The following is a 72,089-nucleotide window of genomic DNA, read 5'->3' as shown; positions in this document are numbered from 1 at the left end:
ATCGTGCTAAAAGCTGTCTTCCATTCACCCCCCTCCTGGATGCGGATGATTTGAATGCACTCCGCAGGTCCAGTTTGGTAAAGAACCGGGCCCCGTGGAGCTGTTAGATCGCTGCCGGCACCAACGAGGGAAGGTAACGGTACTTAGTGGTGATTTCATTTAGTCTTCTGTAATCAATACATGGTCGTGGAAGTAACCCTCCATCCTTCTTAGGCACGAAGAAGAAACCAGCCGACGCAGGAGAAGTGGACGTGCGGATGAAACCTTGTTGGAGTGCCTCTTGGATGTGCTCCTCCATGGCCTGGGTCCTAGTGGCCGATTATCGAGGGCTTGAATCGGGAAAGGAGAGGAGAGAGGGTATGATATGATGTTAAGATATTCAAGGATCTGGTCAATAAAGTTCCCTGCAGCACCACTAACACTGTAGACACAGTATATGAGGGACAGTCAACTGGTGTGATGGACACTAAAAAGAGTTTAGCAGAAAGTGATGAAGAGGGAATACTCACTCCTGCCCCAGGAGGTGGAAGATCACTTGACCATCCCTCTGCTCTCGTGGATCCCGGGTTGGGAAGTACTGGACAATGCTGGAGCTGGTGCCCTCCTTGACCACAATAAAGACAGAGCCCCAGCTGTCTCCATCTGTGTCTCTCTGCCGCGGGAAAGCGTGTGACTCTTACCTCCATGGGTTTAGGCTCTGATTCAGTGTTCACTGAGGAAGGGAGAGAAGCGATGAGAGTACTGACTCTCCCGAAGTAGGTTATCCAGGCAGATGGCCATCGCAATGAATGCGTCCATGGACAGGTTGTTGTCACGACAGACCAGTTCCGTCTAGACCTCCTCTCGCAGACCTCTTCTGAATAGAGTACGTAGCACCGGCTCATTCCATCCACTGGATGCTGTTACTGTCCGGAAGGTGACTGCGTACTAGACAGCCGTTTGGTCCCCCTGCCGTAATTGGAGTAGGCGCTCACCCCCTTCTCTGCCCTCCGGTGGATGATCAAAAATACATTTGAACAGAGCCATGAACACTTCATATGAATCTAGCTCCTCCTCTCCTCTCACCCAGGTGGCCGTGGCCCATTCCAACACCCCCCACCCACCCATTCAGCAGAGAAATAACCATGGCAACCTTGTATTTGTATTTATTATGGATCCCCATTGCATCATCAGGGTTTCAAATGTGGGGCAAGACACATCAGTTGACCATTGGCCAAGGCAGCAGCTACTCTTTCTGGCGTCCAGCAAAATTAAGGCAGTTTTTACCATTTTAAAAACATTACAATACATTCACAGACTGTGTGCCCTCAGGCCCCTACTCCAGCACTACCACATAAATACAGTACAAAATCCATGTGTACGTGTCTGTATAGTGTGTATGCTATCTTGTGTGTGTGGATGCATGTGTCTGTGCCTATGTTTGTGTTGCTCCACAGTCCCCTCTGGTCCATAAAGTGTTTTTTCATCTGTTTTTTAAATCAAATTTGACTGCTTGCATGAGTTACTTGATGTGGAATAGAGTTCCATGCAGTCATGGCTCTATTTAGTACTGTGCACATTCCATAGTCTGTTCTGGACTTGGGGACTGTGAAGAGACCTCTTGTGGCATGTCTTGTGGGGTATGCATGTGTGTCTGAGACAGACAGCTCGGTGCATTCAACATGTCAATACCTCTCATAAATACAACCAGTGAATCTGGTCAATCTTTCCTCCACTTTGAGCCAGGAGAGATTGACATGCATATTATTAATATTAGCTCTCTTTGTACATCCAAAGGCAAGCCGTGCTGCCCTGTTAGTGAGTGATTTTTCCCAAATACAATGCTTTTAGTTTTAGAAATATTTAGGACTAACTTATTCCTTGCCACCCACTCTTAAACTAACTGCAACTCTTTGTTAAGTGTTGCAGTCATTTCAGTCGCTGTAGTAGCTGACAGGTATAGTGTTGAGTCATCCCTTTATACATAGACACTCTGGCTTTCCTCAAGTCCAGGGGCAATTCATTTGTAAAGATTGAAAAAGTAGTGGGCCCAGACAGCTGCCTTGGGGAATTCCTGATTCGACCAGGATTATGTTGGAGAGGCTTCCATTAAAGAACACCCTTTGTGTTCTGTTAGACAGGTAGCTCTTTATCCACAATATAGCAGCGGGTGTAAAACCATAACACATGCATTTTGCCAGCAGTGGACTATGATCGATAATGTCAAATGCCTGAAGTCTAAGGCACTGAAAAGTCTAACAAAACCTTGGACCTCTCAGTGGTGGGGGATCCCATCTGGTGCACAAAGAAGAGGGATCACTGAAGTAGGAAGCCACTGCATTTAGATGGGGTGCTGTCATATTTATCCGAGAGGGACAAACGGGCATCTTTGACCTGAGTGGGTTGCTGAATGGGCTGTTGTGCTGGCTCGACTGGTCGTAGAGTATCCTCCGCTAGTTGATGGCAACGCCTCCTGGATATGTTTGAGACATTGCACACTGCAAAGAACCTCTTCCATAGCCATCCCCATTTGAGCCAGTTGGTCGTGGTGTTGACGAAGAAGGTATCCCTCCTCGTTGACCATCTGGGAGATATTCTGTTTTCCTGCCACTGAAACATGAGGTGATGGCGGCGGATGAATGGCACGACTATGGGCCTCAGGATTTTATCACGGTATATCTGAGCATTCACAACAATGACATCAGCGAACCGCTCGCCCATACGACACCATACACACTCTCTGCCATTTGCCATGTACAGTTGAAAGCGGGTTTCATCCGTGAAGAGCACACTTCTCCAGCGTACTAGTGGCCATCGAAGGTGAGCATTTTCCCACTGAAGTGGGTTACAAAGCCGAACTGCAGTCAGGTCAAAACCCTGGTGAGGACGACGAGCAAGCAGATTAGATTCCCTGAGACAGTTTCTGACAGTTTGTGCAGAAATTCTTCGGTTGAGCAAACCCACAGTTTTATCAGCTGTCTGGGTAGCTGGTCTCAGACGATCCCGCAGGTGAAGAAGCCAGATGTGGAGGTCCTCGGCTGGCCTGGTTACACGTGGTCTGCGATTGTGAGGCCATTTGGACGTACTGCCACATTCTCTAAAACAACATTGTAGGTGGCTTACGGCAGAGCAATTAACATTCAATTCTCTGGCAACAATTCTGGTGGACATTCCTGCAGTCAGTATGCCAATTGCACGCTCCCTCAACTTGAGCCATCTGTGGCATTGTAGTGTGTGACAAAACTGCACATTTTAGAGTGGCCTTTTATTGTCCCCAGCACAAGGTGCACTTGTGTAATGATCATTCTGTTTAATCAGCTTCTTGATATGCCACACTTGTCAGGTTGATGGATTATCTTGGCAAAGGAGAAATGCTCACTAACAGGGATGTAAACAAATGTGTGCACAAAAAGTTGAGAGAAACTTAAGCACTTTTAGTGCTTATGGAACATTTAATGTTCGTTCAGTATAATAGCCTTAAAACGTTTGTGGTGGTATTATACCACCAGTCACTGTAAGGATCAACACTGAAGACGAGAAGCAGGTACAGCTTCATCTCTCTCTGTTTCGGTCTCTCTCACACACACACACTCTCTCACACACTAACAGTGGCGTCATGTCCATAGGGGACACAAAGGCATGTGCCCCGTCAGATTTATACATTTAAATTGTTTTCAGATGTAAACTTAATTACTTAACTGAATTTTTAAGCCCACGTTTTATCATCATTATTTATAAAAGAACTGTCAGCTGTATTTTGTGGAGGGGGCACACTGACTGAACCAAGCAAAGAGTACCCCCGCCCCCTAGTAAGTGGTTCTTTCCAAGGTGCACAGAGCAAAGAGATGCCTAGACATGTGGAGGAGGAGAGAGCCTGTGAAGTGACACATGCAGTATTTTATTTGATTTTAGCTGCAGGTGATATGCAGGAGGCATGTTTGTAAATTAATTTTATCATCTAATTAAGATTACATTTGAAAAGGTACTACAGATGACAATTTGCTATCTCGTTAAATCTGGTGCGTTGACATCTTGGTCCCTGACAATTAAAACAATTAAAAATACAAAATCAAGCATGTAGACGATTGTAGCCGATTGATCCCTTCTTGATGAATTAATCAAACTAAAATGGTTTGTTGTTTCTCTGTAATACTATCCACCTAGCAATTTTATGAAGTTGGCTTTAGCTAGCCAGCTAGATATAGGTTCCCAATCTCCCAATCTCATAACTACATATCAAGGCATTTCAGGCCATCAATCAAGTTACCGTAGCTTGTCTAACTAAATATGCCTACTGGCAATGTTGCTAGACTTTAGGGTAATACCCTGACTACAACGTCCGCGTCGCGTGCGCGAGCATTGCAAAATAAATTTAGGAATCTATGTTATTCAATTATTGCACCCACACTGCTCGCGCGCGAGCCTACAAGCGTCTGCGTTTCCAAGGGCTAAAAAAATAAATAAGTAATTCCTATTTCTGACACAGATCGCGCTGCAAGTCCTGCCTCTCCCATCTCCTCATTGGTTTATAGAAGCAGGTACCCACGTGCCATCTCCTCATTGGTTATACCCACGTGGGTGATTGAAAGATGAACTGTTTTGCCGGTTGTCGTGGTAATACTATGAAAGTGTAGATGCCAATCACCATATAAATTCAAAGATGAAAAAGCCTGGAAGGAGGAGAGATGACTAGAAACGATTCGGTTGGCCGTTTTATGTGTGGATTAATTGTCAGAGAAGAGGACCTTGTGCATTTCAGGTAAAATAACAACTCAATGTTTCTATCCGAGGACAAATTAGCTAGCAACAGCAAGATAGCTAAATAGGACAAATTAGCTAGCAAGTGCAAGCTAACTAGCTAAATTGCCATACATGTTTAATGCTTTTCGACCTGTCCCCAAATTAATGTAATTGGTTCAGAGTTGGTTTTGATATTTTAACCTGTGCGTCGTGATCGTGTTTGTTGTAGGGGGACAAAATAAATGTATGCAAGATGGCGCAAGCTCGCAGCCGGTATGGTTCCGTGTTAGGGATTGACAGATATTTAGATTGTTATTTTCAAAACTCATATGACAATAAATAGATACACAATTGACAAAAATGACTTTAACTTTTGGGTTATGATACTATATACCAGTGTGGCAGTTGTACTAAATTCACAAGGCATAAAAGTTATTAAAATTCAATGTGCATCATGAATTAAAATGCTAATTGAACAGGTAAAGAGGTATGCTTAAATAACCTATGTAGAAAAATAAACATGAATTGGGCATAATTATTATGGCTCTAGATTGCAGGAAAAAGCTGTTTCAGTTATTTGAAAAATGCAAAATTGCATGATGCCCCTGCACACACACACACACACACACACCACACACACACACACACACACACCCTCTGGGTGAGCCATTTTGAAAGAGGCCTTGATTAGTGTTAATCCTGGATCAGATTGGGTTAACAAGAGCTGCTCAGTCTTGGGCCTGCAGTGCACACTGTTGTTGGATAACAGGCTCTTTTGAACTACTTTTGGAGTATGTAGTGCAGACCTGCTGTACTTTATTTGTACTACCCCTGCTGAGACTGAGGCTGTCCAAATATGGACACTGTACTTATGGATCACACAGTGGCTTCATTGTGATTCATCCCAATCTCCTTTACTTCTACTGGACAAGTCATCATGGGTCAGTGTTTTATCATACATCCATGTGGGTCATCATGTACTGTTCTGAAAAAGCTGCAAAACCTGGACCCATATAAATCAGCTGGGCTAGACAATCAGAATCCTCTTTCTAAAATGATCAGCCGCCATTGTTGCAATCCCTATTACCAGTCTGTTTGGAAAGCTGCCGTGGTCATCCCCCTCTTCAAAGGGGGTTGACACTCTAGACCCAAACTGTTATAGACCTATATCCATCCTTCCCTGCCTTTCTAAAGTCTTCAAAAGGCAAGTTAATAAACAGATCACTGAACATTTCGAATCCCACCATACCTTCCCCGCTGTGCAATCCGGTTTCCAAGCTGGTCATGGGTGCACCTCAACCACGCTCAAGGTACTAAACAATATCATAACCACCATCAATAAAAGACAGTACTGTGCAGCCGTCTTCATCGACCTGGCCAAGGCTTTTGTGTCAATCACCACATTCTTATCGACATCCTTGTGTTCTCAAATGACTGCCTCACCAACTACTTCTCAGACAGAGTTCAGTGTGTCAAATCGGAGGGCCTGTCGAGGCCTGGCCAAGCCAGGCCAGGCTAAAAGGATAAATAAGGCATCTTTGTGAATGACAGAGGCCATTATATGTCTCACTCACTCCATGCCCTTTCAAATGAATAACGCAGTCTCTCTCTCTCTCTCTCTCTCTCTCTCTCTCTCTCTCTCTGCTCGGCTCGGCTCGGCTCGGCAAGGCAAGGCAAAATATATGAAAACCAGTGGTCTGTTTTGTGGAATGCAGGATCAGTCATGGGACGTGTTTGATGGCTCTAATAAACACCATGGATCATTGTAGAACATTAGATTAGGGCAAGAATGTGTCACAGTGGCTAGTTGCCATAATGACTGAGGAGCTTTATTGCCGACGAGGTGATGTGGAGATCAGAGGATCAGAGAGAAGCCTTGTTCCTAGAGGAAGTAAACAAGAAAATGGATTCCGCACCATAACACATTACACAATAGCTCATTGTGTCCTCAGAAATATCAAACCATGAAAAATCCCTGAATGTCTGGTCTATGGCCTTTCTCCTTGTCAGGCAGGCAGAGAAAGGGCACCCCTCCATCCCTCCAGTGTAGGCTGTATATCCTGTGTTCTTCCTGTGTTCTTTGTAAATTTCATTTAGTAGGGATTCATCAAGCAAACAGTGGATCTGTGCCCCTGTCTGCATCAGGGCTAAGGGTGGTGGGGGAGTAAAGGAGTAAATCTGATTTGTTTTTTTTCATATTGTTTCACATATTTCCCTGGGTGTAATCTGCTGTTGTGTGTGCCACCCCCCGGGCTCTGTGACCTCGTCTGATCTGCTGTGATCCGATTGCCTGGCAGGCAATGTGGGATGCAGGGCTAAGCCTCTTTAGCACAAGTGTTTAATAACTCAGCTAAATCTGCTTACGTACCCCTCTTGTTCCCCCCCCATACAGTCACTGCTCACCGGGATAGTCAGGATTTTGCACCCTTCCACACCAACACACACACACTCCCACCCTCACGGAATAATCATGTGTTTTGAAACCAAGGTTATCATATTAAACTAAACTATTATCTTTGACACCAAAACTAACATCATAAATTATGTTCCGCTTTAGTTTTTTCTCTTCTAAACTTTGGGCAAAAATCCAATAAGGTTTTTGTGCTTTTTTCAAGCAGGTAAATGATGCCAGGAGATGGTGATGCAGTTTCTCTAGACAGACGGATTGTCTCCCGCAATGTACCAATGTTCCAGCATATACAGTGGGGCAAAAAAGTATTTAGTCAGCCACCAATTGTGCAAGTTCTCCCACTTAAAAAGATGAGAGAGGCCTGTAATTTTCATCATAGGTACACTTCAACTATGACAGACAAAATGAGAGAAAAAATCCAGAAAATCACATTGTAGGATTTTTTATGAATTTATTTGCAAATTATGGTGGAAAATAAGTATTTGGTCACCTACAAACAAGCAAGATTTCTGTCTCTCACAGACCTGTAACTTCTTCTTTAAGAGGCTCCTCTGTCCTCCACTCGTTACCTGTATTAATGGCACCTGTTTGAACTTGTTATCAGTATAAAAGACACCTGTCCACAACCTCAAACAGTCACACTCCAAACTCCACTATGGCCAAGACCAAAGAGCTGTCAAAAGACACCAGAAACAAAATTGAACTGCACCAGGCTGGGAAGACTGAATCTGCAATAGGTAAGCAGCTTGGTTTGAAGAAATCAACTGTGGCAGCAATTATTAGGAAATTGAAGACATACAAGACCACTGATAATCTCCCTCGATCTGGGGCTCCACGCAAGATCTCACCCCGTGGGGTCAAAATGATCACAAGAACGGTGAGCAAAAATTCCAGAACCACACGGGGGGGCCTAGTGAATGACCTGCAGAGAGCTGGGACCAAAGTAACAAAGCCTACCATCAGTAACACACTACGCCACCAGGGACTCATATCCTGCAGTGCCAGACATGTCCCCCTGCTTAAACCAGTACATGTCCAGGCCCGTCTGAAGTTTGGGAGAATGTCATATGGTCAGATGAAACCAAAATATAACTTTTTGGTAAAATCTCAACTCGTCGTGTTTGGAGGACAAAGAATGCTGAGTTGCATCCAAAGAACACCATACCTACTGTGAAGCATGGGGGTGGAAACATCATGTTTTGGGGCTGTTTTTCTGCAAAGGGACCAGGACGACTGATCTGTGTAAAGGAAAGAATGAATGGGGCCATGTATTGTGAGATTTTGAGTGAAAACCTCCTTCCATCAGCAAGGGCATTGAATGTGAAACGTGGCTGGGTCTTTCAGCATGACAATGATCCCAAACACACTGCCCGGGCAACGAAGGAGTGGCTTCGTAAGAAGCATTTCAAGGTCCTGGAGTGGCCTAGCCAGTCTGGCTGACTAAATAATTTTTTGCCCCACTGTACGTCTGTAAAAGTACCTGCGTCATTCAAGGCAGAAAGGAGTCAGAACAGGGAAGACAGTCATTGCCTTTTCCGGTGACGTCACCCCCTTATCCGCTTGCTGCCCTAGCATAAGCATCCCTTCCGGACACAAAGTAGTAGCTAGCTAGCGAGATGGAGAATGCAGAGGTTATTTGTAATGAGTGAATTTCGGTAGTTTGCACCATCTACTACTAAAACCGCGGCAAAGGTTTTGCCTCCAAACTTTGGTTTCAAATCGCAACGTTCTGAAATGTCTGCCTACAGACTACGGAAAGAGTTCAATTTTTCAGGATTGGCCGGAGAGTCTGGAGACTTATCTGTCTGAAGAGGACCCTCCCAGGAATTTTTTCCCTCCGAAATGTCCAAGAGTATCTGACATCCTCCCCAGACCTAGTGCTGTTGCTCTAGGTCTGGGATTTCCAAGACAACTAGCTATCACTAGCTAACAGGAAAGAAAAACAACCTACAACACACACATGGCTACTAGCCTTCCACGCATAGGCTACTTTCTGTTCCTAACACTTAAACTAAAACTGAAACTTAATAATATAAAAACGAAATTGATAAAAAATGTCTAAATAAAACTGAATAAAAACAAGTAAATTCAGTCAGAAAACAAAATGAAAATAGAAATAGAAAAACACAAAACTATAATAACCTTGTCTGAAACAAATCACTTTGAATTTAGCCACATACAACAATAAACAAGCTGAGTCGTTGAGTTTAGGTGACATGAATAGAGTGGGAGAAACAGAGGGATTTAGACCAGCTTAAAGAGAGAGAGCAAGAGAGAAAGAGAGAAAGAGAGAAAGAAAGAAAGAGGGAGGGAGGGTAGGTCAGTAAATCAGGCACAAGCAATTGAAAAGCGAGGTTTGGATACAGGAGGTTGAGAGGTTGTGAGGCATGTGTTTTTCCTGATGTTGCTTCTTACTTTATCCCATTTCTCAGTGTGTGTTTTAGTTTTGTTTAATTGTACTAGAGGTTACTCATAGGGTTGAGAGTCTCAGTGTCTAAGCCTGGATTAGAAAATCAGCGGAGGAGATTTCACACACATAAACACACACCATCCACACTCACCACATTCAAATTATACACACACAAATGCAGACATGCAAAGTCTACAAACATATGAACCTCCCACAAACAAACAAGAATATACAAGAACTATGCTGTATGCGCACACACACATGCATGCACACACATACACACAGGGCCATTAGTGTGAGTATAGGCCTATAGTATAGGCACATGACCACAGCAAGTTGCCATTATTAGCCTGAGTTAGGGTATTTCCCAAAGCGTGTTTTCATTAGTGTTAAACAAATGTTGTTTATCCAACTATGGAGCCATCTTTGTTCCCCTTGAGCTTTACAGTGACCCATGTCGCTCAGATCACTGGTTCATTATAACTGAGCTCTCTGTAAAAACACAAAGTGAATGCCTTTTACAGAGAAACGTTTCAATGTACAGAGACACATCAAAAGTTGATTGAGCTACATTCATTTTTTTTATTTTACAGACATAAAATAATTGTATGCTGTTGAGTGAATTGACAAGTACAGCCCAGAAAAAATACTGCTTTCTTTGTTATGTCGTCAGAAAGAGAATGTTTCAAAGAGAATGGGGAGATCAAGCAGAATGCCCTAACATACATTAGCACTGTCATGGTGTTTGCTTGAAAGAAAATGTACTTCTCGTGTGTGTGTGTGTGTGTGTGTGTGTGTGTGTGTGTGTGTGTGTGTGTGTGTGTGTGTGTGTATGTGTGCGCGCACTTATCCCCCACCCCTCTGCAGGGAAAACATGACCAGTGCAGTTCAAACATAGCCAAACTACAACAAGTCAAAATAACAAAAAGCACAATACAAACACACACGGGTGCTGGTACTCTGTCCTAACTGCACATAAGTACTTCTATGTTTCATTGATGAAATTAAGCATCTGTCTTTATGCTTTTGATAAACATCATGCACTCCACCGGTTAGAGAGCTGTGAGCAGAACAGGGTTGCAGTATGGCCTGTGTGTTGTTGGGTGGTGTTAAGCATTTCTAATCAGAGGGCAAAGCCCCATCTCTTCGCAGAGAGTTTTATGAGTCACTCAGGTGTTGGACACCTGATTTGCATTATGAGTTCCACAGCTACACGTGTAAGGAAACACAGACAGAGCAACCACCACCCCCTCGTTCTCATCACATACACAAGCATGCAACCATGTCACACACGCACGCACACACACACACACACACACACACACACACACACACAGTGTTATATTCACAAATACCCTACTGAAAGTAACTAATCTGTGCGGGATACCCATCAGAACGGCTGTCGCCCATCTGGGCCCAATATCCCAGTTGGAACCAAAGCAGCTCCACATGTTGCCTTTGAAGTGGCTCTGAGCCCAGCTGAGGCTAATAAACCAGGGGGTTTATGTTGGTTCAGAGGTCGGCCTGGAGTGGGGAGGGAGTGGGGAGGTGGGGGTGCACAGCGTGTCATTTCCATACTGTCTGGTACTCGCCCCCCACGTTTTCCGTTTTTTTTTCTTCTTCAGCCCTCCTGTGAAATCTCATAGCCCTTCTTGGGGTGGGGCTGCTGTGGCTGCTATATCACTGTGTGATCATGGGGTCCATCTGCTAGTGTCTCTGGTGGATTCACTCACCCCACTGTGCTGTTCCTAAGTCAGTGCTAGACAAACACACAGACATAGTTTATTTTTGTCAAATTATGCCCTTGGATATTAAGACAAGACAGACAGGAATTGTGCCCCCTTTTTCTTTTCAGTTTCAACGCAATCAAACACAATGCATTCAGGGGCTATAAGGGAAATTAGTGCAATATAATGTGGTACCATCTATCAAAAATAAATATCTTACTTAGTCTTCACAATTGAATAACACCATCGTTTGGAGCGTCCACCGCTATGCCTGAATTACTGCACCATGAAGCCGAGTGAAACAAATGACTGGCTCCATAGAACAGCTCAACTGAAAACCTCAAGACAATGTCCATTGCTGACACACCTCAGGACCATGACTCCTGTGTGGCAGCCCTCCCCTCTTCAATTGTGGTGAGTGACTAGAGTGGGATCACTCCATTTAGCCTCCCACACGAAGTTGCTTGTTCAGCCCGTATCTGTGAGAGTTTCTCATCACTACAGCAGGACTGACACGGTCACTGCTGAAATAGCCACTTCTCCTGGCTGTCTCTCTTGTTCTTTATAAAAGCACAGTCATTTGTTTAGCCACCAAATCAGAAATGAATGAACATTTGCAAACCAAATGGAGGCTTGCTTTGCTGGTTATATTTGTCCTTCAAAGCAGGCGATAATGGTGTGCGTCTCCACTCTAAACAAATGTAGGTGGGGGGAACAGAGAAACAGGCCAGAGAGTGGTTTGCGAGGGAAATGAAGTGACACTGATCATGTCATCTATCTTGTCTGTCAAAATACAAAAAGACCAAACATTGTTGAAAATGTCAGGCAAACCTTTGGGGTTTGCCTGGAATACACCTTCTTGTTTACTCTAAACTGGATAGCACAGATGGAATCAACATATAGGATTGGATTGTAGGGTTAGCAAGTCATGCACTTACATCACTTACTAATTTCGACAAGCATAAGTACTTAGATGTAGCTATGGATAAGGTGTACGTATCTAGACGTATATTTGTGGCAGAAAGCGTATATACTAGTATACTAGTATACTTAACAGCTTGTTAAAGTCTACCCAGAACTCCCAATCCCCTTATCTACTCACTCAATACTATAGTTTCCAAATCTTGCCACAGGACAAACATCAATGAGAAAACCATCACAAATTCTAAGGTTGAATACATATTGTAAGGCTAATCCCACCTGTTTTATGACATGTCCCGCATTGGGTAAAGACATGCAAGATTCAATCATAATGTCTATCTATTATCTATACATGTCTATTATGGTTGGGAGAGGCTATACGGACACGCCTGCTGCCCAAATTGATGATGTTTGAGAGTCGAGTGGATACGAACTAATTCGGTTTAGGCAGTGGCTACACTATCTAGCTACTTCCCTCTCCTTACTGCGGCAAGTGGGAGCGAAGGACACTGTGCCCGGTGTTGTTGTATTGTAGACTTGCAGCACAAATTCTCCCCATTGAGCAGTGTAGACTGTTTCCCTGTGCCATTTTTATTTTATTTTACCTTTATTTAACTAGGCAAGTCAGTTAAGAACAAATTCTTATTTTCAATGATGGCCTAGGAACAGTGGGTTAACTGCCTGTTCAGGGACAGAACGACATCAGATAGTTAGTATCAATATTACAAGTTATTAGTCATGTAGGCTGCTATCCTACTCAAAATAAAAAGAGGGATGGAACAAATTGGAGATGGTGGCCAAATCCAAATGGTGACCAATACTACAAGTTCTTTCTCCCACGCCCATCAAAATAGATATCACTTTATTTGACAGGTTTTAACTAGCTGCTGTTGTTGCCATCTAAGCAGGCATAAACTAGCAAGCTGCGATGGGCTTATCAGGACAACCGACTGAACCAAATCCATTTGTCGCCCCACTCAACTGTTGTCATATGTTGTGTTGTTGCCTTAGGTTTCTCTTTATGTAGTGTTGTGGTGTCTCTCTTGTCATGATGTGTGTTTTGTCCTTTTTTATTTATCCCAGCCCCGTCCCCACAGATTGCCTTTACCTGTTGGTAGGCCGTCATTGTAAATAAGAATTTGTTCTTAATTGACTTGCCTGGTTAAATAAAGATGAAATAAATAAAACGTTTAATTCTTCTTCTTCTTCTTTGGTATTATGGCGGTCCGCAAACAAATGTTATAGGTGCATGCCGCCACCTACTGTATTGGTTGTGTATCAGCCTACTATTCTGTAGTATGAATTCATTACACTTTGTGAGAAAAAAAAAGTGCACTACCAACTAACCCTACACCAATTAAAACCTCACCCCTATTCTATTACATTGTCCCCATCTAATCCTACAGCAGGCCAGCAGACTGGGAGGACAAGACATTATCGTTCAAAACACCTTGTAACTCTTCTGCAGTAAAATCTCGTACACCCAAGTACTTATCTGCTGCTGCCACCGCAACATCTAACATCTGTGATCTATGTTCCTTTCCTGATGTACAGTTGACAACCATGGCCATTAACGCCACCCCCCCTCCCCCCAAAAAAGAAAATAAATACTGGAGCACGTTATTCCTATCACTCTTTATTGGCCTCGGCCAACTCACTGGGATCCTCTTAGGATTCCTCACCCTGGAACCATCTTCCTCTACTACTCTCTTCACTGCCTCAGCATACAACACCTTCTGGACTACTCTGGTACTATTCTGATCCTGGCAACCTCAAACTGCCTTTCTCTCACCAACCTCCTCTGATCTCCAGCACCATGGGCATCCCTACAGTTTACACATACACATTTTCCCACCGATACTTACTACACATTCCTTTGTCTCATGTCCTCCTGCACACTTCTCACATCTAGGAATCTCCCTCCTACACACTACTGCCACATGACCATCAGCTTGACACCTAAGATACTGTAATGGGTTCGGGGAAAAATCTCTCACAGGATAACTGACACATTCTAACTTGACTTTGTCTGGTAAAGTCTATGCATCAAACCTCAGTAGTATAGACTGTTTCACCACCCTCTCCACTGGGTCTGCGTTGCACCAAACGGCGGGCGTCACAGACACCGGGAATCTTCAACTTCAGTTGACCCTCCTCAACATTTAACGCCACTCCAGTACTGACTCTTTTCAACGGCGCCCTGAGAGGAACGCTAGTCACGGTTCTTGTCCCCAGTTACGTGGGGCAGAGCACAAGCTCCCCTCTGGATGACAGAAACCCAACAACATCTACACAATTCCACTTTGAGTCACTGTCACCGACCCAACATTCCCCAACCTCTTCTCCACCCAACCTGACACCACATATGGATCCTCCAGAAGGCAAGGATCCATTCTTCAAAAATCTTACTCCAACTGGGCTCAAACTCGGCGGTCTTCACCGCACCTGCCAGAGCAGTTAATTCATCCTCACTCTCGTCATGTTCAATTTCCTTCTGCAGCACTCTATACTTACTCTTAATAGGTTCCACTTTCTTCCTTTTTCCCTTCCAGCCTTCTTACCAACCTCTATGGGTTCCTCTGACTCCATTCGGGGGTACTTGCCATCTTCCCTATTCCTCAAGACCGCTGAGAAAACTTGAGACCACAACTTGTTCTTCTATACTATTGTTGTTTTTATCCCCACCAAGTAAATTATGTTTATTTTCACTTCCCTCATGGAACCCAGCACTGTCAACAAATTCAACCGGGCTACAGGAAGGGGTCATCACTGGTTACCACCAAGTCCCCAAACATGACTCTCAGCTGCGTGACATACGTCATCCATTTGGGAACCAGGCGTGTCTGTATAGCCTCCCATTATGCCTACAGTATATTCACCTGGTGAAGACACAACCTCAAACTTCAAATAGCAGGGCATTCAAGGAATTGGTCTGATGGGGGATTCGTGATGTCATCGCGCATTTAAGGACCTTTAACGGCACCACGTTACTTTGATTGATAGCTGAGATCTGTCACTCTTCAGTAGCTAGCTGCTTTGTGCGCCATTCCTTGCTAAACCTATCTGTAATTCGGGATTGGCTAGTGTCTGTGTTGCTCAAACTAATCGCCAGGCTTGAATACATGTATAGAAAATCTATTGGTGGATTCTACAAATCGCATCATTTTGCCACGTGAAAAGACCTGTGGCTATTGGCCTGTGCAATTTTCGGGGGCGGTTCCTTTTCTGGTTAGCCGGGTGGGGGGGGGGGGTTCGATTATCTGGCACTGGCTTTCCCATGAGGGGAGCTTGAACCTGGGTGAAAAGGGATTGCATTCGTTATGGAACTGGGCTACCTCCGGCCGTGTGCCAGGTTCCCCATCCAAAACCCATGGCTAAATAGGTTCAAAACAAAAGTGAAGTAGCCTAGGCTAGATTAAGCACTTGTAGTAAAGATTTGCTTGATAAAAACGCTATATCTACCTTCCTAATGAAAATTCGTTTAAAAAAATCGAACATATATTTTATGGACGATCGTTCTATGCTGACAATTTGACCAAACGGTACAGATTGCGGTTCGATTTGAGATATGCGCTCCTCGCTGCTTTTGCCCGTTCACCATAGAGCGGTGCACCGCGGCTCAGGTTAATAGAACTCCCTCCGTCTGAAACCGCGTGAGAAAGTTGCGTTTGAGGCAAGCTAACATTATATTTTGTTGTTCTGGTATAGTGGGGGTTGTTATTATCAAAACATTTACGAAACCTTTCTTGCACAACACCCCATTTACTCGAATACAGGTTATTCTTCGGATAACGACTATTAATTTATACCGAGCATTCACCACAAGCTATTGCGGCAAGTCAAAGTGTAATTAACTTCTGTGGATTTGTTTCAGTAGCCTACGCTTCTCATGACCGCGTTATGGGTTTGGCTTGTTGACTAACTGGAGTTTCGGGCTATTCGGATATTGCTGGGTGGACAGGATTACACGGTCTACATGAATAGGAGGACTAGTAGGATACTTTTTTTTGTCCTCACCTGTTCTTTTTCTCCCTTCTATGGTTAATACATGATCGTATGCTGGAGTAGCCTACAGCGAGAGAAAAGGAGATTCTTACATGCATCATTCACCTGAGCACCGCTGATAGAGAGTTGACGGGAGATCTATGAGGACAAATGGTCGGACGTGTTTGTGGCATTTAACGGACAGTCTCGGAAGGAGCTAGGATGAATTTATCGTAACCTGGAGCATCCTCGCGCCTGTCCCTATTTTGTTAGCAGACGGGCTTATCAGGAACCGGGCATCTGCCGAGGTAGAACGATGTATCCCCAGGGTCGACACCCGGTAAGGTTGGACAGTGAAACGCATTCCCCATCCGCAGATTCTCTGCACTCATTTGTCATGTTGAACCATTTTAGCATTTGTATAGCTCTGTATGCCCACGATGGCGGGTCGGTCGAAGTTCCTTTGTTTGTCATTGCCTTAGCGGCTGTCGGCATGTAACATTTCTGTAATGAGTTTATCATGATGCACTCCCAGTAATTCTCCCAGTAATTAAGGCAAGACGTATATCGCACATGGCAGCGAATGCCGTATAGCTTTTTGTCTAATTCACTACTAATTAGCCTACAGCTAAAGTATTTGAAATGCTTCATCAGATGCAGAAACACAGGTTTTGAATGATGTGTTTTCTTATTTAAATGTTCTTATTTTTACAGACACCCCACCAGGCCCCAGGCCAACCTTTCAAATTCACCATCCCAGAGTCACTGGACCGCATCAAAGAGGAGTTCCAGTTTCTCCAAGCTCAGTACCACAGGTGAGTGGCTGTTCAACACACACACATACTCTGAGGCCAAGATGTCACTGTTTGTGTGCTCAGACTATATAGGTCTAAGACATGCAGATGTGCTTGTTGAGCCAGAGGGGTGGCGTCTGAGGTCAGATTATTATAAATCCCCTCTTATTCCCCATGTGTGCAACTGCATGTTGCTGTCTTTGGGACTAGTGAGAGGTAAAGCAGTGAGCTGGAATGCCCTGCATTATCACAGTATCAGGCAGTAGGCTATATTGCTGCTACTATAGCCCTAGACCTATAACTTCTGTTACTGGAAAAGGGTAAACAAATATTTATTTTCCATGATTCCAAGAGATTTAGATGACCATGTTTATCTGAACTGAATTTTGAATGTTTTCTGGTTGTGTTCAGGATTGGTGATGGTATCTGAGGCCTCTTGCTTTGTTTTGATTGTGTCCCTGTCTTCGGCAGTTTGAAATTGGAGTGTGAGAAGCTGGCCAGTGAGAAGACAGAGATGCAGAGGCACTATGTTATGGTGAGTCCAATCAGCACAATCTATGTTCAACTCTCAACCAGTCAACTCGTAGATGTTAACACTGTCAATGTGTGGCTAGATATAATTTCCACATTGTACATGCAAGCTTACGGTTAACTCTTATTGTTGCTCACACACACATGAACAGGACTACACACACACTCATCATTTACAAACACACATTGTCTCTCACATGCTGTGCTCAATGATTTCCAGTACATTATTGAGTTGGAGTGAATACCACATTTTGAGGTTGTTTTGTCCTTTTCAAACACCAGTAGTATTATTCACATATCTCTCTTATGGCCAAGAAGCAGTCTACATTGAGATGTAGGAAATTGCAATTTACTGTAATCCTAGTAACTCCAACTCTGTCATCCACAGTACTATGAAATGTCTTACGGGCTGAACATTGAAATGCACAAACAGGTAAGCCTCACACACTCTTCTCTATCTCTCCTCTATAGTGTGTGTGTGGGTTCGCCCAGGGAATGAGCTTTTAGCCTGCCAGGGAACTGGAGTGTGTTTTATCAGAGTTTATCAATGATAGATGGTGCTCTGTTTCTCTCTAGTTAGACCCGGTGATACGAGCCCATAGGCAGGATGAATTACTCTGATTGATTGGTATTGTCTGGGGGAGTAGCCTGTTTTATTGCATTGAAGAGGCTGGGCTGGGGAAGGCATAGGAATCAATCACGGAACTCCCTGATCCAGGAAATGCAAAGGAGCACTCCCATATATCACACACACAAGTTTGCCCCACAGGACCAGAGCACTCTGGCTCATAGCGTTTACCAGTAATTACCACAGAAATCGATTGGTCAGGACAGAGGAAATTGGAGGTGGATTGGCCTGGGTGGTTTGCTGAGGGAGGATTTATGTGGGTTCTATGTCTCACCCCCTCTCTCTTTCTGATACTAATGCATGCCTCCTATTGTGAGGGAGATGTCGTTTCTGCTCATTGTCTCCAGAGTGGGGCGTATTGTGAGTGATGTATCCGTACTGCCTCCTCACTGTAGCCTGTTGCTCTGGCCACTTCAGCCCCAGGCTAATGTGGCCTCTCCTTGGAGCAGTGGAAGCTGCTGAGGGGAGGACGGCTCATAATAATGGCCGGAACGGAGCAAATGGAATGGCATCAAACGCATGGAAACTATTACATTTTTGTCCGATAGCTGATATTTTCCTTTGCCTAAAAAAACGATATTGATATTTAGAATTTTAGCAGCCTTTTTAAGCATAATAGTACAGTTAAATAGTTAACACACACATGGACGCAGCGGTCCAAGGCACTGCATCTCAGTACAAGAGGCGTCACTACAGTCCCCGGTTCGAATCCAGGCTGTATCACATCCGGTCGTGATTGGGAGTCCCATAGGGCGGCGCGCAATTGGCCCAGCGTCATCCAGGTTTGGCCAGAGTAGGCCGTCATTGTAAGTCCCCATTACCAGTAAAACATAATCAAAACCTATTTCTTTCACTTACTTGCTGTGCTGTTTCGTTGTTCCGTCGTTTCATTCTGAACCGGGATTTCATCATGCATGTCAAGCAGTGAAGTTTCAGCTGTGTCTGTCCATGGCCTCGCTTCCTCAGTGCGCACTGTGTCGGTTTCCATCTTGTTCCGCTGTGTATGTAGCATTTCACATAAACCCTTTTTTTTTGTTGTCTGCATTGAAGTAGCGGTCCTTGTACATAGCATTGAGCATGGTGGCGACACAGTAAAGCGAGTGCCACCGAATCGCTTGTTCACAGCCTGCGTGCAGTTTTGTTGCGCAGTCGTTTCAATGCCATGACAGTGGGTATCACATCTGCGGGTCTAGAGGTCGACAGATTAATCGTAATGTTTTCAAGTTCAAGTTTTCATAACAATCGGTATTTTTGGACAACGATTTGGCTGATTTAAATTTTTTTGTATTGTTAATTATTATTATTTTTTTTTGTACACCTTGATTTAATCTTTATTTAACTAAGTCAGTTAACACATTCTTATTTTCAATGACGGCCTAGGAACGGTGGGTTAACTGACTTGTTCAGGGGCAGAACGGCAGATTTTTACCTTGTCAGCTGGGGATTCAATCTTGCAACCTTACAGTTAACTAGTCCAATGCTCTAACCACCTGATTACATTGCACTCTACGAGGAAGCCTGTCTGTTACACGAATGCAGTAAGCCAAGGTAAGTTGCTAGCTAGCACTAAACTTATCTTATAAAAAAACAATCAATCAAATCAATCATAATCACTAGTTAACTACACATGGTTGATGATATTACTAGTTTATCTAGCGTGTCCTGCGTTGCATGTAATCGATGCAGTGCATATTCATGAAAAAGGACTGTAGTTGCTCCAATGTGTTTATGGTTAGGTATAACCATAAACATCAATGCCTTTCTTAAAATCAATACACAGAAGTATATATTTTTAAACCTGCATATTTAGCTAAAAGAAATCCAGGTTAGCAGGCAATATTAACCAGGTGAAATTGTGTCACTTCTCTTGCGTTCATTGCACGCAGAGTCAGTGTATATGCAACAGTTTGGGCCGCCTAATTTGCCAGAATTTTACGTAATTATGACATAACATTGAAGGTTGTGCAATGTAACAGGAATATTTAGACTTATGGATGCTAGATAAAATACCGAACAGTTCCGTATTTCACTGAAAGAATTAACGTCTTGTTTTCGAGATGATAGTTTCTGGATTCGACCATATTAATGACCTAAGGCTCGTATTTCTGTGTGTTATTATATCATAATTAAGCCTATGATTTGATAGAGCAGTTTGACTGAGCAGTGGTAGGCAGCAGTAGGATTGTAAGCATTCATTCAAACAGCACTTTACTGCGTTTGCCAGCAGCTCTTCGCAATGCTTCAAGCATTGCGCTGTTTATGACTTCAAGCCTATCAACTCTCCGATGTGAAATGGCTAGCTAGTTAGCGGGGTGTGCGCTAATAGCGTTTCAAACGTCAACCGCTCTGAGACTTGGAGTGGTTGTTCCCCTTGCTCTGCATGGGTAACGCTGCTTCGAGGGTGGCTGTTGTCGACGTGTTCCTGGTTCGAGCCCAGGTAGGAGCGAGGAGTGGGACGGAAGCTATACTGTTACACTGGCAGTACTAAAGTGCCTATAAGAACATCCAATAGTCAAAGGTTAATGAAATACAAATGGTATAGAGAGAAATAGTCCTATAATTCTTATAATAACTACAACCTAAAACTTCTTACCTGGGAATATTGAATACTCATGTTAAAAGGAACCACCAGCTTCCATATGTTCTCATGTTCTGAGCAAGGAACTTAAACTTTAGCTTTCTTACATGGAACATATTGCACTTTTACTTTCTTCTCCAACACTTTGTTTTTGCATTATTTAAACCAACTTGAACATGTTTCATTATTTATTTGAGGCTACATTTATTTTATTGATGTATTATATTAAGTTAAGTGTTCATTCAGTATTGTTTGAATTGTCATTATTACAAATTAAAAAATAAAGAAATCGGACGATTTAATCGGTATCAGCTTTTTTTGGTCCTCAATAATCGGTATCAGCGTTGAAAAATCATAATCGGTCGACCTCTAATGGAAACCATGATGTATTTGATACCATTTCACCTATTCCGCGCCAGCAATTACCACAAGCCCGTCCTCCCCAATGAAGTTGCCACCAACCTCCTGTGGCTTGGAGCTCCTGTCTCTGCTACCTGGGTGTTTTGAGTTTTAGGAGAATGGAGAGCAGGCCCGTTTTCCTGCTCAAAATAAAGGTATTGGGGCTGAATTCTAAACTCACTCCTAGGGACTTTACGTAGATCCTAACGGAATTGAATGGAGCTCCATTAACTGGTATGGTATTAGGTCTAGCTCCATCTTGCTTGATAGGTAGAAATTTAGCCTATCCAGTCCTCAGGTGAACTACAGAACCAGCAGTACCTGAGAGTTAAAGGGCGACTGCACTTCCTGATTTGGCCTTGTTTTTCAGCACTGCTTATTAAGAAATGGTAGCGGCCATGACTGAAGGTAAACGAGTTTGATTTGGGAGTCTTTGACATTCAATCAAAGCAAACTGTAGCTAGTCAATTTGAGTTATAACATTATTGAAAGCAAGCTGGCAACATGCATCAAACGTCATCAGGTTTGCTTGATGATGAGTTAGCTAGCTTCCTCTCACATTACATGTTAAGGAGAGGCTATGTAAACTCCTCTCACTGTCAACAGCAAACTTAACATGTGTAAATATTTGTATGAACATAAGATTCAACACCTGAGATATAAACTGAACAAGTTCCACAGACATGTGACTAACAGAAATTGAATAATGTGTCAATGAACAAAAGTAACAGTCAGTATCTGGTGTGGCCACCAGCTACATTAAGTACTGCAGTGCATCTCCTCCTCATGGACTTTGCCAGTTCTTGCTGTGAGATGTTACCCCACTCTTCCACCAAGGCACCGGCAAGTTCCTGGACATTTCTGGGGGGAATGGCCCTAGCCCTCACCCTCCGATCCAACAGGTCCCAGACGTGCTCAATGGGAATGAGATCCGGGCTCTTCGCTGGCCATGGCAGAATACTGTCATTCGTGTCGTGCAGGAAATCACGCACAGACCGAGCAGTATGGCTGGTGGCATTGTCATGCTGGAGGGTCATGTCAGGATGAGCCTGCAGGAAGGGTACCATATGTGGGAGGAGGATGTCTTCCCTGTAACGCACAGCGTTGAGATTGCCTGCAATGACAACAAGCTAAGTCCGATGATGCTGTGACACACCGCCCCAGACCATGACTGACCCTCCACCTCCAAATCGATCCTGCTCCAGAGTACAGGCCTCAGTGTAATGCTCATTCCTTCGACGATAAACCCGAAACCGACCATCACCCCTGGTGAGACACAACCGCAACTCAAGCAATTTTTGCCAGTCCTGTTTGGTCCAGTGATGGTGAGTTTGTATCCATAGGTGATGTTGTTGCCGGTGATGTCTGGTGAGGACCTGCCTTACAACAATCCCTCAGTCCAGCCTCTCTCAGCCTATTGCGGACAGGCTGAGCATTGATGGAGGGATTGTGTGTTCCTGGTGTAACTCGGGCAGTTGTTGTTGCCATCCTGTACCTGTCCCGCAGGTGTGATGTACCGATCCTGTGCAGGTGTTGTTACATGTGGTCTATCACTGCGAGGATGATTAGCTGTCCGTCCTGTCTCCCTGTAGCGCTGTCTTAGTTGCAATTTATTGCCCTGGCCACATCTGCAGTCCTCAAGCCTCCTTGCAGTATGCCTAAGGCACATTCACGCAGATGAGCAGGGACCCTGGGCATCTTTTATTTTGGTGTTTTTCAGCGTCAGTAGAAAGGCCTCTTTAGTGTCTTAAGTTTTCATAACTGTAACCTTAATTGCCTACTGTCTGTAAGCTATTAGTGTCTTAACGACCGTTCCATATGTGCATGTTCATTAATTGTTTGTTTCATTGATCAAGCATGGGAAACAGTGTTTAACCCTTTACAATGAAGATCTGTGAAGTAATTTGGATTTTTACGAGTTATCTTTGAAAGACATGGCCCTGAAAAGATGATACTAAGCTATCAAATAATGGCCTGTAGCTGTTAATGAACAATCAACAAAACTTAGCTACTTACCAACACACCAGTCTCATGTTTGACAGTTGACAGCCCAAGTAGAAACTAGTCGGATGTAATCCATATCCTGGACATATGCCCATGATTGTTGATCAACTTTATGGAATCCCATTTTCTATAGAGTAGCTATTTCCTGAGAAAGGGCAAGTACTAACCACACGTTTTGTCTGGTGAAGAGGTTCCAGTCGACAGGTTCGTTTTGCGTGACCGGGTGCCCTTGGTGAGCAGGACTTGCTCATTTTCAACCATTCCATTGGTCCTCCACCCGCACAGGGCACCAGGCCATGTAAAGGCAGCTCGCCCAGTCTTTTCACAGAAAACACTGGGTCACAATAGGCAAAAGGGGGAATGAATTGTTGATGTACAGTGCATTCAGAAATTATTCAGACCCCTTCACTTTTGATATTTTGTTACGTTACAGCCTTATTCTAAAATTGATTAAATTGTTTTTCCCCCTCAATCAATCTCACACTACCCCATAATGACAAAGCAAAAACAGGATTTTTGTTTTCTCAAATGTGTGTGTATGTTTTACATAAGTATTCAGACCTTTTACTCAGTACTTTGTTGAAGCACCTTTGGCAGCGATCATAGCCTCGAGTCTTCTTTGGTATGACCCTATAAGCTTGGCACACCTGTATTTAGGGAGTGTCTCCCATTCTTCTCTGCAGATCCTCTCAAGCTCTGTCAGGTTGGATGGACTACTCAAGGACATTCAGACACTTGTTCCGAATCCACTCCTGCGTTGTCTTGGCTGTGTGCTTAGGGTCGTTGTCCTGTTGGAAGGTGAACCTTCGCCCCAGTCTGAGGTCCTGAGTGCTCTGGAGCAGGTTTTCATCATGTATCTCACTCTACTTTTGCTCAGTTCATCTTTCCCTCGATCCTAACTGGTCTCCTGGTCTCTGCCGCTGAAAAACTTCCCCATGCTGCCCCCATGTTTCATCCCGTAGGGATGGTTCCAGGTTTTCTCCAGACGTGACACTTGGCATTCAGGCCAAATAGTTTAATCTTGGTTTCATCAGACCAGAGAATCTCCTTTTAGGCGCCTTTTAGCAAACTCCAAGCGTGCTGTCATGTGCCTTTTACTGAGTGGCTTCTGTCTGGCCTCTCAACCATAAAGGCCTGATTTGGGGGAGTGCTGCAGAGATGGTTGTCCTTTTAGAAGGTTCTCCCATCTCCACAGAGGAGCTCTGGCAGAATCACCATTGGGTTCTTGTATAGACAGGTGTGTGCCTTTTCTAAATCTTCTCCAATCAATTGAATTTACCACAGGTGGACTCCAATCAAGTTGTAGAAACATCTCAAGGATGGTCAATGGAAACAATAGGATACACCGGAGCTGAATTTCGAGTCTCATAGCAAAGAGTCTGAATACTTATGTAAATACGGTATTTCAGTTTTTTTTTATAAATGTGCACAAATTTCTAAGCCCGTGTTCACTTTGAAATGATGGGGTATTTATTGTGTGTAGATTGATGAGGAACATTTTTTTTATTTAATCCATTTTAGAATAAAGCTGTAACGAAATGTGGAAAAAGTCAAGGGGTCTGAATACTTCCTGAATGCACTCAAGTAAGCCAAACCAACCCCTTAAGTCATGACACAGTCACTTACCAAACTCTGTTTATGACCCATATTATCCTATTTACACTTTAGTCAATTTTGACACTGGAATTCATGTTTCTGACCCGTATCGATGCCACAGGCCATTTCAAACCAGAGAAGTTGGTTATAAAGGGCAGTTGATCTTTAAGAGAGTGGGGTGGTTCTGAAATTCAACATATGTCCTCCTAGTCCCTGTAGGGCTCACTTTCTCTGCCACCTGGCAGGCCCTGTTGCTCAGGTCACACCCTCTGACCTATGACCTGAAGGCCTCCAATCACTGATATGCTAGGTGATGACTTGAGAACTCATCATGATTGGGATGTGTGGTTTGTTTTGTCACCTACTACCCTAGTTGAATGCTCTGCATAAGAGTGTCAGTCTACTCAATGACGACAGGCGATCCTTTCAATGTAACCCTCTGGCATGTGTGATAACCACCATACTGTCTGACTTTTGGAGTGTGGTTGGGTAAGACACAGGCAGGTAAATCACACTTACCCACTTTGGCCCAAAGCTCTGGGTCACATGATTATTTCCTTAACCGTCCCTTAATTAATCCCGTTAGCTCCCTCTAGTGATGTTACGTTTGATGCCAGTGATCCGATTCATGCATTGAAATCGCTAAGCAGTTTACTTCGAAGCAGTGGGCAGATACTTGTCACTTTATCAGAAGCATGTAATCACTGACAATTGAAGCGTTGTTTTGTCGAACAGCCACCTGATTGGTTTGGTAGAAGGCAAAAAGGCTACCCTGGTGCGACGTCATCTATAATAATTTGGCTGCTCTAAATTATTTTGACCAGCAGGTACAACTACTGTAACTACTGTGTTGATCAAAGCCTCAAGTAATGAACCTATTTTTGACACAATTGACTGGAAATGCTCAATGCTTCAGGAAGCTTATTTTCCCTGTAACTAGCTCCCTCCCGCATGTTTAGCTTAGCGGGAGTGTACTGGACACAGCCTATTCCTGGCCTGCAGTACCTATCTGCTGGCTAAGAATACCCCTTAGACATTCTGGGAAAGCACAGTGGGAGAGGCAGGTATTTTATTGCCTAGCCAGGTATTATAGGTTATCTGGTGTGTTTCTAGGAGCTTGCCTGCAGCAGGTGTGTGTGTGTGCTAATGATAAGCCTGTCAGGCCGGGCTTCTGAGGGCGTGTCACATGAGGACATGGCCTATAGCTGGGCTGCTAGAAGACTTGCTGGAGGAACTCAATTCATCAAATTTATTTTATAAAGTCCTTTTTACATCAACAGTTGTCACAGTGCTTTACAGATACCTAGCATAAAACCCCAAAGAGCAAGCAATGCAGAAGCACAGTGGCTAGAAAAAACTCCCTAGACGGCAGGAACCTAGGAAGAAACCGATAGGAACCAGGCTCAGGGATGGCAAGTCCTCTTCTGGTGCAGCCGTGTTTTTATTTTATGGAGATTTGAGGCTGTATGTATCAAGCGTCCTAGAGAAGGAATGCTGATTTTAGGCTCAGTTTAGCCTTTTAGATCACAATGAATACAGTTACATGGACGGGGGGGGGACCTGATCCTAGGTCGTCACTTCTGCAATGAGAAACTTGATACATAACTCAATTTTTCTCACCAGCTTTTCAAAGGAAAATGGTCTGCGTCGTGAGTGTCTGTGCGAGTGTGTGCATGTGTCTGAGTAATATCCCATTACTGCATTCGGAGGCTCCTCTAGTTCCCCCTGTACCCTGGCCCGCCTCGTATCAATCGGTTTGACCGATATGTAATTTCAGCTGGATCATCTGATTTGCCCCCTCCGTGGGGATATAGGGTATCCAGCCAATCGCAGTCACCTCCGGGGGCCGGATGCCCGGCCATGGTTATGAGAGTGGGACCAAATTAAATTAGTAGTGATGAGATTATTTTAAGGGAGTGGAAGAATAGAAGAGTGAGACACTGTGAAACCTAATCTAAGGCTGACATGATAGCAAGGCTGGGGCCTGTCTTTGATTCACTGCTTTGTGTGTCTGTGTCTGCACCAGAGTATGTGAGCAAAGCTGGAGTGGTGCTAGGAGCAGAGCGGGTCCATTTTAAATGGAGTGCTGGAGCATCGCCTGCTCCAGTAGAGCTCAGGGCATACCCGTCCCAGCATGCATTTGTAGGCTACTTGTGTGCTGCAATAGCCCCTAGCTTTAGCTGCTGTCATGGAATTCACAAAATATTTTCATAAGGAAACTGATAACACTTGGGTGCAAAATCATGGTGACTTACAAAGATGAGGAAGAGCGGGAGTGCAGTGATGTAGTGTTCACAACAAAAGAGTCATTGTGAATCTGAAAATACATGGTGTACTTACGTGCACTTGTTAACAGAAAGGAATGAGGTGGGTAGCTAGTGTGTATAAATTAAAAATCTGATCTCTTAAGTTGATTTCATTTTCGTTCTAATATCTATTCAATAGGCTATTGTTGATTTTTGCCCAATAGGCCTGACATATATTACCTGTTTCATGGAGCATTCTGTTTTGCTAGGGTTATTTTGGCTAAAAACCTTTAGGCCTACCTAATAGAATAAAAAAAAATGTATCCCTGCCGAGCCTGGCAAGAGTGTGTTCTCCGCTGCTGGCCTGCTTTCCAGGCACCATTGCATGAGCCTGAAGCTTGACGTTCATGCCAAACTAGTATGTCACACATGCAAATGCTTCACAATTGTATTTACAGTGGGGCAAAAAAGTATTTAGTCAGCCACCAATTGTGCAAGTTCTCCCACTTAAAGATAAGAGAGGCCTGTAATTTTCATCATAGGTACACTTCAACTATGACAGACAAAATGAAAGAAAAATAATCCAGAAAATCATATTGTAGGATTTTTAATGAATTTATTTGCAAATTATGGTGGAAACTAAGTATTTGGTCACCTACAAACATGCAAGATTTCTGGCTCTCACAGACCTATAACTTCTTCTTTAAGAGGCTCCTCTGTCCTCCATTCGTTACCTGTATTAATGGCACCTGTTTGAACTTGTTATCAGTATAAAAGACACCTGTCCACAACCTCAAACAGTCACACTCCAAACTCCACTATGGCCAAGACCAAAGAGCTGTCAAAGGACACCAGAAACAAAATTGTAGACCTGCACCAGGCTGGGAAGACTGAATCTGCAATAGGTAAGCAGCTTGGTTTGAAGAAATCAACTGTGGGAGCAATTATTAGGAAATGGAAGACATACAAGACCACTGATAATCTCCCTCGATCTGGGGCTCCACGCAAGATCTCACCCCGTGGGGTCAAAATGATCACAAGAACGGTGAGCAAAAATCCCAGAACCACACGGGGGGACCTAGTGAATTACCTGTAGAGAGCTGGGACCAAAGTAACAAAGCCTACCAAAATATAACTTTTTGGTAAAAACTCAACTTGTCGTGTTTGGAGGACAAAGAATGCTGAGTTGCATCCAAAGAACACCATACCTACTGTGAAGCACGGGGGTGGAAACATCATGCTTTGGGGCTGTTTTTCTGCAAAGGGACCAGGACAACTGATCCGTGTAAAGGAAAGAATGAATGGGGCAATGTATCGTGAGATTTTGAGTGAAAACCTCCTTCCATCAGCAAGGGCATTGAAGATGAAACGTGGCTGGGTCTTTCGGCATGACAATGATCCCAAACACACCGCCCGGGCAACGAAGTGGTTACACATGGTTTGCGGTGTGTGAGATCAGTTGGACGTACTGCCAAATTCTCTAAAACAACGTTGAAGGTGGCTTGTGTTATAAAAATGAACATTATTAAGTGCTCTGGCAACAGCTCTGGCGCACATTGCTGCAGTCACATTATGCCAATTGCATGCTCCCTCAACTTGAGACCTCTGTGGCATTGATTTGTTTGACAAAACTGCACCATTTAGTGGCCTTTTATTGTCCCCAGTAGGGTTGCATATTTTGGGGAATATTCAGAGGTGGGAATATATGGGAATTAACGGAAATATATGCAAATTAATACCTATTAAATGTAGATGTTTTTTTGCATTGATTATATTTACCATATCATATGGAGACAAACATAAACCATTTACCTTATAATATGTAGAGATTGCAAATGATTAAATCCCTCCAATAGAAATAAAAAAAACAATTTAGTTACGAATTGAACTTTAATTAAATGAGTTGACTCTTCACATGGGATGATTTCACCGAACAACAAAAGAAAGGGAATATTGAATGATCCATCGCATCTCCCTAAAATATTTTCAACATAATGATAGTCTAGACACTAACGCTTTGGTTGTCTTCCTCTCAGGATTCCATGTCTTCTCCCTGGACCTCCTCATTGTCCACCTCTTGAACATCAGACTCTGAGGCCTCATCTTCACTCTCACTTTCCAACCTTGTTGAGGATAGCTCGTTGTCAGGCTCAAAAAGCCTAAAATTTGGCCGGATAGCGACCAATTTCTCAACTCTTGTATTGGTCAGCCTGTTGCGTGCTTTGGTGTGTGTGTTCCCAAACAAGGACCAATTGCACTCTGAGGCGGCTGATGTTGGTGGGATTTGGACGATGATGGAGGCAACAGTCCCCTCAGATCCACAGTCCCTTCCACCAGGTGGCTGATGTTGGCATGACTGCCATATTGCATCTCCATCCCAAAGCCCTTGCTTGGAAGTGTACTTCACCAGACTGCCGAGAACCTTGCCCTCATCCAGGACAAGGTGGCGAGACACGGTAGTGATGACACCATAGGCCTTGTTGATCTCTGCAACCGACAGGATGCTCTTGCCAGCATACTTGGGGTCCAACATGTATGCTGCTGCGTGTATCAGCTTCAAGCAGATGTCTTCACGCTTTTTGATGTATTTCAGAACTGCAGTTTCCTCTGCTTGGAGCACAGTGAAATGGGCAGGGCAGTACGGATTTCTTCTCTTAAGCAGAGTCTGAACATCAGACAGGATGGCATTGTCTCCCTCAATCCGCGCAATGGCTATTGCTATAGGTTTTAGGCTGCTTACCACTCTCTCCCAAAATACATCATCCAGTAGGATCCTATTGATGGGGCTGTCCATATCAGCAGACTATGATATGGCCATTTCTTGGAGAGACTCCTTCCCCTCCAGGAGACTGTCAAACATGATGACAATACCACCCCAACGGTTGTTGCTGGACATCTTCAATGTGGTGCGCTTATTCTTTTCACTTTGCTTGTTGAGGTAGATTGCTGCTATTACTTGATGACCCTTCACATACCTAACCATTTCATTGGCTCTCTTGTAGAGTGTATCCCTTGTTTTAGGTGCCAGAATGTCCTTGTGGAGCAGATTCAATGCATAAGCAGCACAGACAATGGGTGTGATGTGAGGGTAGGACTCCTCCACTTTAGGCCAAGCAGCCTTTATGTTCACAGCATTGTCTGTCACCAGTGCAAATATCTTCTGTGGTCCAAGGTCATTGATGACTGCCTTCAGCTCATCTGCAATGAGACCGGTGTGTCTGTTGTCCCTTGTCTGTGCTCTTGTAGAGGTAAGAAGCTTTAGGTTGTAGTTATAAGAATTATAGGACTATTTCCCTCTATACCATTTGTATTTCATTAACATTTGACTATTGGATGTTCTTATAGGCACTTTAGTATTGCCAGTGTAACAGTATAGCTTCCGTCCCTCTCCTCGCTCCTCCCTGGGCTCGAACCAGCAACACAACGACAATTAGCGCGTGCTAACTAGCTAGCGATATCTCTTCGGTTACACGAGCCTCATCTCGGGAGTTGATAGGCTTGAATTCATAAACAGCGCAATGCTTGACACACAACGAAGAGCTGCTGGCAATATGCACGAAAGTGCTGTTTGAATGAATGTTTACCCGCCTGCTTCTGTCTACCAGTCAGATACTTAGATACATGTATGCTTGTATGCTCAGTCAGATTATATGCAACGCAGGACACGCTAGATAATATTTAGTAATATCATCAACCATGTGTAGTTAACTAGTGATTATGATTGATTGTTTTTTATAAGATAAGTTTAAAGCTAGCTAGCAACTTACCTTGGCTTACTGCATTCGCGTAACAGGCTCCTTGTGGAGTGCAATGAGAGAGAGGCAGGTCGTTATTGCGTTGGACTAGTTAACTGTAAGGTTGCAAGATTGGATCCCCGAGCTGACAAGGTGAAAATCTGTCGTTCTGCCCCTGAACAAGGCAGTTAACCCACCGTTCCTAGGCCGTCATTGAAAATAAGAATGTGTTCTTAACTGATTTGCCTAGTTAAATAAAGGTATTTAAAAAATCAATAAACATTTAAATAAAATAATTCAGAAAATCTGAGCCCAAATATACCAATTTCCGATTGTTATGAAAACTTGAAATCGGCCATTACGATTTAATTCGTCGACCTCCTTCCAATACACATTGCCTGTGGGCATCAGAGGTGAACCAGTTGCATACACTGCTCAAACAAGACATTCATCACCATTTCTCTGACTACGTTCCTCCATTAAGTCAAAAAAACTTCTGAATCCAGGAGAACCATGAACTGTTGCTATCGATAAGGTGTCTGATTTCATAATTTTCACCTTGAATAGAAGTAGAGGGACTTTTGTCAGAGGTTGTTTGCTGTGAGTGCTGATGGAACTTTATACACTTGGCTAGATGATTCTGCTTCTTTGTTGCATTCTTTGCATATGATTTGGCACAGCTTTTGCAAATGTACACAGCTTTTCCTTCTACATTAGCTGCAGTGAAATGTTGCCAATCAGATAGTGCCCATGGCATTTTCCTGTAAAGATTAGAAAAAAACGAGTAGAAAAAAAATACAATTCCATGTACAGATAAATAGTTAAGCAGTTAGATTAAACAACTCCTTTGTAAGATACATGTTTTAAAATGAAACATGTATGGAAACAGGTGATTTTACTAATTAACAAAAAATTGTTTGCATAGTCAACTTACACACACGCTTATCCCACCAGACATGCCACCAGACGTCTTTTCATAGTCCCCAAATCCAGAACAAATTCCAGAAACGTACAGTATTCTATAGAGCCCTTATTGCATGGAACTTGCTATCAAATATTGCTCAAATAAACAGCAAACCTGATATCAAAAAACAGATAAAGCAACACCTCGTGGCACAACGCCTATTTGATCTAGATAGTGTATGTATGCATTGATATGTAGGCTACTTGTGCCTTTTTAAAAATGTATGTAGTTCTGTCCTTGAGCTGTTCTTGTCTAATGATGTTCTGTATTATGTTTTGTGTGGACCCCAGGAAGAGTAGCTGCTGCTTTTGCAACAGCTAATTGGGATCCTAATAAAATACCAATTACCAAAAATCTCATTAATGTGCAAGATCTTGAAAATCAGCTGTACATGTGATGGAGGAGTGCTCTGCACATGTGGTGGAAGATGCAGAGAGTTGCAATTCTGTTGAATTGGGGATAGTTTAACCAAAATATGTTAAGACCTAGAATTGTCTTGTGTATCCCACAAAAATGGTTCACTGTTATAAGCTAACTTTTTTGATGAATTTTAAGCAAAATTCCTCATTCCAGGGCTTAACTTCCCATGGAATATTTCAGGCTAAATTTCATGTAGCCTATTTGAAATGATGAGCGCTTCTTACTGTCACATTTTCATGTTTATTAAAGTACTTTTCATTAAAATCATATGGTTTTGTTTCAATACTACAAAGCCAAATGGTAGGTCCAGGTAGTCACAAAAATAGATTGTTGGTTAAATTGTGATTTTTAATTTTGAAATGGATGGAGCGAATTTGGAGTAGCAGCTTTTCCTCACTGCTCGGATTTCCAACAGCTAAACTCCACTCACATGCTCTGGTTTGCACACGTATGTGTATGTCTGTGGTGCACTCGGACATATGTATGCGCACAACTGCATGTGCCCCCCCCCCAAGTTAATTGTGTGTATGGAGTCATTCATACCCATATTGACTAATATGTGTTGTGTGCATTGAGCCCATGTCGTGACCGATAGCAGCAGTTGCTCCTATGAGCAGTTAGATGTCTTCCTTCTCCTTCAGTAACTCTCCAGTATCACACATACATGGGGATATCAGGTGGAGTTGACCTATGGTGTACTTGGAAGCAATCAGGCCGAAATGGGGAGGGACATGCCTGAACTTGTCCTCTAATTTTCATTGCACAACCTTCTTGTTGCAAAACGTTTTGCTATGGTGTGCACTAATGCTTACACCCCAGGTGGAGTTGACCTGAACATATTAGCTGTGAATACAATCGGGAATCCCTTTGGATCTCAGTGCACGGCTGAATGTAGTTGTGCGGCTATTCCAGGTTTTTGTTGACATTGCCCATACTTATCCATCCATCCTCTACTCTATCCAACAGACCGAGATTGCCAAGAGGCTCAATACCATCTGTGCACAAGTCATCCCCTTCCTCTCACAGGAGGTAAGTGTGTGTGTGTGTGTGTGTGTGTGTGTGTGTGTGTGTGTGTGTGTGTGTGTGTGTGTGTTCACAGTACTATGAAAGGTCTTACGTGCTGAACATTGAAAGGCACAAACAGGTAAGCCTCTTGCAATCTTCTTTCGCTCCCCTGTATTGTGTGTATGTGTGTGCCCATGCAGCACCAACAGCAGGTGATCCAGGCAGTGGAGAGGGCCAAGCAGGTCACCATGGGCGAACTGAATTCTGTCATCGGGGTACGTGTCCTTCCCGGTCTACCACCCACAGTAAATGCACTCTACTACAACTTCCTGTGTTTGTGTGTACTGTGATGGTGTGTGTATGTGACATTTTATTACTGAAATATTACGGAGTCATTTACCCAAGGATATGGTACTACTGTGTTTGGCAACCATAAGATCTGCTGTGTGTAGGCTGCTGTTTTGGATTTTCTCAACGGTTCTGGGCTTTGGAGGGGGTGGGGGCTTTGCTCGATGGCTGTGGCAGGGGGTGGCAGTTGCCATTTGTGTCTTAATTGCAGGATTCTAGTGTGTGTATAAAGAGGGTTTGAGCGTCTGGTCCTCTCACCAAGCTGTCAGTCACCCTGTTTATGTGTGTTAAATGAGTGTAATGAAGCGTGGCCACCCTCTCACCCCCCCGCGGCTTACCCTAAAGGCGTCAGCATTCTTCAGTTCGGCTGGCACATACTCCCTTAAGACCTTTGCTTGAAAAACAAGAAAAAATGGCAAGAGTGTACTGTCTCTCTATTTGGAGACGTTGTAGAATTAATCTAAGATTACTCAATTTTACATCTAACTATGTAAGATGTTTTGTGCAGTGTTTCTCAATAAAAAAAATGCATGAAAAATGATTTGTCTCTCATTGAAGAATCCCTACTGTTAACCAATCCCCAATGAAGGGGCGTAGATAATATATGCACAAACTCTTCCAAACTGTTTTGGCTGGGAAGCATGTGGACACCTTAACACCCCCTAACACACAGGGCTCCCCTTGCCTCCACCAATACCTCCCCTCCATTGACTCTCACTGTGTGTGTGAGAGAGCGTCCTTTGCTGTGCTGTTTTGGCACAGCGAACAAGGGCTTGGATGGTGCGTGTGTGTTTTGAAGGGCAAGCCCAGGGATTAGCGCTGTGAATGAGTAGGCATGGAGATGGGGATAGAGTGCTGTGGCGTCTCTCCTGTGGTTCTCTGAAGGGGGGGTTGCTTAGGCAATTAGGTGAGATAAAGAGGGTTGACCTTCACCACCGCCCCTCCCCCACTCTACTGCTGAAATCTCCCTCCCCCCGTGGCAAACCTCAGGGGTTTGATTCCCGTGGCTACTGTCTGAAGACGCAATAATTTATGTTTTGGAACACAAAAGCATTTCACGCTCAGACGAGCACCTGATTTGGTGTGAAAGACACCGAGACCTGACAGCTAAACGCCCCCAATCCAGCAGAGCCCCCACCCTCCCTGGCCTGCAGGCAGCAGCTGTAGCTCTCTATAACACCCTCCTCTCGTATCCTCCCTCAGGCTCTGGGCTGTGATCCCAGCTGTCACCATTGTTTATTGTTTGACCCCAGAGGGAGGTGTTTGTGTGTGTGTGAGAAACTGTGTGTGTGTGTGTGTGTTAAAGGGGAGGTTTACTGCCTCTGACATTATTTGTAAGCATGCCATGTCGTTGAAAGCTGCTCTTGATGGAAAAACTGAAGGGTCATGAATTCCTCTATATATTTTCACATTGATCACTCGGCTCCGTTTGTGTATTAATGCCTTGTCGTATTGATTGACACACTTTCCAGTGGTAGGCCATATTGATTATGGATTAGTAATTGATTGCTTCTCCCTCTCTCTCCTGTAGCATCAGCATCTGTCCCACGCGCACGGCCCCCATGTCCCCCTCACCCCCCACCCGGCTGGGCTCAACCCAGCCCACTTGGGGGGAGGGGCCAGCCTGCTCGCCCTGTCCAGTGCCCTGGGGGCGCCACCGCACCACCTGGTGGGCAAAGAGGACAAGAAACACACGGCGGAGGCCGAGCAGCTAAGAGGTGAGCAGCAGCCACACCCACTGTTACTGGGCCTGCACCTAAGGAGGAGTCTGTCTAGCCCGCCCACATAGACAGACCAAACTGACAAGACTGTATCATCATTGGGTTTGTTTATAATAAATATACTGAACACCACAAGTGCAGGGCTCAGGATTAGAATTTCTTTCTTTTTGTGTGTTTTGTCGTGCCTCCCTCGTGTGCGCCCTGATGACCTTATCACCTTGATGCTGTGTCATCGTTGCTATGGGAACAGAGCAAGAGCCGGGCACAGTAAGTACTTTCTGTTACCTCTGGCTGCATCCTCCTCCTCATACCCTCCCCTACTCATTCCAACGTTCACACCTGTGTATATATGTATATTGTCTGTCTCTGTCTGTCTGTCGGAAGTTTACATTCACCTAAATATTTAAAATCAGTTTTTCACAATTCCTGACACTTAATCCTAGTAAAAATTCCCTGTCTTAGATCAGTTAGGATCACCACTTTATTATAAGAATGTCAGAACAATAGTAGAGAGAATTATTTATTTCAGCTTTTATTTCTTTCATCACATTCCCAGTGGGTCAGAAGTTTACATACACTCAATTAGTATTTGGTAGCATTGCCTTTAAACTGTTTAACTTGGGTCAAACGTTTTGGATAGCCTTCTACAAGCTTCCCACAATAAGTTGGGTGAATTTTGTCCCATTCCTCCTGACAGAGCTGGTGTAACTGAGTCAGGTTTGTAGGCCTCCTTGCTCGCACACGCTTTTTCAGTTCTGCCCACAAATGTTCTATAGGATTGAGGTCAGGGCTTTGTGATGGCCACTCCAATAACTTGACTGTTGTCCTTAAGCCATTTTGCCACAACTTTGGAAGTATGCTTGGGGTCATTGTCCATTTGGAAGACCCATTTGCGACCAAGCTTTAACTTCCTGATGTCTTGAGATGTTGCTTCAATATATCCACATAATTTCCCTGTCTCATGATGCCATCTATTTTGTGAAGTGCACAATTCCCCCTTGCAGCAAAGCACCGCCACAACATGATGCTGCCACCCTCGTGCTTTACAGTTGGGATGGGGTTCTTTGGCTTGCAGGGCTCCCCCTTTATCCTCCAAACATAACGATGGTCATTATGGCCAAACAGTTCTAGTTTTGTTTCATCAGACCAGAGGACATTTCTCCAAAAAGTACAATCTTTGTCCCCATGTGCAGTTGCAAACCGTAGTCTGGCTTTTTTATGGCGGTTTTGGAGCAGTGGCTTGTTCCTTGCTGAGCGGCCTTTCAGGATATGTCTATATAGGACTCATTTAACTGTGGATATAAATACTTTTGTACCTGTTTCCTCCAGCATCTACATGTGTTCTGGGATTGATTTTCACTTTTTTCACCAAAGTACGTTCATCTCTAGGAGACAGAACACGTCTTCTTCCTGTGCGGTATGACGGCTGCTTGGTCCCATGGTGTTTATACTTGCGTACTATTGTTTGTACAGTTGAACGTGGTACCTTCAGGTGTTTGGAAATTGCTCCCAAGGATGAACCGGACTTGTGGAGGTCTCCAATTGTATTTCTGAGGGAGGTCTTGGCTGATTTCTTTAGATTTCCCATGATGTCAAGCAAAGAGACACTGAGTTTGAAAGTAGGCCTTGAAATGCATCCACAGGTACACCTCCAATTGACTCAGGCTAATTTACATAATTTATCAGAAGCTTCTAAAGCCATGACATTTTCTCCAATTTTCCAAGCTGTCACAGGCACAGCCAACTTAGTCCATGTAAACTTCTGACCCACTGGAATTGTGATACATTGATTTACAAATGAAATAATCTGTCTGTAAACAATTGTTGGAAAAATAACTTGTCATGCACAAAGTAGATGTCCCAACTGACTATAGTTTGTTCCCAAAACTATAGCTTGTTCACAAGAAATTTGTGGAGTGGTTTAAAAATGAGTTTTAATGACTCCAACCTAAGTGTATGTAAACTTCTGACTTCATGTGTGTATGTATATCACACACACACCAGTCAAAAGTCTGGACACACCTACTCTTTCAAAGGTTTTTCTTTGAAAGAGTCTAAGGCAGGGTAGCCTAGTGGTTAGAGCGTTGGACTAGTAACCGGAAGGTTGCGAGTTCAAACCCCCGAGCTGGCAAGGTACAAATCTGTCGTTCTGCCCCTGAACAGGCAGTTAACCCACTGTTCCCAGGCCGTCATTGAAAATAAGAATTTGTTCTTAACTGACTTGCCTGGCTAAATAAAGGTAAAATAAAAAAAAATAAAATAAAAATAAAAATTTTGACTATTTTCTACATTGTATAATAATAGTGAAGACCTCAAAAGTATGAAATAACACACATTGATCATGTAGTAACCAAAAAAGTGTTAAACAAATCAAAATATATTTGAGATTCTTTAAAGTAGACACTCTTTGCCTTGATGACCGCTTTGGCATTCTCTCAACCAGATTCACCTGGAATGCTTTTTCAACAGTGTTGAAGGGTTTCCCAGATATACTGAGCACTTGTTGGTATGCAGTTGCCATACGAAGCGGTGATGCAGCCAGTCAAGATGCTCTCTGACCTTGTAGGCTGTGTCATTGTCGATCAAGATTACCACAGTGATGTGGTCTTCAAACATAATGATGGTTTTGGAGTCATGCGCAGCAGCGGGTGAACAGGGAGTACAGGAGGGGACTAAGCATGCCATGACCAGCCCTTCAAAGCACCCTTCACTGCCCCTGAATTGTGAGCAGATTGCTCCTCCCACTCTCCTAATCCCACGCTTAAAGGGTCTCATTGTGTTTAATACAGCCACTGACAGGGGGGAGCATTGTATGACCTCAGAGAACGGCGGGAAATTGCTTGTGTTTGTGGGTCAGCAATCTGCTTTCTAAAGCCTTTAAATAATGTTCCCCCTGAGAGGGAGGGTGTGTAGGAGCCTTTGGCTGGGGACAAGGAGAGGGGAGGCATGGGGAGAAAGAGGGGGGGCTCCCTCCCCCACGGCCTGTCTGTTGGGGCTGTGTGTAGCTCCTGGAGGCACATTTTCAATGACAGATTTAGGCCTAAATGGACTCCAACATGATGGGCTAATCCACAGAGTCAGGGGAACTGGGGGAGGGGATGTACACACTGCCCTTTAGCTGCCGCTGTAAAAGCTGGACAGAGCTAGGAGAGGGAGGACTGATAGAGCGGCAGAACAACTCGTACTAATCAGGGCCTTCTCGCTGTGTTGCTCCAATGTGCCCGAAATGAATATGTATGTGTAACCCCACCACTATCCAAATGGTGTAGTTGTGGGGACTGCATGACACAAGGGCTTTGACTGAAGACTGGCAGACAGCCCCACCTTGGCCTATAGCACATACAGTGGGGAGAACAAGTATTTGATACACTGCCGATGCTGTTGGTTTTCCTACTTACAAAGCATGTAGAGGTCTGTCATTTTTTTAATCATAGGTACACTTCAACTGTGAGAGATGGAATCTAAAACAAAATTCCAGAAAATCACATCGTATGATTTTTAAGTAATTAATTTGCATTTTATTGCATGACATAAGTATTTGCTCATCTACCAACCAGTAAGAATTCTGGCTCTCACAGACCTGTTCGTTTTTCTTTAAGAGGCTCCCCTGTTCTCCACTCATTTACCTGTATTAACTGCACCTGTCCACACACTCAATCAAACAGACTCCAACCTCTCCACAATGGCCAAGACCAGGGAGCTGTGTAAGGACATCAGGGATAAAATTGTAGACCTGCACAAGGCTGGGATGGGCTACAGGACAATAGGCAAGCAGCTTGGTGAGAAGCCAACAACTGTTGGCGCAATTATTAGAAAATGGAAGAAGTTCAATCCCAATAGAACATCTTTGGAGGGAGCTGAAAGTACATATTGCCCAGCGACAGCCCCGAAACCTGAAGGATCTGGAGAAGGTCTGTATGGAGGAGTGGGCCAAAATCCCTGCTGCAGTGTGTGCAAACCTGGTCAAGAACTACAGGAAACGTATGATCTCTGTATTGCAAACACAGGTTTCTGTACCAAATATTAAGTTCTGCTTTTCTGATGTATCAACTACTTATGTTGTGCAATAAAATGCAAATTAATTACTTCAAAATCATACAATCTGATTTTCTGGAATTTTGTTTTAGATTCCGTCTCTCACAGTTGAAGTGTACCTATGATAAAAAATTACGGACCTCTACATGCTTTGTAAGTAGGAAAACCTGCAAAATCGGCAGTGTATCAAATACTTGTTCTCCCCACTGTATCTGCTATTTCCTTATTTCTTTCCACCTTGCCCATTATTCACATCCTCTCTTCCTGTCTTTGGCAGAGTAATACCCTGCTGGTTGCTGACAGTTTGAGGAACTCAGACAAGCGACGCAACGGACCTGAATTCCCCAACGACACCAAGAAGAGGAAAGTAGAGGACAAGGACTCTAGTCATTATGTAAGCAGCAGCAGTGAGGTTGATAACTGTGTGTGTGAACGGTGAATGACATTGACAAACCTTTTGTCCCCACAGGATAGTGATGGAGAGAAGAGTGATGACAACCTGGTGGTGGATGTCTCCAATGAGGTACGTGTGTGTGTGTGTGTCAAATAAAATCTAATTTTATTTGTCACATGTATTTAGCAGGTGTAGTGAAATGCTTATGTTCCTAGCTCCAACAGTGCAGTGGTATCTAACAATACACACATCTCAAAGTAAAAGAATGGAATTAAGAAATATATTAATATTAGGACGAGCAATGTCGGAGTGGTATTGACTAAAATACAGTACATTACAATAAATACATATGAAATGAGTAAAACGATATTTAAACATTATTAAAGTGACCAGTGTTCTATTATTGAAGTGACCACTGATTCCATGTCTATGTACAGTGGGGCAAAAAAGTATTTAGTCAGCCACCAATTGTGCAAGTTCTCCCACTTAAAAAGATGAGAGGCCTGTAATTTTCATCATAGGTACACTTCAACTATGACAGACAAAATGAGAAAAAGAAATCCAGAAAATCACATTGTAGGATTTTTTTATTAATTTATTTGCAGATTATGGTGGAAAATAAGTATTTGGTCACCTACAAACAAGCAAGATTTCTGGCTCTCACAGACCTATAACTTCTTCTTTAAGAGGCTCCTCTGTCCTCCACTTGTACCTGTATTAATGGCACCTGTTTGAACTTGTTATCAGTATAAAAGACACCTGTCCACAACCTCAGTCAGTCACACTCCAAACTCCACTATGGGCAAGACTAAAGAGCTGTCAAATGACACCAGAAACAAAATTGTAGAACTGCACCAGGCTGGGAAGACTGAATCTGCAATAGGTAAGCAGCTTGGTTTGAAGAAATCAACTGTGGGAGCAATTATTAGGAAATGGAAGACATACAAGACCACTGATAATCTCCCTCGATCTGGGGCTCCACGCAAGATCTCACCCCGTGGGGTCAAAATGATCACAAGAACGGTGAGAAAAAATCCCAGAACCACACGGGGGGACCTAGTGAATGACCTGCAGAGAGCTGGGCCCAAAATAACAAAGCCTACCATCAGTAACACACTACGCCGCCAGGGACTCAAATCCTGCAGTGCCAGACGTGTCCCCCTGCTTAAGCCAGTACATGTACAGGCCCGTCCGAAGTTTGCTAGAGAGCATTTGGATGATCCAGAAGAAGATTGGGAGAATGTCATATGGTCAGATGAAACCAAAATATAACTTTTTGGTAAAAACTCAACTCGTCGTGTTTGGAGGACAAATAATGCTGAGTTGCAGCCAAAGAACACCATACCTACTGTGAAGCATGGGGGTGGAAACATCATGCTTTGGGGCTGTTTTTCTGCAAAGGGACCAGGACGACTGATCCGTGTAAAGGAAAGAATGAATGGGGCCATGTATCGTGAGATTTTGAGTGAAAACCTCCTTCCATCAGCAAGGACATTGAAGATGAAACGTGGCTGGGTCTTTCAGCATGACAATGATCCCAAACACCGCCCGGGCAACGAAGGAGTGGCTTCGTAAGAAGCATTTCAAGGTTCTGGAGTGGCCTAGCCAGTCTCCAGATCTCAACCCCATAGAAAATCTTTGGAGGGAGTTGAAAGTCTGTGTTGCCCAGCAACAGCCCCAAAACTCTAGAGGAGTTTAGAGGAGATCTGCATAGAGGAATGGGCCAAAATACCAGCAACAGTGTGTGAAAACCTTGTGAAGACTTACAGAAAACGTTTGACCTCTGTCATTGCCAACAAAGGGTATATAACAAAGTATTGAGAAACTTTTGTTATTGACCAAATATTTATTTTCCACCATAATTTGCAAATAAATTCATTAAAAATCCTACAATATGATTTTCTGGATTTTTTCCCCTCATTTTGTCTGTCATGGTTGAAGTGTACCTATGATGAAAATTTCAGGCCTCATCTTTTTAAGTGGGAGAACTTGCACAATTGGTGGCTAAATACTTTTTTGCCCCACTATACATAGGGCAGCAGCCTCTTAAGGTGCAGAGTTGAGTAACCAGGTGGAGGCTGGTTATTGATGGCTATGCTGTCTGATGGCCTTGAGATAGAAGCTGTTTTTCAGTCTCTCTGTCCCAGCTTTGATGCACCTGTACTGACCTCACCTTCTGGATGATAGCGGGGTGAGCAGGCAGTGACTCGGGTGGTTGTCCTTTGGCCATCCTGTGACTCTTTCTAACGTATACATGCCGGTCTTTTAGGGAAAGGAAAAGGAGGATACCTAGTCAGTTGCACACGTGAATGCATTCAACTGAAATGTGTCTTCCAGATTTAACCCAACCCCTCTGAATCAGGCCTCGCTATATGGCTCAAAGCAACTCTATGGATGCCGAATGGGCCCTGGTCAAAAGTAGTGCACTCTATAAGAAATAGAGTGCCATTTGGGACGCATATGATAATTTCACATCAGGGGAAATAGGGCGCTGAGTGTGAGTCAGTGTGTGTGTGTGTGTATGACCCCCCCCCTCTCCAGGATCCTGCCTCCCCTCATGGTACGCCCCTGCCCTCCCCCAGAGAGAACGGGCTGGACAAGACACGCCTCCTGAAGAAGGACCCATCCTGTAGCCCCGCCTCCACAGCCTCCTCTGCAAGCTCCTCCTCCCTCAAGTCCAAAGAGATGGGAATGGTGTGTGTGGCCAAAGCTCTCCATACACTAATACTTTTCGCTGTCTGAAGAAGTCTTTAATGCTGGGTCACAGAAACACACACTTTTTAATAGACCTTCCCATTTCCCTCTAAAGAGTGGTGGAATATCTTATCTCTTACCACCTTTCTCAATCCATCCCTTGATTTCTCTCTCCTTTAATGGTGTGATATCTGGGTAAAGACAGCCTATATGTTTCCATGGCAGCGTGACAAGCCAGGTACGCCTCAACCGAAGTTGAGCACTCCCACTCACCGAGGAGACTCCACACCCGGACCCAGTGCCACACCCACTCTCCGCCCCAGCCTATCCAAGCCCCCCTCCATGGAGCTACCTCACCCACCTAGTAAGATAAACTTCACCCCATTTTAATTTACCTCAGTACCTTTTCCAATCATACCTAACAGCCTATAGTACAGGCTACCTACTAATATGCATTTGTTTAGTTTAATTAAAGGCATACTACACTCAAACTATATTTTAATATTTTGTTCATTAGTCCACTGTTAATACAATCCCAAAAATGTTTTGCATGTCAGCAGTCAAGTTTTGAAGATGGAGCACTTTCAGTAAAGAGTTCAAACTTGCCTTTATGATGCGTTTTGTGTCATATGGTTATGAATATGCTGCACACTGACTGCACTGCAGATACATTAAACCCATCTGAAAACAGCTCTTGTCTACTCCCTAGCCGCTGGTCTGCGGACTCCGCTGGCGGTGTCAGGGCCGTACCCCGGGCCGTTTGGCATGCTGCCTCACGCCGCCATGAATGGGGAGCTGGCAAGTGCCGGCGCAGGCTACGCCGGCCTCCACAACATGTCCCCTCAGATGAGCGCTGCGGCGGCCGCCGCTGTGGCTGCCTACGGACGCTCCCCTATGGTGGGTGTGTGTGCTAGTGTGTCTCTTATTCCATATTGTGCGATCATTGCGTGTCTAAACGGCTAAATGTTGGTATGTTTATGTAGGATCCGTTGCTGTATCTACTGACCTCATTTCTCTGGTGTGTGTGTGTGCCCGTGGCTGTTTGAGCATGTACTCCTCATCATCACTCTGTGTGTACTCATCATCCCTCTGTGTGTTCTCCCTCAGGCCGGCTTTGACCCTCTTCCTCACATGAGAGTCCCTGGAATGCCCCCAAGCTTATCAGGCATCCCTGGAGGCAAACCGTGAGTTGCGTGTGTTCCGTATATAAACTGTAGGAGAGTGTCTTTTAGCACTGTGTTCTCCGTAGTAGCAAGACAAATATCCCCTCAATTCCACCTTTCCCCCTCTTACTAAACCTTCTCCTCTCAGAGCCTACTCCTTCCATGTTAGCGCCGATGGACAGATGCAGCCGGTACCGTTCCCTCCAGATGCCCTGGTGGGCCCTGGCATCCCGCGCCATGCACGCCAGATCAACACACTGAACCATGGTGAGGTGGTCTGTGCTGTCACCATCAGCAACCCCACGCGCCATGTCTACACAGGCGGCAAGGGCTGCGTCAAGGTCTGGGACATCAGTCACCCTGGCAACAAGAGTCCTGTGTCCCAACTGGACTGCCTGGTGAGTGCTAGACCTAATATACACACTGTTATCCAAAATTGCACAGTTGAAGCATGTATTCAGTAGCATTGTTCTTTAACCAACATCACAGGATGTGTGTTTGTGGGCAGGGCACATGCTATAAATATACACCTACAGTACCTGTCAAGTTTGGACAAATCTACTTTTTCTTTATTTTTACTATTTTTAACATTGTAGAATAATAGTTAGGACATCAAAACTGTGAAATAACACATATGGAATCATGAAGTAACCAAAAAAGTGTTAAACAAATCAAAATATATATTAGCATTCTCTCAGCCAGCTTCAGGAGGTACATTAGTCACCCGGAATACATTTCAATTAACAGGTGTGCCTTGGTAAGTTAATTTATGGAATTTCTTTCCTCCTTAATGCATTTGAGCAAATCAGCTGTGTTGTGACAAGGTAGGGGTGGTATACAGAAGAGAGCCCTATTTGGTAAAAGACAAAGTCCATATGGCAAGAACAGCTCAAATAAGCAAAGAGAAACGACAGCCCATTACTCTAAGAGATGGTCAGTCAATGCAGAAAATTACGGATTTTGAAAGTTTCTTCGTGCAGTCACAAAAACCATTGAGCGCTATGATGGAACTGTCTCTCATGAGGACCTCCCACAGGAAAGGAAGACCCAGAGTTACCTCCGCTGCAGAGGATAAGTTCATTAGAGTTACCAGCCTCAGAAATTGGAGCCCCAAAAAATGCTTCACAGAGTTCAAGTAACAAACGCATCTCAACATCAACTGTTCAGAATAGACTGTGTGAATCAGGCCTTCATGGTCAAATTGCTGCAAAGAAACCATTACTAAAGGACACCGATAAGAAGAAGAGGCTTGCTTGGGGTCAAGAAACACAAGCAATGGACATTAGACCGGTGGAAATCTGTCCTTTTGGTCTGATGAGTCCAAATTTGAGATTTTTGGTTTGAACCGCTGTGTCTTTGTGAGACGCAGAGTAGGTGAACGGATGATCTCTGCATGTGTGGTTCCCACCGTGAAGCATGGAGGAGGTGGTGTTGGTGTGCTTTGCTGGTGAAACTGTTGGTGATTTATTTAAAATTCAAAGCACACTTAACCAGCATGGCTACCTCCGCATTCTGCAGCGATACACCATCCCATGTTGTTTGCTCTTAGTGGGACTATCATTTTGTTTTTCAACAGGACAATGACCCAACACACCTCCAGGCTGTGTAAGGGCTATTTGACCAAGAAGGAGAGTGATGGAGTGCTACGTCAGATGACCTGGCCTCCAAAATCACCTGACCTCAACCCAATTGAGATGGTTTGGGATGAGATGGACCGCAGAGTGAAGAAAGCAGCCCCCAAGTGCTCAGCATATGTAGGAACTCCTTCAAGACTGTTGGAAAAGCATTCCAGGTGAAGTTGGTTGAGAGCATGCCAAGAATGTGCAAAGCTGTCAAGGCAAAGGGTGGATACTTTGAAGAATCTCAAATATAAAATATATTTTGATTTGTTTAACACTTTTTTTGGTTACTACATAATTCCATATGTGTTATTTCGTATTTTGGATGTCTTCACTATATACAATGTAGAAAATAGTAAAAATAAAGAAAAACCCTTGAATGAGTAGGTGTCCAAACTTTTGACTGGTTCTGTACCACTTTGTGTGCATAGTTTGTGTATTAGAGAACAAAAATAACTTTGCACGCGCTTGTCAGAACCGAGACAACTATATCCGCTCGTGCCGGCTGCTCCCCGACGGCCGGACGCTCATCGTGGGGGGCGAGGCCAGCACACTGTCAATCTGGGACCTAGCCACGCCCACTCCACGCATTAAGGCGGAGCTGACCTCCTCAGCCCCGGCCTGCTATGCCCTGGCCATCTCCCCTGACTCCAAGGTGTGCTTCTCCTGCTGCAGCGATGGGAACATCGCCGTCTGGGACCTGCACAACCAGACCCTGGTCAGGTAAGGACCACATGGGAGAATACATTGCCAATAGGTAGCAGGTAGAAATTTGTAGCCTCTAACCACTGGTCCAGTGTCAGATATTGTTTCATCCCCCTAATGGTCAGTCATGTGTGCATACATTTTCATATGGGTGGCTCCATATGAATTGAACCCACAGCCCTTGGCATTGCAAGGGCTGTGCTCTACCAACTGAGCCACACAGGACCACGTATTTTTGATAACATCTGTTAATTGTGTGTGTGTGTGTGTTTATCACAGACAGTTCCAGGGCCACACAGACGGAGCCAGCTGTATTGACATCTCCAACGATGGGACAAAGCTGTGGACGGGGGGGCTGGACAACACCGTACGCTCCTGGGACCTAAGAGAGGGACGCCAGCTGCAGCAGCACGACTTCACCTCACAGGTACATGCACGCATACACACATCCCTGAAAGACACACAACCGCTCCAGCTGCACGACTTGAACCACAGGTACACACACACCCCGCAAACACACAGGAAGGGCTCTAAAGTGCGATCAATTTGGGCGAATGTACAACCAAATATTTTTGCTGTGTGACCAGGGGTTTTATTTTAGGAGCACAGTGCGACTACGATAAAAGTATCCCAGATAATAATTGTTGTAATGATAAGGCTTCGCTGTACCGTTGTTTTTGAGTGCCATGAAGGGTAAAGCGAGTGCAAATCCGTTAGCGTCATGGTTGCACCATAACTACAGCGAAAATGGCTTGCTTCTAGCCCTACCAGGTCAAGAGATCTAACCTATTTTACCGCCACAACATTTTTATCTACCTATAGTGGATCGCCGGGACCTTCTACACTCATAAATCACGCTGTGGGCTGTTCTAAAACTACTCGTGTGTCGACGTTATTAACCATTTTGATGACATTTTGTTCAGTCCTATTACCTCATTGGCTAGCTTCCGGCGGAGACACTTCCGGCGCCGACAGAGATGGCCGCCTCGCTTCGCGTTCCTAGGAAACTATGCAGTTTTTTGTTTTTTACGTGTTATTTCTTACATTAGTACCCCAGGTCATCTTAGGTTTCATTACATACAGTCGAGAAGAACTACTGAATATAAGATCAGCGTCAACTCACCATCAGTACGACCAAGAATATGTTTTTCGCGACGCGGATCCTGTGTTCTGCCTTACAAACAGGACAACGGAGTGGATCCCATGCAGCGACCCAAAAAAACGACTCCGAAAAAGAGGGAAACGAGGCGGTCTTCTGGTCAGACTCCGGAGACGGGCACACCGTGCACCACGCCCTAGCATTCTTCTTGCCAATGTCCAGTCTCTTGACAACAAGGTTGATGAAATCCGAGCAAGGGTAGCATTCCAGAGGGACATCAGAGACTGTAACGTTCTTTGCTTCACGGAAACGTGGCTCACTGGAGAGACGCTATCCGAGGCGGTGCAGCCAACGGGTTTCTCCACGCATCGCGCAGACAGAAAAAACATCTTTCTGGTAAGAAGAGGGGCGGGGGCGTATGCCTTATGGCTAACGTGACATGGTGTGATGAAAGAAACATACAGGAACTCAAATCCTTCTGTTCACCTGATTTAGAATTCCTCACAATCAAATGTAGACCGCATTATCTACCAAGAGAATTATCTTCGATTATAATCACAGCCGTATATATCCCCCCCAAGCAGACACATCGATGGCTCTGAATGAACTTTATTTGACTCTTTGCAAACTGGAAACAATTTATCCGGATGCTGCATTCATTGTAGCTGGGGATTTTAACAAGGCTAATCTGAAAACAAGACTCCCTAAATTTTATCAGCATATCGATTGCGCAACCAGGGGTGGAAGGACCTTGGATCGTTGTTACTCTAACTTCCGCGACGCATATAAGGCCCTGCCCCGCCCCCCTTTCGGAAAAGCTGACCACGACTCCATTTTGTTGATCCCTGCCTACAGACAGAAACTAAAACAAGAGGCTCCCACGCTGAGGTCTGTCCAACGCTGGTCCGACCAAGCTGACTCCACACTGCAAGACTGCTTCCATCACGTGGACTGGGACATGTTTCGTATTGCGTCAGACAACAACATTGACGAATACGCTGATTCGGTGTGCGAGTTCATTAGAACGTGCGTTGAAGATGTCGTTCCCATAGCAACGATTAAAACATTCCCTAACCAGAAACCGTGGATTGATGGCAGCATTCGCGTGAAACTGAAAGCGCGAACCACTGCTTTTAATCAGGGCAAGGTGTCTGGTAACATGACCGAATACAAACAGTGCAGCTATTCCCTCCGCAAGGCTATCAAACAAGCTAAGCGTCAGTACAGAGACAAAGTAGAATCTCAATTCAACGGCTCAGACACAAGAGGCATGTGGCAGGGTCAATCACGGACTACAGGAAGAAATCCAGCCCAGTCACGGACCAGGATGTCCTGCTCCCAGGCAGACTAAATAACCTTTTTGCCCGCTTTGAGGACAATACAGTGCCACTGACACGGCCTGCAACGAAAACATGCGGTCTCTCCTTCACTGCAGCCGAGGTGAGTAAGACATTTAAACGTGTTAACCCTCGCAAGGCTGCAGGCCCAGACGGCATCCCCAGCCGCGCCCTCAGAGCATGCGCAGACCAGCTGGCCGGTGTGTTTACCGACATATTCAATCAATCCCTATACCAGTCTGCTGTTCCCACATGCTTCAAGAGGGCCACCATTGTTCCTGTTCCCAAGAAAGCTAAGGTAACTGAGCTAAACGACTACCGCCCCGTAGCACTCACTTCCGTCAACATGAAGTGCTTTGAGAGACTAGTCAAGGACCATATCACCTCCACCCTACCTGACACCCTAGACCCACTCCAATTTGCTTACCGCCCAAATAGGTCCACAGACGATGCAATCTCAACCACACTGCACACTGCCCTAACCCATCTGGACAAGAGGAATACCTATGTGAGAATGCTGTTCATCGACTACAGCTCGGCATTCAACACCATAGTACCCTCCAAGCTCGTCATCAAGCTCGAGACCCTGGGTCTCGACCCCGCCCTGTGCAACTGGGTACTGGACTTCCTGACGGGCCGCCCCCAGGTGGTGAGGGTAGGCAACAACATCTCCTCCCCGCTGATCCTCAACACTGGGGCCCCACAAGGGTGCGTTCTGAGCCCTCTCCTGTACTCCCTGTTCACCCACGACTGCGTGGCCACGCACGCCTCCAACTCAATCATCAAGTTTGCGGACGACACAACAGTGGTAGGCTTGATTACCAACAACGACGAGACGGCCTACAGGGAGGAGGTGAGGGCCCTCGGAGTGTGGTGTCAGGAAAATAACCTCACACTCAACGTCAACAAAACTAAGGAGATGATTGTGGACTTCAGGAAACAGCAGAGGGAACACCCCCCTATCCACATCGATGGAACAGTAGTGGAGAGGGTAGCAAGTTTTAAGTTCCTCGGCATACACATCACAGACAAACGGAATTGGTCCACTCACACAGACAGCATTGTGAAGAAGGCGCAGCAGCGCCTCTTCAACCTCAGGAGGCTGAAGAAATTTGGCTTGTCACCAAAAGCACTCACAAACTTCTACAGATGCACAATCGAGAGCATCCTGGCGGGCTGTATCACCGCCTGGTACGGCAACTGCTCCGCCCTCAACCGTAAGGCTCTCCAGAGGGTAGTGAGGTCTGCACAACGCATCACCGGGGGCAAACTACCTGCCCTCCAGGACACCTACACCACCCGATGTCACAGGAAGGCCATAAAGATCATCAAGGACATCAACCACCCGAGCCACTGCCTGTTCACCCCGCTATCATCCAGAAGGCGAGGTCAGTACAGGTGCATCAAAGCTGGGACCGAGAGACTGAAAAACAGCTTCTATCTCAAGGCCATCAGACTGTTAAACAGCCACCACTAACATTGAGTGGCTGCTGCCAACACACTGACACTGACTCAACTGCAGCCACTTTAATAATGGGAATTGATGGGAAATTATGTAAATATATCACTAGCCACTTTAAACAATGCTACCTTATATAATGTTACTTACCCTACATTATTCATCTCATATGCATACGTATATACTGTACTCTATATCATCGACTGTATCCTTATGTAATGCATGTATCACTAGCCACTTTAACTATGCCACTTTGTTTACATACTCATCTCATATGTATATACTGTACTCGATACCATCTACTGTATCTTGCCTATGCTGCTCTGTACCATCACTCATTCATATATCCTTATGTACATATTCTTTATCCCCTTACACTGTGTACAAGACAGTAGTTTTGGAATTGTTAGTTAGATTACTTGTTGGTTATTACTGCATTGTCGGAACTAGAAGCACAAGCATTTCGCTACACTCGCATTAACATCTGCTAACCATGTGTATGTGACAAATAAAATTTGATTTGATTTGATTTAGCTAACAACCTGGTAACTTTATTAGGGCCCTATGAAATCTGTTTTTTTTCTCCCAAATTCTGTTTCTATCTTTCTGAATTTATTTACGATTTACGTTAATTTTATCATCAAGATTGTCTAATAATACAACTGAATAAAAAGTCAATTTAATAAGATATAACAGTACATTTGTAATGATGCAACGCACTTTTGCACTATTTTTTTTTATCAAGGAAAGTGCTTCAATACAGAGTTCTACTAAGTGTTTCATTATAAATGGAAAATAAATCATGCAAGAATCTAGGCAACAATGCAGCAACCTTCTCTATTTCCAGCTGGCTGAGGACGTTTGTGATTGCTTGGGAGGACGACTTTTTTGCCACCAAAAACTCTCTGTACAGATGAACATGCTCTGCATGGAACTTCACTATCTCAAACCAGCTATTCCATCTGGAGCTCACTGCTTCAGGAGCCTTGACCTACACAAACTCTTCAAAATGAGGAAGCTCACCTATCTTCTCTTTCTGGCAGGCTTCTTGAAGAAGATGGATCTCATCCATGTCACAAGTGATGCAACTTCAGATAAATATTTGTAGTGCTGTCATGTGTTAGGGAATGATCAGAATTAGTTGGGTAACATAGATAAGATGTTTTATTTTCATGATATGCTTATGAGTTATTTCTCATAAGAATGTATTTTGTTGTACTATAGTGGTGGCCATTGGCAGTTATCTGTTCTATGTCAAGACTAAGTTGCATGGGCCGCAGAGAGGGGAGAGGTCAAGGGGTCATCATGTGTAAACATATATTTTGCTCCACTGTGTCTGTGCCAGTCACTCCCTACTTTTCCCATCGGGGAAAGGAGGATGGCAGTGTCTGGAATCATTCTATCCTCTCCGTGAGTTTGTCCAGGATTGGTTGTATTTAGAATTGGTTCTATCTAAATGACAATTTGATATATATCATAGGGTGGGGGTAATGTCTTGGTACCATTTTGTACCAAGGACGAGATAAGAGCTTTGTTTAGGAGACCAAACTGAACGATAATTTATAGCCAACTCTGTCTTCTTTGGGGATACTCCTCTGAAGTAAAGTATTTTCTTTGTAAGTTCCTAAGACCTGTATTTTGTCATGTCGTCTTGAGAGGGGGTGGATCTTTGCTATAAAGGAACCCATTTGCCATTATGTTGGGCACTCTCAACTTTTCATTAGAGATACTGAACTGTTGAAAGTCAAAATGCTATTGCAAAAGCTTAATTATTATTAAAGGTGAAGATTAAGCATAACTCTGACTCGTGTGTGATTTGCTCTCATCATTTGGTAATTAAGGAAATTTCCACGACACATGTCTCACCCACCAGATTGATGACATGGCAGAGTTCCTTTCAGAACCTCCTTGAATGCCTTCAGGCATTAGGAGGCATTATCTGTGGCCGCTGCCCAGGCATCATTCAGGTTCAGATCGTTGCTGTGGAGGGAGGCTAGTATAGCTTGTGAAAACGTTGAGTCTGTCTGTCCACGAAAATGACATCCACCAGAAAGCACTGGTTCTCAACACCTACAATGAAAGATAAGGAAAAACTTGAATTATGTTTTTACCTAAAATAATATTGTGAAACTAAGTGTTATTTAAATTTCAAGGTTAAACACAATATAGATACAGCGATCGTTAGCTAGATGGAGGCAGACGGCTGCTGACATTATGCATCGCTGTATTTCACCACGATAGATCATCGTTTGGAATATCACAATTTCCATGCGTACAATTCACACTGCAGAATGTAAATGTAGGCTATTGCAATGGTATATTAATAGGCTAAGTTAACTCACCAATGACGATGTTTAGAATGCTGCAATCCCTTGGATCTGTTGTCTTGTCAACAACCACCACAAACTTCTTCCCATGGTCCTTTTTGTAGAACGGCAGTCATATGTTGGTCGAACACACTGGGCAGGTGCGTTTGACGGAGGCTGCTCTCATTTTCGGGCAACGCTCCTCCCTGTTTGCAATGCTGCACTAGTAATGGCTGTAGCTTTCTTAGCTTTTCTAAGGGGATGTCACAAAGTCCTGAATAAATTATTGTCTTGAATCTGCTGATGCGCTTGCACTAGTAATGGTTGTTTGAAGAGGCATGCTCTGGATAACACGGTGCTTTTCCTTGTTCTTCACATGGGCTTTAGACTTTAAGTGGCCATCACATGTATTTTTATGGGTCCAATCAATAGTATGTTGACAGAATTTGCAAAACAGCTTATCGCCTTACTCATAATAGTCCTTTGGGTATTGCTCTGCTCTGAATTTAGGGGTTAGGGTCGACTTGGCCCTCTGACAGCTTCTTCGTCATGTTTCTCAAAGTGACAGCCAAGTTGTGAGGTGACAGCCAAGGGGTAGGTTACTACAATAATTAGACCTACTTTAGATTTTTTTTAAAGGAATTTCAGCCAAATTATGGAATATTCTGCAATATTCCACGTTTTACAGTTGATTCCATTTTATTACCAAATTCCGCGATTCCACATAGGAAATCATAGGGCCCTACTTAACCAGGATATCCACACATTTGGAGGCACAGATAAAGGAAAAGGCATAGCTTCTTCAGGACATCAATGATCATAGCAATACATTCATGATCTCTGCATGTCTTTTAAAGTGACAGTGTAAAATGTTCAATGTTATACACCTCAATGGGAAAATAGTGCTTTTATACAATGTAGAAACCTAATATTCCACATATTACTTTGTAATTTCAATGACCGGTATTTGTATATACATTTTTAGCTTTCATAATAAACATATGTATTTCCATGTTTACATATTAGTTTCTAGGGCACAAAATAGCTAGAATTCATAGGCTGCGTTTAGACAGACAGGCCAATTCTGATATTTTTTCCACTAATTGGTCTTTTGACCAATCAGAGCTGATCTGATTGAGATGAAGCCAATATTGGGCTTTTATTTATTTATAAAATCTTATTTTCTGTTGCTTTTCGGTTGCTAACAATGAAAAATAATAATTTGGAGCCCGGGCATCTAAAATCACTGTTGAGGAATGATCTCATACCATTTGGTCGCTGCTCGTTTTCTCCTCGCAACAGTGTATTCTTTACAGCCTGCTAGTGCAATAGGCGTATCCAGAGTAATACACTATGTATCTGTTATGTGAAAATAGGGAGCACAATAGTGTAATACACAATAGTGTAATACGCAATAGCACCGGAGGGGATGGCTGCTGTTTTGTGTTATTTTGTGGGGTTTTTTCCCCCGCATTGTTTTACTTATTTTGTTGATGCTACCGTCTCTTATGACCGAAAAGAGCTTCTGGATATCAGAACAGCGATTACTCACCTCAAACTGGATGAAGATTTTTTTCTTTAACAGCTTCTACCCCCAAGCCATAAGACTCCTGAACGATTAATCAAATGGCCACCTGGACTATTACATTGACACCCCCATTTGTTTTTACACTGCTGCGACTCGTGGTTTATTATCTATGCATAGTCACTTTACCCCTACCTACATGTATAAATTTCCTCGACTATCCTGTACCTCCGCACATTGACTCGGTGACGGTACTCCCTGTATATAGCCTCCATTGTTATTTTATTGTGATTTATTTTTAAAATATTTTTTTTACTTAAGTTAATTTAGTAAATCTTAACTCTATTTTTGAAACTGCATTGTTGGTTAAGGGCTTGTGTTAAGTAACCAGTGTTGGGTTGTTTTCGGTGCAAATATTATAATTTTTTAACACGTTTAGCCCTCTAGCAGGATGATATTAGCTTAACACCTAAGGAGTGAATTGTGAAGGGGAGAAAGGCAGGGTTGTTTATTGTGGCAGCTGTGTCTGTCTGTGTGTCGATTTCTCATGCCCCTGAACACACACGCTGATCAGAGACCGGTTTCCCAATAGCGATGGAACATTTTTCCTACAATGGCCGAAGATGCAACATGCATTTCCCCCAAATACCACGCAGAGAGATTGGTTGCTAAGTTGGAGTATATGTCGATACTGATAGGATTGAAAGAAAGGAAGTGCTGCTCTCGGATCAGCTTTCTCCATTCACATTTTTCCTTAACATTAGAATTATTTCACAATTATGATGAGGGATCAGCTTGAGGCACCTTATTCTGTTTACCCAATAAAAATGTACAAATTCACCATGTTAGGCTACACATCATTAAATGTATTGAGACAAATTAGACAGACTACAAGTAGTGAAATGGAGCTCAATTGATTGAACGTAAAATGTATTTCAATTGGATTGAAATAGGCCTGTAGCCTACAGTTTTATGTTTTAATGCAGTCATCTAATTTTTCATTTGAAGCGTATTTATATCGCTTGTTTGTATCAATTGCAAACACATTGGTAACTTTGTATTTGTTGTGAACTTTGTTCGGAAGTCACAAGGAGACAGAAACATACGATTTATCAATGTTCTTCTCTGTATAAAGTGACACGGGAGGGTAAAAAAAGCATCTAATGACACACTTAGCTCTGAGGCAGGTGTTTAAATTACGAGCGTTTTCAAGTGCAACGTTAATAACGATGCTTTTGGGAAACCGGGCCCTGGTTGTCTCCTGCCCTTTCTGTAAATCTTCTCTCTGGGGTACTACTGTATGTACAGTGCCTTGCGAAAGTATTCGGCCCCCTTGAACTTTGCGACCTTTTGCCACATTTCAGGCTTCAAACATAAAGATATAAAACTGTATTTTTTTGTGAAGAATCAACAAGTGGGACACAATCATGAAGTGGAACGACATTTATTGGATATATCAAACTTTTTTAACAAATAAAAAAATAAATAATTGGGCGTGCAAAATTATTCAGCCCCTTTACTTTCAGTGCAGCAAACTCTCCAGAAGTTCAGTGAGGATCTCTGAATGATCCAATGTTGACCTAAATGACTAATGATGATAAATACAATCCACCTGTGTGTAATCAAGTCTCCGTATAAATGCACCTGCACTGTGATAGTCTCAGAGGTCCGTTAAAAGCGCAGAGAGCATCATGAAGAACAAGGAACACACCAGGCAGGTCCGAGATACTGTTGTGAAGAAGTTTAAAGCCGGATTTGGATACAAAAAGATTTCCCAAGCTTTAAACATCCCAAGGAGCACTGTGCAAGCGATAATATTGAAATGGAAGGAGTATCTGACCACTGCAAATCTACCAAGACCTGGCCGTCCCTCTAAACTTTCAGCTCATACAAGGAGAAGACTGATCAGAGATGCAGCCAAGAGGCCCATGATCACTCTGGATGAACTGCAGAGATCTACAGCTGAGGTGGGAGACTCTGTCCATAGGACAACAATCAGTCGTATATTGCACAAATCTGGCCTTTATGGAAGAGTGGCAAGAAGAAAGCCATTTCTTAAAGATATCCATAAAAAGTGTTGTTTAAAGCCACCTGGGAGACACACCAAACATGTGGAAGAAGGTGCTCTGGTCAGATGAAACCAAAATTGAACTTTTTGGCAACAATGCAAAACGTTATGTTTGGCGTAAAAGCAACACAGCTCATCACCCTGAACACACCATCCCCACTGTCAAACATGGTGGTGGCAGCATCATGGTTTGGGCCTGCTTTTCTTCAGCAGGGACAGGGAAGATGGTTAAAATTGATGGGAAGATGGATGGAGCCAAATACAGGACCATTCTGGAAGAAAACCTGATGGAGTCTGTAAAAGACCTGAGACTGGGACGGAGATTTGTCTTTCAACAAGACAATGATCCAAAACATAAAGCAAAATCTACAATGGGATGGTTCAAAAATAAACATATCCAGGTGTTAGAATGGCCAAGTCAAAGTCCAGACCTGAATCCAATCGAGAATCTGTGGAAAGAACTGAAAACTGCTGTTCACAAATGCTCTCCATCCAACCTCACTGAGCTCGAGCTGTTTTGCAAGGAGGAATGGGAAAAAATGTCAGTCTCTCGATGTGCAAAACTGATAGAGATATACCCCAAGCGACTTACAGCTGTAATCGCAGCAAAAGGTGGCGCTACAAAGTATTAACTTAAGGGGGCTGAATAATTTTGCACGCCCAATTTTTCCGTTTTTGATTTGTTAAAAAAGTTTGAAATATCCAATAAATGTCGTTCCACTTCATGATTGTGTCCCACTTGTTGTTGATTCTTCACAAAAAAAATACAGTTTTATATCTTTATGTTTGAAGCCTGAAATGTGGCAAAAGGTCGCAAAGTTCAAGGGGGCCGAATACTTTCGCAAGGCACTGTATCTGTCTATCTCTCACATGAGAGACACACACTGACCATGTTGTCCCTCTGCCCCCTCTCCAGATCTTTTCTCTGGGGTACTGTCCGACGGGAGAGTGGCTGGCGGTGGGGATGGAGAGTAGTAATGTGGAGGTGCTCCACGTCACCAAGCCAGACAAGTACCAGCTCCACCTCCACGAGAGCTGTGTGCTTTCCCTCCAGTTTGCTTCCTGTGGTAAGGCCATGTCACCAGAGCTCTGGCTGACGTGCTCAAGATTTGTGTATGAGTGTGTCTCAAATGGCACCCTATTCCCTATGTAGTGCACTACTTTTGACCATGCTCAAATGAACATTGGGGGCCATTTAGGACACATACTATGTCTTTGTTAGCTGTGTACTGTATTGTACTTGATTTATAGTATCAGTCAAAAGTTTGGACACCTACTCATTCCAGGGCTTTTCTTTATTTTTACTATTTTCTACATTGTAGAATAATAGTGAAGACATCAAAACTATGAAATAACACAAGGAATCATGTAGTAACCAAGAGTGTGCAAAGCTGTCATCAAGGCAAAGGATGGCTACTTTGAAGATTCTGTATGGTCGATGCATCTTAAAAACAACGATGTTACCGGCTTTTGTCTCCATGTTATGTTGGCATTTTCTAACTGATGGAACTAGCCCCCAAATGAGTCGCCTTTCCCTGGTTCATTTTCCACTTTGAACCGAGATGTATTAAACTCCCTGTTTTAATACAGGTATTCAGTTCAACTTTTTTTGTTGACCTAGTAGACAGCCTTATTCTGTTTTCATTGGAGAATCTCAATTGTATTTTGTATTTAGTTGACTCCTCGTGTCTTCTCTCCTCAAAATCCATTGGAGGAGAAGGTCAGAGGGGAGGGACTTCTGACTTTATCATCCAGTGGGTTTTGAGGAGGCGGAGAGGAGAAAGGAGGTGAGTCAAGGAAATGCAATTGGCTCTCTCCTTGTCTCTTCATATACAGTAGCTCTAATCCTAACGTGATTTGATTGTTTTTTATTCATTTTATTTATACTCTGGGTTCTCTTGGATTTGGCCCCTGCATCCACAGTAGTATCTGTCCTAGCTCTACTGTATGTCTATGTGATTCCTAAAGCTCTGTCTCCTATTTCTCTGCCTGCCCAGGAAAATGGTTTGTGAGCACAGGGAAGGATAACCTGCTGAATGCGTGGAGGACACCGTACGGAGCCAGTATATTCCAGGTACACACACACACCTGTCCACTTGGACAACCGTCTGTTCACTCCGACGGCCTTCCTACCAACATGTTTTTTATTTATCTTGTATCAAGGCTGGGTGTTGAGCTTGCTCTAATCTTTCTCTCTCGCTCTCTTTCCTATCTAACTCTAGTCGAAAGAGTCTTCGTCAGTGCTAAGCTGTGACATCTCAGTGGATGATAAGTACATAGTTACAGGTTCTGGAGATAAGAAGGCAACTGTCTATGAAGTCATCTACTAGACTGCACTGGTGAGCACTAGGATCAGAAACTGACAACTCAAAGTAGCTTTCACTGTCCTAAAACCAACCCTGGGTCAGGGGATACTGCAGAAAGTTCTACACCCTTTGACTTTTTCCACATTTTGTGTTACAGCCTGAATTTAGATTTATTTTTGGTCACTGGCCTACACAAAATACCCCATAATGTCAAATGGGTTTTGAGTCAATAAGTATTCAACCCCTTTGTTATGGCAAGCCGAAATAGGAGTAAAAATGTGCTTAACATGTCACACGAAAAGTTGCATGGAATCTGTGTGCATGGACTCTGTTTTAAAATTATTTATGAATGACTACCTCATCTCTGCACCCCATACAGTGCAATTATCTATAAGGTCCCTTAGTTGAGCAGTGAAAAGAAGCATTGGTAGATGGATAAAATTTAAAAAACAGACATTGAATATCCCTTTTTAAATAACTTCCCATAGTGAAGTTATTAGTTACACTTTGGGTGGTGTATCAATACACCCAGTCACTAAGATACAGGCATCCTTGCTAACTCAGTTGCCGGAGAGGAAGGAAACCGCTCAGGGATTTCACCATGATGCCAATGGTGACTTTAAAATAGCTTAATGGCTGTGTTAGGAGAAATCTGATGATGGATAGCGTTGTAGTTACTCCACAATGCTAACCCAATTGACAGTGTGAAAAGAAGGAAGCCTGTACAGAATACAAATATTCCAAAACATGCATCCTGTTTGCAACAAGGCACTAAAGTAATACTTCAAAAAATGTGGCTAAGCAATTAACATTTTGTCCTGAATACAAACGGTGATGTTTGGGACAAATACCACTCTCCATATTTTCAAGCATAGTGATGGCTGCATCATGTTATCGGTATGCTATTAATTGTTAAGGACTGGGCATAAAAAAAATACAAAAGGAATGGAGCTAAGCACAGGCAAAATCCTAAAGGATAACCTGGTTCAGTCTGCTTTCCGCTAGACACTGGGAGATGAATTCACCTTCAGCAGGACAATAACCTAAAACACAAGGCCACTGGAGTTGCTTACCAAGAAGACAGTGAATGTTCCTGAGTGGCCGAGTTACATTTTTAACTTAAATCTATGACGACCTGGAAATGGTTGTCTAGCAATGACCATAACCAATTTGACAGAGCTTGAATAATTTTGAAAATAATAATGGGCAAATGTTGCCCAATCCAGGTGTGGAAAACTCTTAGAGATTTACCCATAAAGACTCATAGCTGTAGTCCCTGCCAAAGGTGCTTCTACAAAGTATCGCCTCGGGGGTGTGAATACTTATGTAAATGAGATACCTGTATTTTATTTTCAAGAAATTAACAAACATTTCTAAAAACATGTATATACTTTGTCATTATAGGATGTTTGGTGGGTGCCTTTAAACAGTTTGGAAAATTCCATAAAATGTCATGGCTTTAGAAGATTCTGATAGGCTAATTGACATCATTTGAGTCAAAAGAGGTGTTCCTGTGGATGCATTTCAAGGCTTACCTTCAAACTCAGTGCCTCTTTGCTTGACATCATGGGAAAATCAAAAGAAATCAGCCAAGACCTCAGAAAAAAATTGTAGACCTCCACAAGTCTGGTTCATCCTTGGGAGCAATTTCCAAATGCCTGAAGTTACCACATTCATCTGTACAAACAATAGTACACAAGTATAAACACCATGGGACCACGCAGCCATCATACTGCTCAGGAAGGTTCTGTCTCCTAGAGATGAACATACTTTGGTGCGAAAAGTGCAAATCAATCACAGAACAACAGCAAAGGACCTTGTGAAGATGCTGGAGGAAACGGGTACAAAAGTATCTATTAGAGGTGGACCGATTATGATTTTACAATGCCGATACCGATTTATTGGACGACCAAAAAAAGCGGATTCCGATTAATGGGCCAATTTTATACATATATTTGTAAAAATGACAATTACAACAATACTGAATGAACAATAAACACTTTTATTTTACCTTAATATAATACATCAATAAAACCAATTTAGTCATAAATAAATAAATAATGAAACATGTTAAATTTGGTTTAAATAATGCAAAAACAAAGTGTTGGAGAAGAAAGTAAAAGTGCAATATGTGCCATGTAAACAAGCTAACGTTTAAGTTCCTTGCTCAGAACATGAGAACATATGAAAGCTGGTGGTTCCTTTTAACATGAGTCTTCAATATTCCCATGTAAGAAGTTTTATGTTGTAGTTATTATATGACCATTTCTCTCTATACCATTTGTATTACATATACCTTTGACTATTGGATGTTCTAATAGGTACTTTAGCCGAATCTCGGAAGTTGATAGGCTTGAAGTCATAAACAGCGCAATGCTTGAAGCATTGCGAAGAGCTGCTGGCAAACGCAGGACAGTGTGTTTGAATGAATGCTTACGAGCCTGCTGCTGCCTACCACCACTCAGACTGCTCTATCAAATCATAGACTTAATTATAACATAATAACACACAGAAATATGAGCCTTAGGTCATTAATATGGTCAAATCCGGAAACTATAATTTTGAAAACAAGATGTTTATTTTTTCAGTGAAATATGGAACCGTTCCGTATTTTATCTAACGGGTGGCATCCATAAGTCTAAATATTGCTGTTACATTGCACAACCTTCAATGTTATGTCATAATTACGTAAATTCTGGGAAATTAGTTCGCAAAAAGCCAGGCGGCCCAAACTGTTGCATATACCCTGACTCTTGCAATGAACGCAATAGAAGTGACACAATTTCCCTAGTTTAATATTTCCTACTAACATGAATTTATTTTAACTAAATATGCAGGTTTAAAAAATATACTTCTGTGTATTGATTTTAAGAAAGGCATTGATGTTTATGGTTAGGTACATTCGTGCAACGATTGTGTTTCTTTTGCAAATGTGCTTTTGTTAAATCATCCCGTTTGGTGAAGTTGGCTGTCTTTGTTTGGAAGAAATGGTCTTCACACAGTTCGCAATGAGCCAGGTGGCCCAAAATGCTGCATATATCCTGACTCTGTTGCACAGAACGCAAGAAAAGTGACACAATTTCCCTATTTAAAAGAAATTCATGTTAGCAGGCAATATTAACTAAATATGCACTTGTGTATTGATTTTAAGAAAGGCATTGATGTTTATGGTTACGACAGTGCTTTTTTCGCGAATGCGCTTGTTAAATCACCCATTTGGCAAAGAAGGCTGTGATTCAATGATAAATTAACAGGCACCGCATCGATTATATGCAACGCAGGACAAGCTAGATAAACTAGTAATATCATCAACCATGTGTAGTTAACTAGTGATTATGTTAAGATTGATTGTTTTTAATAAGATACATTTAATGCACTTTACCTTGGCTCCTTTTTGCTCTCGCACAACAGGTTGTCAGCCTGCCATGCAGTCTCCTCGTGGAGTGCAATGTAATCGGCCATGATCGGTGTCCAAAAATGCCGATTACCGATTATGAAAACTTGTAATCGGCCATTCCGATTAATCGGTCGACGTCTAGCATCTATATCCACAGTAAAACAAGTCCTATATCTACATAACCTGAAAGGCCGCTCTGCAAGGAAGAAGCCACTGCTCCAAAACCTCCATAAAAAAGACAGATTACGGTTTGCAACTGCACATAGGGACAAAGATCGAACTTTTTGGAGAAATGTCCTCTGTTCTGATGAAACAAAAATATAATTATTTGGCCAGATTGACCATCGTTATGTTTGGAGGAAAAAGGGGGACGCTTGCAAGCCGAAGAACCCCATCCCAACCATGAAGCACAGGGGTGGCAGCATCATTTTGTGTGGGGGCTTTGCTACAGGATGGACTGGTGCGCTTCACAAAATAGATGGCATCATGAGGTAAGAAAATTATGTGGATATATTGAAGCAACATCTCAAGGCATCAGGAAGTTAAAGCTTGGTCGCAAATGGGTCTTCCAAATGGACAATGACCCCAAAGTTGTGGCAAAATGGCATTGGAGTGGCCATCACAAAGCCCTGACCTCAATCATATAGAAAACTTGTGGGCAGAACAGAAAAAGTATGTGCTAACAAGGAGGCCTACAAACCTGACTCTGTTGCACCAGCTCTGTCAGGAGGAATGGGCCAAAATTCACCCAACTTATTGTGGGAAGCTTGTGGAAGGCTATCTGAAACGTTTGACCCAAGTTAAACAATTTAATGGCAATGCTACCCAATACTAATTGAGTGTATGTAAACTTCTGACCCACTGGGAATGTGATGAAAGAAATAAAAGCTGAAATAAATTATTCTCTACTATTATTCTGACATTTCACATTCTTAAAATAAAGTGGTGATCCTAACTGACCTAAGACAGGATTTTTACTAGGATTAAATGTCAGGAATTTTGAAACTGAGGTTAAATGTATTTGGCTAAGGTGTATGTAAACTTCCGACTTCAACTGTATATTTAATCAAATTTTGAATTCAGGCTGTAACGCAACAAAATGTGGAATAAGTCAAGGGGAATGAAAACTTTCTGAAGGCACTACTGTATATAAGTGACCTTTGAACTGTACAACTGACCCTGGGTCATGGGATCCTACAGAACATTCTCTATACATGACCATTCATGGGCAGAGCTTCCAGAACAATTGATGATGGACAGACAGTCGGGTGGATTCATGGATATAGAGAGATGGATCGAAACCTCATTATAGACAGATGGACAGAAAGGCAGACCAAAACCTCAGAGGTGCCGAATTAATGGCATTGTAGTTTATTTTTACAGACAAAGAATGTGAATGTCCTGGTGACCTCTGACCTCAGCTTGCTCTTCTTTCAGACATGACTTTCCACTCAGACCTTTCACACCCTAGTACTGTGTCCCTTCCTACATGTCTGCTATTGCTATCATGTACTTTGTTTTTTTTTCTTTGTATTTTATCGGTCGAGTACTTGTAAAAAGTGTATATATTTGTTTTCTTACAGTAATTGCTTTAGAAATAACAAATGTTTGGTATGTCTTTTACATGGAAAATATCTAACCAGGAAAAAACACTAAATGGTCTTACTGCTAGCTAATATAAATCAATTGAAATGTCTAGATAATAAATGTTCTTTTTATTCTAACAAACGTATTTTCTCTGGCTTCCAAAATGAATTGTGACATTCTTGTTCTTGGGCATGGTCTTTAATCCAAGAAGGCCTATATTCAAAGACTACATGGGTTAACTTGTATGTAGAGACTAATCAGATATGGGTGAGAATGTCAAATGGCACTCATTGCTATAATGCTCCATCATAATCACAATGCTCCATCATAATCTTGATTTTCATCTTAAAGCTCATCAATGGCAGACGTGTTGAGGTTAACGTTGAGAACATAGACGTCTGAATGGTTCCTCTGGGAGGTTCATTAGCTGAGCACAGCAGAGCAGGCGGTTACAAGTGTTGAGCAGGTCCATTCACACAGTCATTGTGGGTTAATGCTAACGCAATTATCATTAACGAGGTTAATTTGCAGGCTAATGACCATTAGAGGAGGGCTTCCAGGGGGAAGTGGAGGAGGTGCTACTGAATAATGAGCTGCTCTTCAGAGAGCAATGAAACTGGCTACATCTGCAATTGGAGACTATGTGCAGTTGCGTCAACATTTATTTGTCATCTGCACAGGATACAGCAAAGTGTACACAGTACAATTAAATGCTTGTGTGCATGTTTGTGCGTGCAGGACTGTGGAGCACTGCTTAGTGCTCTTGACTATGGGCCTTTGTGCTAGTGTTGCATGGTATACTGACATTTTTAGATGAAAAAACAAATAACACTTCGGTATAATTATTTTTAAACATTCGTTAGGCTACTTCTGTCAAATGTCTCACATGATTGAGAGGATCAACTCTCTCAGTGCAGCCCCTTTTATAGTGAGAAGAGCAAAGTGCCAGGTCCACTTATTTTGGGGCCGGCAAGTAGCCTTGTGGTTAGAGCGTTGGTTTACAAACCTATTCATTGACGTCTAAACTGGTTCCAGAGTGGTTTTTACTAAAAATGTTTTTGGTATAACTTGAAGTAGCAGAATGAATAGGGAATGTGTCAAAGCAGCCAGTGAGGATGATATACATGTGGAAGATTTTATCTTCAACCATGCTGGAATGATATGTGGGGTATCTGCACGGATCCAGTACTGAATTACACGGAAGTTGGCAGCCCAATAAGCAAACTGGAAATTAGGTAGGGCCATGCCCCCTAAGGGTTTAGGCCTTTTTAAGGAACACCTTGCGGATCCTTAGATTTAAAAAAATCCAGAAAGTGAGATAATACCATCAAGTTTGCGTAAAAAAGATTTGGGAATAAAAATAGGTATACATTTAAAGAGTTAGAAGTTAGGGAGGGTATTCATTTTAACCACATTAATTCAACCAGCTAATTATAGGGGGAGTAGTGAACAATGTCACAAATAATTGAACACACAAAATTCTTAAAACTCTGAGAAGGATAATATGAGCTGATTTGCATTTTAAACTGACATTCTTATTGCTATATCCCACACGTTACTCTGTCTTTCGATTCTCACCCTCTCACTCTCACACACGCTGGCTTGACATCTGAATGCTCAGCTATGACAAGCCAACTGTCATTTACTCTTAAGGTGCTGACCAGTTGCACCCTCTATAACCACTGTTTTATATTATTTGACCCTGCTGGGTTTGAACAGCTTAAAAAATGATCTAGCCTTTATGGCCATGTACTCTTATAATCTCCAACCTGTTCGGATTTAAGTTTTAACTTTAGTATGACTGACACCTTTAGAGAGGGGTCTAATACTTTAATAATTTCTGCCCTCCGATTTCATATTCATTATATAAATAGGCCAAACCGCAACATTGTCGGCTAAAACTATTTAATTCATGAATGCATTTGAACGTTTTTAATATTATGATAGTGATCTGTTATCCATCGATTTTATTATTAACCCTGCATTTTTATTATATAAAAGCCCTTTAGATATTTTGTTTTTTCTCAAGCTTAGCAAGCTGTGAATTCTGCAAACAAGCCAAACTAAGAAATACATTTTGTTGGTTGCCATGGTGAATAATCCATTCTTACTCATTTGCTAGAGAACCAGTTTGGATTTAAGTATAACTTTTGTAGGACTGATGCCTTTAGTGAGAGGTCTAATGCTTTAATATTTAATCATTTCTACCCTCTGAATTCATATTCATTATATAAATAGACCCATGTGCACCTTGATATTGGAGACGGAGGTGGGAAGACCTGGTTAACCAGCAACCCAAATCCCCTTTGGAAAGGGGGGATGGAGCCGGTCGGGTGCGACCCAAGCGACATGCAAGGAACCGAGCTTGGGCGAGAGACGAAGCCAACCTTCCGGCCTAGAACTCCGCACCGAGGGAAGGGAGAAGCGGAGAGCGTTGGCCCACTACCCAGTCCTCAGAGTCATAGACACTCCCGCCGTTTACCCGTGCCTCATTGGTCTTTCGCTTGGTGGCCCTCCGATCTGCACTCGTTAGATGGCCCTCCGACCTGCAACTGTTTTCTACGGTTGTATTAACTCAGCAAAAAAAGAAACGTTCCTTTTTCAGGACCCTGTCTTTCAAAGATAATTCGTAGAAATCCAAATAACTTCACAGATCTTCATTGTAAAGGGTTTAAACACTGTTTCCCAAGCTTGTTCAATGAACCATGAGCAATTAATGAACATGCACCTGTGGAACGGTTAAGACACTAACAGCTTGCAGACGGTAGGCAATTAAGGTCACAGTTATGAAAACTTAGGACACTAAAGAGGCCTTTCTACTGCGTGAACGTGCCTTAGGCATGCTGCAAGGAGGCATGAGGACTGCAGATGTGGCCAAGGCAATAAATTGCAATGTCCGTACTGCGAGACGCCTAAGACAGCGCTACAGGGAGACGAGATGGACAGCTGATAGTCCTCGCAGTGGCAGACCACGTGTAACAACACCTGCACAGGATCGGTATATCCGAACATCACACTTGCGGGACAGGAAGGCGGCAACAACAACTGCCCGAGTTACACCAGGAATGCACAATCCCTCCATCAGTGCTCAGACTGTTCACAATAAGCTTAGAGAGGCTGGACTGAGGGCTTGTAGGCCTGTTGTAAGGCAGGTCCTCACCAAACATCACCGGCAACAACGTCGCCTATGGGCACAAACCCACCGTCGCTGGACCAGACAGGACTGGCAAAAAAATGCTTTTCACTGACGAGTCTCAGTTTTGTCTCACCAGTGGTGATGGTTGGATTCGCATTTATCGTCGAAGGAATGAGCGTGACTCCGAGGCCTGTACTCTGGAGCGGGATCGATTTGGAGGTGGAGGCTCCGTCATGGTCTGGGGCGTCACAGCATCATCAGACTGAGCTTGTCATTGCAGGCAATCTCAATGCTGTGCTTTACAGTGAAGACATCCTCCTCCCTCATGTGGTACCCTTCCTGCAGTCTGACATGACCCTCCAGCATGACAATGCCACGAGCCATACTGCTCGTTCTGTGCGTGATTTCCTGCAAGACAGGAATGTCAGTGTTCTGCCATGGCCAGGGAAGAGCCCGGACTCAATCCCATTAACCATGTCTGGGACCTGTTGGATCGGAGGGTGAGGGCTAGGGCCATTCCTCCCAGAAATGTCTGGGATCGTGCAGGTGCCTAGTTGGAAGAGTGGGGTAACATCGCACAGCAAGAACTGGCAAATCTGATGCAGTCCATGAGGAGGAGATGCACTCCAGGTACTTAATGCAGCTGGTGGCCACACCAGATACTGACTGTTACTTTTGATTTTGACAAAATCTTTGTTCAGGGACACATTTTTCCAGAAAATTAACCATGCATGTTCTCTTGTTTTGTACTGTTCTGTAATTTCAACCTAATGATTCGTCTGACAAACAAAGAACTTTGTGTCCTGCAGGCCCAGATCAAAGCCTACTTTTCCAATATTTCTGTCATTCAGGGATATTTATTCCCATAGCATTTCGTTATGGATCCATAATGAAATAAACATCTGCATTTTGAAAGAGTATTTTTATCATTATTTTATTAACGAAGGCATAAAGATGTTGATGAAGAAGCAACATTCACCTTCGGATCCATCCCAGTTGGTATTCTGTGGAACCATGCATTTTTTTTTTGGTGCAGCCCGTTGTCCAGCCCTTTGTCCACTGATCGCCATGGCTGGTTGTCAGCATGGTTGTATACTCTGCAAAAATACATTCTTCCCTTACCCTCCTTGGCAAGAGTCTATTGTCCTGCAAATAGCCTATAATTGGTGAGTGGATGGCTTCTTCTGTATTCCAATGTATTGAATGAATGTATTACTTTTTTTTTTTTTTTCCATAACACTGCCACTTCATGTCATTCAAATGTACTTTTTATTACCGTAATTGCTGGACTATTAAGCGCACCTGAATATAAACCGCACCCACTGAATTATTAAAAAATATGTATTTTGTACATAAATAAGCCGCAAATGTCTATAAGCCGCAGGTGCCTACCGGTACATTGAAACAAATGAACTTTACACAGCCTTTAAATGAAACACGGCTTGTAACAAAAATAAATAGGCTTTAACCAAACACGGCTTGTAACAAAAATTGAAACAGTAGCCTACCAAGAAAGTCATTGGTCACTATCTTCCTCCTCCTGTGCACTGAAACCACTGAAGTCATCTCCTTTGGTGTCGGAGTTGAATAGCCTCAGAATTGCTTCACAATAGGCTTATCATGTTGGATCGTTTTCATTGTCGCTCTCGTCACTTTCATCCGGAGACAAATACCCCGCTGAGCTCATGCTGCCCCTTCAACACGCAGCAGTCCAGCCTTTCGAAACCCGTTGATGATAGTGGATTTTTTGACAATGCTCCACGCTGTCAGGACCCACTTGGCAGACTTGACCATAAGATGCTCTTCGCCTGCGGCCCGTTTTAGTGAAGGATTTCTCCCCACTTGTTATCCAAGCCTCCCACTGAACAAGGAGCGCCACCTTAAATGCACGATTTACACTGATGTCGAGTGGCTGCAAATACTTTGGGCCATCTGCTTTTCTTGTCTTTCTGCACTGAGTCAGTTCCTCACGCTGCTGTTTCCAACGTCTTATCATCGACTCAGGCCAAGCTCAGGCCAAGCTCCCATGCAGCAGCTCTATTTCCTTTTCCAACAGCCAGATTTATATGCATATGCATTTCTCAGTGTCTTTGCCATGATGAGGGTGACAAAATTACTATCGTAATCAGAATGATGGGAAGTTTGAGCGCGCTCGATTTACGTCACATTATGTGACGGTGCTCAGTTTTTTGGCGGCATGAATCTTGTGAAAGCGGGAAAAATCCATAAATTAGCCGCGTCATTGTATAAACCGCGAGGTTCAAAGTGTGGGAATAAAGTAGCGGTTTATAGTCCGGAAATTACGGTATGTTTTATTTAGACTTTATTTTTTAAAACTTTTATCTTAGAATGATGGTCAATCTCCCACACAGCAACTCCAATTCCACATACCAACCCTCAGCTTCCCTCAGCCCATCACATCTATCTCTGCTGGCCACCCACTTCAGGTTTCTACGTAAACACATCTTTCAACTATGCTGTGATGTTTAACGTACAATTTCAATCTATCTAATCGGATAGAATCTACGGATTGCGAGTTGAAGATAAATACTTTTACTAAGAGTATTAGTAATTGACTGACCCGGTCTCTCCAGATCTCCTAACAGTACTATTTCTAGGGCCAATTTTAGACCAATGCTATGCATTTTCCTACATTCCTGAACCTGAGATCAGAAACAGGCTACCTGAGGGCAATACCAAAATGAATGGTCTATTGATTCTGTATCCTCCCAACAAAATCTGCAGAGCTTCGAGGATTTTATGCCCCAAATATTCAACATTTTGTTGGTGGCAAGAATTCTATATAAAAAATTTAGCTGAAAGGCACAGTCTTGAATCTTGTGAAATTGAAAAATCCAGGCATTTATAAATAAATCCAGTCTTAATTTATCAAATGCCTTTTCAAAATCTGCTATAAATACCATTCCTGGCTTCTTAAGTTTCACGATGTTCTATTATTTCTAGTAGTTGTCATATATTGTCTCCAATGTATCATCCTTGTAAAAAACCTGTCTGATCAGAATGAACAACACCTGGTAAAACCCTTTTAATTCTGAGTGCTATGCATTTTGCTAGTATTTTTGCATCACAACATTGAAGTGTAAGGGGCCTCCAGGTTTTTAGATAGACTGAGTCTTTATATTTGCCATCTGGGTCTTGTTTTAATAATAGAGAAATCAGACCTTCCTGCTGAGTACCTGACAGACTACCATTTCTATAGGAGTAGTTAAAACAATCTAACAATGGAGCTTTTAGTATATAAAAAAATACTTGATAAACCTCTAAGATCAAGTATGCCATCAAGCCCTGGGTTTTTTCCAGACTGAAAGGATTTAATAGCCTCAAAGTTCTTCCTCTGTAATTTGGCCTTCGCACTGATCTTTCTGTACATTTTGGTAATTTTCAATTTTTTATATTATTTGGAAACAATTCCTTAATCTTCATTCAGTGGGAAAGGATGAGACGGAAAAGAGAACATCTGCCTAAAATAATTGGTTTCCTCTTTTAAAATATAATTCAGAGAATCATAGATGACGAGTTTTGGCAAATTCTTTTTTTTATTTTTATAATGTTTATTATTTTACAATAAAAAATCAAATAAAAAAGACAGCAATACTAACAATGACATTCATTGTACTGTTGAATGGGATGGCCAATTTAGAGGACAAAACAAAACTTAACTCACACATACACAAAATAAAACAAAATCCTATTAGGTGGTACATGTATAAGAAGACAGCATATAGTCATTACAAGCAGTGTAGTTAAGCCAAAAATAAATATTGAGTGGAGTACAGCACAGAGTAGCAGCAGATCGTCAACCCAGTTATGAAGCGGGACTAGACCATTTATCCAGTATCGGCTACCATATTTTGTAAAACATTGGACTTCTTTTGGAGGTATTGTATTGAATCTTTTCCATATGTATTACATTCCCTAAGTCCCGTAACCACATTTCAAAGGTAGGTACAGTCTCCAGTTTCCAAAATTGCAATATGAGCCATTTGGCTAATAGAGTACAAAGAGAGACAGCTTTCCCTTCGTGGTTATTCCCATCAACTGTACCAAACAGAGCGGTCAATGGGTCTGGGGCTAGAACTCTATCAAAGGCTCTAGATAAGTAATCAAAAATGAGAGCCCAGTAAACATGTAACTTAGGACATATCCAGAATAAGTGGGTCAACGTCCCCTCATCCTGCTTGCACCTCTCATACAGTGGTGAGGTGTCCGGGAATATTTTATGCAGTTTTACTTTTGAGTAATGTAACCGGTGTATCACCTTAAACTGTACAAGGTTGTGTCTGGCATTCACTGAACTGTGGTTTATATTCCTGAGAGCTTCTACCCAGTCCTCATCTGAGATTTCTGACCCAAGTTCTTGTTCCCAAGCCCTTTTAATGGTGTCTGTAGATACCTCTATGTGGGCCTGTAGCACATCATACAGTCTAGAGACTGACCCTTTTGAATGGGGTTTGACAAGGATCAAGCTATCTAATGTAAGACTATTTGGCTTCATGCCATACTGTGGGATATGTGTCCTTACGAAATTCCTGATTTGGAGGTATCTGAAAAAATGTGTTGTTGGCATGTTGAACTTTCCCTGTAATTGTTGAAATGAAGCTAACTGACCATCTATGTATAGATTACCAATTGTTGTGAGCCCCTTCTCCCTCCACTGTGAAAACACCACATCATCCAATGCGGGGTAGAAAGCATGATTCAGGCAAATTGGGCTGTCAATGTATACAGTGGGTATGTTAAGAAAATACCTAATCTGTTTCCAGATCCTAAGCGTATGACAAATGACTGGGTTAGAGTCATAAGTGGTTTTTTTCACATATAATGGGCTATTAACAAGTGCAGGGAGTGATGAACGTTGACAGGAGAGGCCTCAATCAAAAGCCATGCAGGCATATCCTTCTGTCTCATCGCAGGTAAACTTTCCCTCCAGAAAGACACAATGTTCAGATTAGCAGCCCAATAATACAGTTTAAAGTGAGGTAGGCCAAAGCCCCCCTCTATTTTGTACTTGCATAAATGCTTCTTTGAAATTCTGGCTGCCTTGTTATCCCATAAAATGGAGTTACTATTGAATCCAATTTCTTAAAATAGCTTTGTGGTATGAAATTGGGTAGACATTGGAAGAGGTAAAGAAACCTGGGTAGGACAACCATTTTAATAGCGTTTATACGACCAACCAAGGAAAAAGGCAGAGTTTTCCAAAAATCTATATTTTGTTTAAGCTGAAATATTTTCATGTCCCAATTCGCTTTCAATAGCTGATCAAGGTCTCTTGTCACTACAATGCCAAGGCTTGTGAACTTGTCCATCACTGTTCTAATCGGGGTAGATTGCATATCCACAGGCCGCGATATTGGCATCAACTCACTTTTGTGCCAGTTTATCTTGTAGCCACAGAGAAGGAGCCAAATGTGTTTATCAAGTTAAGTAAGGGTGGAATAGAAGTTTTAGGCTTGGACAAAAACAGAAGAACATCGTCTGCATATAGGGAAATTGTGCTGTGTGTCCTTTATTTTAACAGAAGCTATATCGGCACATGCCCGAATGCGAGTAGCAAGGGGTTCCATGGCTATAGCGAAGAGAGCAGGCGAAATAGGGCACCCCTGTCGGCACCCCTTGAACAAGCGGAATGACTGCAACATTTCTTGATTGGTTACCATGGACGCCATTGGGTGTGCATAAATAATTATTATCCAATTAATAAATTCCTTTCCGAACCCGAAGTGCTCCAGAACCGACATCATATACTTCCACTCAATCCGGTCAAACGCCTTCTCTGCATCAAGAGCTATTTACCACTGCCTCAACCTTATGATCGTGATACATTACGTTGAAAAGACGTCTCAAAATGTAGTGTATATGTCGGCCCGGGATAAAACCTGTCTGGTCAGGGTGTATGATGTCAGAAATATATATTTTCAATCGGTTTGCCAATATCTTTGTCAACACCTTGTTTTCTATGGGGAGTAACGACACGGGGCGATAAGACGACATCTCCATGGAATCCCTATCTTTTTTCAAGATCAGTGCTATTGTAGCCTCATACAGTGTTTGCGGGAGTTTGGCATTGTCTTTGGATTGTTTAAACATTCGCAACAT

At 43.1% G+C, this 72,089-nt stretch overlaps 1 protein-coding gene across 2 annotated transcripts; it reads left to right on the top strand.

Moving 5' to 3' along the window:
* Nucleotides 1-16,151: 16,151 nt before the first annotated feature.
* On the top strand, nt 16,152-58,917 carry LOC139389475 (transducin-like enhancer protein 1). Of its 2 annotated transcripts, none has more exons than XM_071136263.1 (20): nt 16,152-16,511; nt 16,886-16,986; nt 17,437-17,500; nt 17,885-17,929; nt 33,032-33,094; nt 33,271-33,375; nt 34,950-35,136; nt 35,390-35,406; nt 39,452-39,568; nt 39,644-39,697; nt 42,110-42,262; nt 42,488-42,626; nt 42,972-43,159; nt 43,370-43,446; nt 43,574-43,823; nt 45,520-45,767; nt 46,029-46,176; nt 56,460-56,610; nt 57,541-57,617; nt 57,766-58,917. In XM_071136263.1, the coding sequence occupies exons 1-20, from the start codon at nt 16,488-16,490 to the stop codon at nt 57,871-57,873; spliced, it is 2,316 nt and encodes a 771-aa protein (XP_070992364.1). In that variant the 5' UTR covers nt 16,152-16,487; the 3' UTR covers nt 57,874-58,917. The 2 variants fall into 2 exon arrangements, with proteins under 2 accessions (XP_070992364.1, XP_070992363.1); XM_071136262.1 differs by having other exon boundaries at nt 42,954-43,159.
* The last annotated feature ends 13,172 nt before the right edge of the window (nt 58,918-72,089 follow it).

This window comes from Oncorhynchus clarkii, chromosome 30, assembly GCF_045791955.1.
Source record: "Oncorhynchus clarkii lewisi isolate Uvic-CL-2024 chromosome 30, UVic_Ocla_1.0, whole genome shotgun sequence".
Classification (NCBI taxonomy): Eukaryota; Metazoa; Chordata; class Actinopteri; order Salmoniformes; family Salmonidae; genus Oncorhynchus; species Oncorhynchus clarkii.
Note: the sequence above shows the minus strand (reverse complement) of the source record. Positions and strands in the feature narration are given on the sequence as shown.

What these genes read in the sequence shown, in the direction of transcription:
- LOC139389475 (XM_071136262.1), top strand. Translation starts at nt 16,488, where the DNA reads ATGTATCCCCAGGGTCGACACCCG. An exon ending in CCTACGGACGCTCCCCTATG is followed by an intron (nt 43,160 to 43,369) that starts GTGGGTGTGTGT and finishes GTTCTCCCTCAG; the next exon opens with GCCGGCTTTGACCCTCTTCC. An exon ending in GGCATCCCTGGAGGCAAACC is followed by an intron (nt 43,447 to 43,573) that starts GTGAGTTGCGTG and finishes TTCTCCTCTCAG; the next exon opens with AGCCTACTCCTTCCATGTTA.